We start from the raw sequence: 72089 nt of genomic DNA on the forward strand, positions 1-72089 counted from the left end.
TTCTCTGAATGTGGACTTTGGTGATTGTCCCAATGGTGTGTAGATATGTTTTTGAAAATTGTTGGTGTTAACCCGTGAATTGTTATTAGGCCCTCGATTTGTGTTATTGTTTTGAGCATTATTGGTATTGTTCACATTGTTGGTGGTGGGTTGAGCTTGATTGGGATTTGGTGCATAAGTGTTAGCATCTAGGTTAGCACCTTTAGGATTTTTCGTAGTTAGAGGATTACCTAATAATGCTAGCACAAGCTGCTTTGATTTTGGATCATTTGATTCATTGCCTCCTTTGTTTCCATTGTTTTTGTTCCGGGTCCAGAACCTGGATTTGTCTAAGTTGTTATTGTTTTGATTGTTGTAGTTGGATGAACTTGCTCCCTCTTTGAAGAATTTTAACATTCCTTTCTTGACACATGCCTCTTCTACTTGTATGCCATTCTCAATCAATTTAGCGAAAGATGGTATGCATTGAAGTTTGAGTATGTAACTCATTTCACTATTTAAATTATCAATGAAAATCTCCATCTTTTCCTTTTCAGGCACATCTCGAGGATATCATGAAACCATATGCCGCCAATGTTGAAGGAATACCATGAATGTTTCATTGTTCTTTTGTTTGGTGTTGCAGACATCTAGCATAGTGATAGCATGTTGAATGTTATAGGTGTATGCGGGAAAAGCGGGTCGATAGAACTCAATATGTGAAAAATGGAGCTCTATGGAGCCTTGCTCACACACTCACAGGACTTCTTGGTGCAAGCTATAAAGTAATGAAGTATCACTCAGCTTCCCAAGGTGGGTCCCATGGTTCTCTATCTTACACGGTCCCTCAAACCAATGTTTTTTCTCTCAAATCATTGAGCAAAATGGTTTAGGGATGGAAAATGCAAGAATGAGGGATGCTTTTTGTTGATTTAATATGAGATGCATCCTAAGCTATGCATGATTCTAGAAATGCAATAAACTAACTATAAGATGACAAGGATAGTAAACAAACTATCCTAGCATACTATATTAGTTAATGATTTAAGCTAATGATAATAGAAATATTCTAAAATGCATATTAGATTAATTTCTATTTTAAAGAGAGGCTAAATGATGAGCATATATGAAATGAAAGCTTGAATGTATTTGAGCATAAGTATGATACTACAAACTTGGATCCTTAAAATGGAGGGATGAGAGCTCTATTTATAGCAAAAATAGGGCAATGGATGGTCAGGATTGAAAGAATTAATCAAGGGCTAAGTTTGAAAGTTGGGAATCCATTTTTGCAATTTGCACCAATGAAATGGTGACAAATGTCAACATAAGACCGGTTGAGAAAAGGGGTTGGAGACATTAAATGCCTGAGAAGACCTCATGGTTATCTAGAGGGTAAGGGTCAAGCTTAAGTTAAGATTACCCATTGAATTAAGTTTTAATCCAAGGATAAATTCTTGTGCAAATGATTAAGGGATAACCATGGTCAAAGCAATGAATGCTTGATGAGACCCTTGGGTTATATGGAGGTTGAGTTTAGAGAAAGTCTCTAATCATGTTAGAGGGTTGAGTTAACCATTAATGGTTTGGGAGACTTTGGAAAATTAAGTGGTTGAAGACTTGAAGCCTTTAATGGTTATCAAAGACTTTAAGGGTTTGAGAAGTGACTTCCCTTTGTTTAGGGATGTGACAAAGTTTAGAAGATGGGTTAGGTTAATTTAGAAGTGATTAGAAGGGTCTAGAAGAAATTAGGAATAGGTTTTAGAATGCAAGTGGGAGATGTAGGAGAATGCAAGTGGATGGAGGGATAATAGGACTTAATTGAAATAAAATTAATTTAATTCAATTTGGTTGTAATTTGGGGAAATTAAATAAATTAGATTTATTCAATTTAGGATAACTATTTAATTAAATTTGAATTTAATTAAAAGTGGATAGAAGGGATTTAATTGAATAAAATGATTTATTCATTAAATGGGTATAGTGAATTTAATTGAGTAATTTACTTATTTAAATAGAGGAATGCGGGTAATTTAATTAAATTGGATTTAATTAAATAGAGAAATGAACATAAAATATTCATTTAGGAATATGGTCATTTTTATGCGTCTACAATAGGAATACTGCGTTATGAATTTGTTGAAAAGTTCATCAAACGACCTAACAGGAGGTGTGATTTTAGACAACCATTCCATTGTTTGTCCTCCCAAGCTTCTTGGGAACAACCTCATCAAATAGGTGTCATCATGAGCAAATTCGAGACTCATTGTACAAAATTCTCGAACATGATCATGGGGATCACTCTTTCCATCATATTTGTCAAACTTAGGAATGTTTGAGTTTGGGGGGAAAAGTACCATGTTCAATTGTCTGTCAAATGGATAAGGGCATATCTCATTTAGTGAATACTGTATTGTTGTCCCTTGTTGCATGTCTTGCATTTGTCTTTATGGAATTTGCATTTGGTGTGTAAGAGCAACTAAGGGTGAATTATTTTTCCGAGGGAAGAGTTCTTCCCTTGCATTGATTCTGAGTTGAAACAACGTGTGGAATGGTATGTTTTGCTCGAGAATGTTTTGCTTAGGGATATGTTGTTCTAGGATATTTTGCTTAGGGATATCCTGTTCAGGGTCACATATTTCTTTCTCTCTTTGTTGTTCTTGATATTCATAATGTTGGGATCTTGTTCTGAACATGTCTATGTCTAGATCTTCAGGAATTTTAACTCCTTTGCTTGAGAGCATCAGTAGATATTTTTCTTTGTCATTTTCTATGAGCCTTTCTATTAGTTTTTGGAATGAAGCACTTCCTTGACATTCTTGAAGAAGTTCTTCAGAAATTTTAGTATCCTCTTGATGTGGACCTTCAAAAGGATTAGATAACCTTCTATTCATGCTTGATTCTGGTGTTGTTTCACTTTGTTTGTTTCGTTAAGCACGAGTAGCCATAGGCATTTAATAGAAACTTTTTGTGATAAAGGGGATAAAATCCTCTTCAATGTTTTGTTCAGGGGTTGGTGGTTCAAGCCAAGGTACGTTGTAAGTGATGCACTCGTCAGGAAAGAATGTTGAATTAATCTTTCCTCCATCATTGATTTTTTGATTGAATGCAGATTTTTGACAGAATGCTCTAGTCTTCAAGGGTTCCTTGTCAAATTTGTTTGATTTGTTTTGAATATAGAGCCGTACGTGATGAAGGAATGTTCAATGAGATTTGAAGAGTTGACGATTGATGTGTAAAAATTTATTTCGTTGGGAAAATTTTGAAAAACTTGGTTATTGTTTCTTCAACTCAGTGCTACGATAAATATTCTTTCTTCTCAAAATATGAGGCCTAGTCATGCGCAAGCGACCAATGGTGTCCTTTGATTTGTTTTGGATTTAGTTTACCTTGTTTTGGAAACTTAAGTTTTACTTTATCAAAATGAAGGTTTAGATGCCCCTTCATGACAAAGTGCATCAAATGATATGGAATAGAGCTTTCTCGATATGGAAACTCAATTTGACAACTTGAAGTTTTAAAACAAGTGTGTTTTTAGGATAAAATCCGTGAGATAAAAAGGACCTCTTTGTCACTTGTGATGATGTTTTCTGATTTTGATAGAATAGATATGTTTATCATGTGACTAGTTTTCAGATTCTGGACAACTTTGTTTGATTAGAAATTTGCATGAGAAATAACTTTTGATACTCTGTATTTGGTATTTTGTTTTGATGAAATGTTGACTGATGAAAGAGGTTTCCAAAAATATTTTCAAAATTTTCTATTTTTACCTCTATTTTGCTCTCTATTTTTCTGGTTTTTGACCACGCACTAAGACAGACACTCGATTCGCTACCAAAAGTTCTCAATGCACTAAAGAAAGGACCCTAACAACTAGGTTGCCCCCTGCTACGTGCTAACTGGTTTTACTGGTTAAAAAATTATTCTCTGGTTTTCAAAGGGTTATGCGCTATTATGAGCCATCGACGTGCTAATCTTCTTTCTGAATGCGCTAAAGATTTACTTTCATGCGCTACGCTGATGTTTCTATGCGCTAAACTATCTTCCAAACGCGCTAAACTATTTTTGATACGCGTTTAACAGTGTTTGCTAATTCTAGGTTCTGGTGAAGCGCTAGTGTTAATACTTTACGTGCTAAACTATTTTTGATACGCGTTTAACTGTGTTTGCCGATTCTAGGTTCTGGTGAAGCGCTAGTGTTAATACTTTACGCGCTAAAGATAAGGTTAGATGCGCTAAAGTATGATTGCCACATGCTAAGATGTTGCTCTTACGTGCTAAACTTCCCTGACTTGATTGTTTTCTACAATTTTAAATTTTTGTCTTGAGTCTTCAGTGATAACATATGATTTTTTGAAGTAATAAATGAATACATAGCACCAAAGAAATAACCATTTTTGCTTAATCTAAATAATAAGTGTATGTTCTGTGAGGATGTGTTCAAATCTTCAATGTTTTAACAAGTTCAGATACAAAGAATACACTTCAAATAAACTCTTTATTTAAGGGTCATAAGTAATACCATAGCTCACTAGTCTCGATACTCCGTCAGCTCAAACAATTGTGTCACCCCCTAGAGGGCACCTATTTTTTTGCCTTTTGCCAGAAATTAACTCAAAGTGAATTGCTTCACAATTGAGTAGTTATCTTGGGAGATATATGGTGAGTAATCTTGGAGGCGGATTCTTCCCCACCCTTGCACTATGATATTACAAATGTCTAGTTACTAACTCGGCTCAAATTTTCTATGCTAAAGTTCGTAATCAAGCTTCCAGTTCGGCTGTCAGTGATAAACTCCCTCAGGAGGCTTCCCAACCTTTAGAACAAAGGCTTTACGTATCACAAGGATACTAGGGGAAGGCTAATCACTGCATGCATCCGTTAAAAAGGGCTTTCACCACTTTCCACATTTGATTATAGTGGGTTGGAACTCTTGGCTTCAAAGTTGTTCCCCACTTAAGTCGTTCCCTTCACACCGGCCAAAGAATGGATTTAAGAGTTTTTCAACCCCTTGGGAAGGCAGGTCTACTAAAGGATTTAAGTGTTGTATGACTGAAAGCGTAAGAGTAGTATGGCTTTTTGATCACCCAGTTAAGGGGAGAGCATATACCTTCTACTTTCAAGACAAGGCAAACAAGATTCTTTTTATCTTTCAAGTCAATGATTTTTTTAAGATCTATATGGATATGTTGCTCCATAAAAACATGGTGTTTATTTTAACCTCTCATGGAAATGATTTTCTGATCTATTGAAAAGAAAGGGTCAACAAAGTAAATCCGATGTTTTGTCAACAAAATAAATCGATTGTTGGTCAACAAAATAAATCGATCTAAAGGGGAAGATTGTCCCTCTTTGGTTGCAAATGACTTTTGGACTCTGTGTGATTCTTTACTTTGCTAAAACTTAAAATGGATCCTTTTATACACCGAAGGATGGTGAAATTCTTTTTAAGCTCCTTTTCTTGCAAAAATATAAAAATTGTCTTGTTCTTTTTATAGCCCAAAAATGAAAGTTTTTCTCCTAAGAAAACAAGAAAGATTTCTTTGTTGTTCTTTTTATTTGCCCAAAATAAAGGTGAGTTCAATTTTATTTTAAAAAAGAAAAGAAAGAAATTTGAATCTTTTCTAACTTAGAAAAGTTAGCAAAAATTTAAACTACTTTAGTTCTAGCCTAAATAGAATAGACTCAAAACCTGCAATAAAAACATTAGTAACCTGCAGAAAACCAGTCAATTAGTTAGCAAAAAGATGAGTTTCGTGGACTTCCACAAGTCTAAGTTTTAATTTCTGTTACAAATTAGTTTTCTGTTTTCTGTTTGTGATGCGCTACAGAAAAGTCTGTATGTGCTATAGAATATGTCAGATGTGCTATAGAATATGCCAGAAGCATTGAGTTGTTTTCCAAATGTGCTATAATATTATTCCTCCATGTTGATACCTACAGGAAAATATTAGTGACTGTCATGCGCTAAATAAAAGACTTTACGTGCTAGAGTATGGACCAAAGGTGCTAAACAGTGAGACGGACGCGCTACAATGTTGACTAGATGTGCTAACAAAAGTTCCTCACGTGCTAATCTTTGTTTTTCGCATACCTGCAAAAGTGATTTTTTTAAAAAAATTATTTGATTAATGGGGTAATGCCCCACAGTGGGTGCCAGTTATGTATGTGGGAAAAGCGGGTCGATGAAACTCAATATGTGAAAAATGGAGCTCAAAGAGGCTTTGCTTACACACTCACATGACTTTTTGGTGCAAGTTATGGAGTCATGGAGAATGACTCAACTTCCCGAGGTTGGTTCCATGGTTCTCTATCTCACAAGGTCCTTCAAGCCAATGCCTTTGCTCTCAGATCACTGAGCAAAGTGGCTTAGGGATGACAAATGCAAGAACAAGGGATGCTTATGATTTAATTATGAGAATGCATCCTATCTATGCATGATTCTACAAATGAGTAAAAACTAGTTTATAAGATGCAAAGATGAGTATAAATACTATCCTAACATGTTATACTAGATAATGATTTAAGCTAATGATGAAGAAATTACTCTAAAATGTTTATTAGATTAATTTCTATTGCAAAAGAGGCTAAATGCATTGATCATGTAGGATTTTGCCAAGATCAAGGGCACAATGAAAAGCATAAAAAGAGACAATAGAATGACAAGAACAAACTGTATTCTCATCAATATGCAAAAATGATCAACTGGATTAACCAATACAATGAATATAGGCAAGGCCATATGGATGTATGAGCACACAAATATAAGATGTGGCTCAATGAGAAACAAGGGTAGGTAAGAAATACTAGGGGTAGGTAGGAGAAATAATATAATATTCCACAAGAGGTGGATGACCCACTGAATGTGGATTGTAACAGCAAAATAAGACCACAAAAGGTGAAATTTCTCCTACAAGCTCTATCCCTATGTGCACACTTCCCTAAGTGTCTCAAATCCAAACTACGAAGAGATGCATTATCCTAAGTTAACTTAAGTGAAGTGTAGTAATATCCAAAATGAATATTTATTTACACCAACACCCCCCCTTAAGTGCAACTTAGGGGAATAAAGACTCAAGTCAACAATGCAAGATGGGTCCCAGCTACTAGGCCATGATAGGTACCCATGTATAATATGCAAATGCAAGCAAAACTATGCAATGCAATCTCTCACAAACGGAGAAAGGGAGAAAACCCAGTGGGAAAAAACTCCCCCCCAAAAAAGAGATGAATGTACAAAAGACTCTCAAAGAAGAAGGACAAAACCTCAAAGAGGAAAAAGTCCCCCCCATAAGAGAGGAAGGAGAAGTTAGCTGACCCCCCCTAATGACACATCCCGCACCCCCAAGAGAGCTCGCAACTGCTGGAACTTACTCTCAATGAAAGGTTTGGTGAATATGTCAGCAACCTGCTCTGCTGTAGGACAATACTACAAATCAATGACTTGCTCCTGAATGAGCTCTCAGATATAGTGCATATGAATCTCAATGTGTTTGGTCCACTGGTGCTGGATTGGGTTCTTTGAGATTGCAATAGCACTCTGATTGTTGCAATGTAGAACAGTCAGTCGTGGAGTGGTGAATCCAAACTCTGTGAGAATCTGCTGGAGCCAAATGGTCTCAGTCGCTACGTTAACAGCGCCTCGATACTCAGCCTCAGTCGAAGAGAGAGCAATAGCATGTGGCTTCTTGCTCTACCAACAAATGGGGCCCAAACCAAGGTGAAAACTATAACCAGAGGTAGACTTACGATCATCAAGATCACCAGCCCAATCGGAGTCTGTGTAACCAACCAAGCGAAGTCCTATGCCTGCTGCATAGTGAATCCCATAGTGATGTGTACCCTGGATGTAATGAAGGATGCGTTTGGCAGCTTTCCAATGAAGCTCATGTGGTTCCTACATGAAGCGGGAAACCATGCCAACTGCAAATGAAATATCAGGGCGTGTATGGGTCAAGTAGATGAGACTACCCACAAACTGACGATACAAAGTGGTATCAACTGGTGGAGAAGAAAAATGAGCCTCAAGCTTGACTCCTAAAAGAAAGGGAGTTGGGGTAGACTTACAATCAGCCATATGAAAGTGTGCAAGTAGATCAAGAGCATACTTGGGCTGTGATAGTGTAATCCTGAAAGGTGACTGTGAAATCTCTATCCCGAGAAAGTAGTGCAAAAGACCCAAGTCAGTCATAGCAAATCTGTCATGCAAAGCAGATTTGACCTTGCTAATGATAGATGAAGTACTCCCTGTAATGATCAAGTCATCAACATAGAGCACAAGTATCAAGTGAGAGTCATCCTGTCACAAAATGTAGACATTCAGATCGGAATGACACCTGGTGAACCCTGTGGAGAGAAGAAAGGAATCCATCTTGGCGTACCAAGCCTTGGGGGTCTGCTTAAGGCCATAGAGAGATTTCCTTAGTCTACAAACCAAGGAAGTATCCTGGATGAAACCCTGTGGCTGCTCCATATAAATCTCCTCATCAAGATCACCATGAAGAAAAGCACTCTTCACATCCATCTGATGTACAGCCCAACCATGAGCTGTAGCAATAGCAAGTGTCAAATGAATGGAGTTCATCTTGGCTATGGGTGCAAAGGTCTCAGTATAGTCAACACCTACAACCTGGGAGAAACCTTTCGCAACAAGCCGAGCCTTATACTTATCCACACTACCATCCGCTGCAAACTCGGTCCGATAGATCCACTTACATCGAACCATCTTTCTCCCCTTAGGGAGATGGACTAGATCCCATGTGTTGTTCCTCATCAAGGAACTATAGTCTTCCTCCATAGCTTGGTCCCACTTAGGAACCCTTGATGCTTCCCTAAATGTCTGTGGATCGGAAGTGGTAGCAATGAATGCATGTGGAAGATCCTGATGTTGTGATCGAGTTCTCCGTGTATCTGAAGGATCCCCAACAAGAGAACTCACAGACTCAAGTGTCTGTCAAGCCCAACGAGGTCTTGGTGGAGGCGAAGAATGAGGCTCCTCAACTGCAAGTGGACCCTATGGAGGTGTAACCTTGCGAGTCGAAGTTGAAGGAGTCTCATCATCTGAATCACTAACATCACTATCCACAATGGAGGAAGGTGGAGGAGGTAGAGAGGCTAAGCTAGGAGAGCTTTCCTCAAAGTGAACACTCCTCTCAATGAACACCTCATGTGTCTCTAGATCCATCAATCTGTATGCCTTAACACCCTCAGGATATCCAACAAATATACAAGGTCGACTCTATGGTTCCAATGCCTTGCGTTTCTACGGAGGTATGCGAGCCCATGCTGGACACCCAAAGACTCTGAAATGTCTCACAATCAGTTTCCTACCAGCCCAAGCTTCAAAAGGAGTAATACCTTGCAAAGCTTTGTGAGGAACTCGATTCTGGATGTGTGTGGCACAACTGATAGCCTCTGCCCAAAAGGCGAGATCAAGAGAACATGCATGTATCATATAGCTAGCCATTTCTTTGAGAGTTCTATTCTTGCGTTCTGCAACCCCGTTCTGCTGTGGAGTGTATGCGATAGAATGCTAAAGATCAATCCCCTCAAATGTACAAAAATCCTCAAGTCTTTTGTTCACATATTCCCTTCCATTATCTATGTGAAGAATCTTGACCACTTTCCCTGATTGCTTCTCCACATGAGTCTTGAAGTCCTGAAATCTATCAAATACTTCACTATTATGAATAAGAAAGTAGACCCAAGTGAAGCGAGAGTAGTCATCAATGAAGGTAAGAACATAGTGGGCCTTACTAAATGAAGGTGTTGGAAATGGACCTGCTACATCGCTGTGAACAATTTGAAGAACTTCCAAAGCTCTCCAAGCTTTCCCTTTATCAAACTTTTATTCAGGATGCTTGCCCATGGAACAACCTGAATATACACCCTCTGAAAAACTGATTCGAGGTAGACCTATGACCATGTCTTTAGTGCTTAGCTACTAAAGATAGCGGTAATTGAGGTGACCAAACCGCTCATGCCATAGCTTACTTTCTGAATTTGAATGAGTAAGCAAGGCCCTAGAAGGTGAACTTGGCACAAAGTGGGAGAATGAATAAAGCCTTGAGTTGTCATTGACTTTTCCCACTACTACCAAGGCATCATCATCAAGTTCCTTTACCACAACTAAATTTGGTGTAAACTCAACCTTTTTCCCATTCCCATAGTGAGTGATTTGGTAGATGGAGAGGAGGTTGGTAGACAAGTTAGGAACATAGAGAACATTCTCAAATGTTCCATCATCCATGTCAACTGAACATTTCCCTTCAACCTCTACTTGTGTATCATCACCTATGTAAATGTGAGGTACCTTAGATGGCTCCAATGAAGAAAACTGCTCCTTTGTAGAACCCATGTGATGTGAGGCACCCAAGTCAAGTATCCATTGCTATGAAGAACCTGTTGTAGCCACAAATGCTTGCCCTTTTCCCTTAGACTGTGAGGAAGAGGAAGGAGATGAATCCTTCTTTGTGTAGGTGGATGGCAAGTTGATGTTGTTTTTCTTGAGAAGATTAGTTAACTCATCACACTTGCTTTGCGTGGCATCGATGCTCATCATGACCATAATTCTTGCAATATGCACAAGTTGGTTTATCCTTCTTAGGTGGTGTCCCCTTCTTGGAAGAGGATGAAAAATCGCCTTGTGATGGAGAGGATGATTGTCCTTTTTCCTAGTGTGGCTTAGACTTAGAGTGCTTCTTCTTGTTGTTGGAATCTTTGCCTTGACTTACTTGATTCCCTTGATTAGCCACCAAAGCCTTGGACTTTGAAGACTTGAGAAGCCTCATGTTCAACAACTTAGATTGTTCCACTATCAACATTTCTGTAAAAGCATCAAATGAAGGCATAACATAGGAACTCCCCACTGTCAAACGATGAGTTTGGAAGCTAGACACAAATGCTGCATATTCTGGTGCAAGCTTGTCCAACAAGTTGAATATTAACTAAGCATCCTTTTTGTCAATTCCACAATCCTTAAGCTTTGCTCTTAGCTCATTTGCTTTGGTGACATAATATTGGATTGTATCAAAACTCTTGGGATCCAAGTTGGTGAGCTCATTGTCAATCTAATAGCCTCTGATTTCATCAACTTGACTATAAAATTTCTGAAACATATCCCAAGCCTCTTTGATTGTTTTACACTTCTCAATGTGAAAAATGAGGTCATCTGATACATACTTGCGCAAAGTTCCAAGAGCCATGCAATTCTTTGTGAGCCATTCTAATTAAGCATTTGGATCAGCCTTAGGATCAGGTGGTGCTCTTATTGTTCCATCTATGTAATGTGTGAGACCCTTTTCGATTAATTTACTCCACACTTTAATTTTCCATGATGCATAATTATGTGGAGTTAAAGGTGGAAATTTATTAGGACTCATTGCAACAAAAATGGAAAGAGCACAAAGAGAGGCACAATCACACAAGACACCCCCCCAAATTCACTCAATCAAAGAACCCCCAGCCAAAAGTGATGATTTGGCACTTTATAATTAGTGCGTATACAATGGGCCACCTGCAAAAGATGGAAAAGTGGACTTCTGATTACAATTTTACAACTACCTCAATAAGGCCAAAAGAGACTCAAATTGATAATGCAAGAGATCTAACTAAGATCCAAGCAATTTACAAGTACCTAATAGGCCAAATAAGACCAATATATGAAAGTAGAATTTCCACTCAAAATATCTAAAATATGATCATACATTATGAAAGTAAACAAAAAAACATGCACTTTCAAAAAAAACGGCACCTAAAAAGGAGGTCGTATGAGCTCAAACAAGGCCTTTGAAGTTGTAGAATTGAAGATTGGATAGGTACAGCTAAGAGAAACCCAAAATTCTGAAAAACCTAGGCACCAAAATCAGAAAATTACCACACCAATGTGAAGATCACGAAATTTTATCCCATTTCAAAAAAAATTGCACCAAAAAAGGAGCAAAAATGAGCAAGATATGGCCTTTCAAAGTTGGACTGCAAAACTGAAAAGCTCAATGGAGAGGGGTTGAAAAATTTCAAAAAACTGCTAATGTGGCGCAAACATCAACAATTCACTATCTTAAATTTGACGGTCATATGACCGTCGTGAAAACTTCGCCTCCCTGCTGACTAGGCATCTGTACCGTACGGACTGCTGACTGTGCAAGCTGATGTGGCATACGGATTTGACAGGGTGTACGGATCTGACAGCGTGGTGCGGGTGACGTGGCGTACGGATCTAACAACGTGGTGTGGGTGATGTGGTGTATGGACTGCAGACCATGGGCCAGTGGCCGCCTGCCACGTGGCGGGCATGGATTCCGTCAATTTTGTAGCGCCAGCGGAGAGATGGCGTCGTCAGAGGTTATCGGCGGTCGAGAGCCGAGACACCGGAGGCGAGAGCTGGTGGAGTCAGAGGTGGGATCGTCGGAGGTGGGTCGAAAGCCAAGGCGGGCCGAGAGCCGAGGGGGCCAGCGGCAAGCTAGAAGCCTACGGGGCCAGCGGCGGGTTTGGGGCGACCGACGAGACTCACATCGGCGGCGGCGGGTACGACCTGCAAGCTGCGGGATACGCAGGGTATGGGGGGGTCTACGGACCTCCAAACAATCCCAAAAAAAAAAAAATTCGATTTTTTTTTATCGCTGTTTTGATTTTCAAATTTTATTTTTTTTTTTCGAAAAATAATTTTTTTTGAAATTTTTTTTTGAAATCCGTATGATAAAAAAAAAAAATTCTCACCAAAATAGGTCGACTTTATAGTCGAAATTTATGGAAATGGCCTCCCGGATTCAACGATGATGTCCAAATCATTGTATGACGCCCCCAAAAAATGAAGATCCCCAAATCCGAAAATAGAAGCCTTACACGATGTCTCCAAAAACCAATCAATGAAGCCCGAATAGCTCTGATACCATGTAGGATTTTGCCAAGATCAAGGGCACAATGAAAAGCATAAAAAGAGACAATAGAATGACAAGAACAAACTATATTCTCATCAATATGCAAAAATGATCAACTAGATTAACCAATATAATGAATATAGGCCTGCTTATATAGGCAAGGCCATATGGATGTATGAGCACACAAATATGACATGTGGCTCAATGAGAAACAAGGGTAGGTAAGAAATACTAGGGGTAGCTAGGTGAAATAATATAATATTCCACAAGAGGTGGATGACCCACCGAATGTGGAGTGTAACAGCAAAATAAGACCACAAAAGGTGGAATTTCTCCTACAAGCTCTATCCCTATGTGCACACTTCCCTAAGTGTCTCAAATCCAAACTACGAAGAGATGCATTATCCTAAGTTAACTTAAGTAAAGTGTAATAATATCCAAAATGAATATTTATTTACAACAACAGATCAAATTAAGCCTAAATGAGATATTGAAAGCTTGCATGGATTTGAGTATAAGTATGATGCTAAAGACTTGGATGTTTTTAAAATGGAGGAATGAGAGCTCTATTTATAGGAAAAACAGGGCAATGGATGGTCAGGATTGAAAGGGTTAATCAAGGGATAAGTTTGAAAGTTGTCAATCCATGTTTGCAATTGGCACCAATGAAATGGTGACAAATGTCAACATAAGACTGGTTGACAGGAGGGGTTGGAAACATTAAATGCCTAAGAAGACATCATGGTTACCCTAGGGGGTAAGGGTTAAGGTTAGGTTAAGGTTATCCATTGGATAGAGATTTTACCCAAAGGATAAACTTTTGTGCAAGGGTTAAAGGGATAACCATGGTCAAAGCAATGAATGCTTGATGAGACCCTTAGGTTAGATGGAGGTTGTGTTAGAGAAAAAGTCTCTAATCATGCTAGAGGGTTGAGTTAACCATTAATGGTTTGGAAGACTTTCAAGGTTAACTTGTTGAAGACATAAAGCCTTTAATGGTTTTCAAAGACTTTGAGGGTTTGAGAAGTGACTTCCTCTTTCTTAGGGATGTGACAATATTTAGGAATGGATTAGGCTAAATTGGAAGTGATTAGAAGAGTCTAGAAGAGTTTTAGAAAGGGGTTTAAGAGGCAAGTGGGAGATGTAGGAAAATGCAAGTGGGTGAGGAATAATAGAATTTAATTAAAATAAATTATTTTATTTCAATTTAGTTGCAACTTGCATTTGTAGGATTTAGCAAGTGGGGGGATTTAATTAAATGGGCTAGAAGGGGGGTTTTAATTAAATGTAAATTTAATTAAATGGCTAGAAAGAGGATTTTAATTAAATGTGAATTTAATTAAATGGATTAGATAGAAGAAGGGGTTAATTAAATAAAGTGATTTAGTTAATTTAAATGATGTAGAGGACATAAGTGATTTTAACTAAATAAATTGAATAATTTACTTAATTAAATAGAGGAATGTGGGAGATTTAATTAAATTAGATTTAACTAAATAGAGAACTAAACATAAAATATTCATTTGGGAATATGGTCATTTTTATACGTCTACAAATGGTTATTTAATTATATTCATGTGAACTTGGTTTAAGAACTCATAATGACGTATTTATCTATGTTCGATGCAAATGAACTTCAGTGAGTTAGAAAACCAAGAACAACCTATACCTAGATGAGGTAGATAACTGCAATCTAACTTAGATCATTTAGAAAACTTGATCAACATTTAATGTTTAAATCAATATGGGAAAAGATTGTATTTACCAATTGTTGCCTATGCAAGTTTAATTTATGTATTCGCTTTTGCTTAAGTAATGGCAAGCCTTGCTTTGTTTGATTGGACCCTGTCATATGGATTGATTTGGGGTACCTGTTTCTATCCTCGATCTCGATTTTGATTGTTGTTTTGTTTGTGGTGGTGTTGTAATTGGTCATATCCTTTATGCAGGTGTCGTATGATATTTTGTGGTTGACCATAGCTAGACAAGTCTCTAGTTAGAGTACTGTCAATTAGTGCACCTCATATGAAGTTGTGTTGACCAAATGGTTGTTCCCTTCATTTTGAACTTTGGTTCCTTGATCTTGTGTATTCCTTGGTTTATGAGTTCGTTTGAGTATAGTCTAGTGTTATATGGGAAAGTGGCTTTCGATTGGGGACTGCACCCAAAGTGGTTGCTGGGTAACCTAGCGAAAGTGTGTCTAATAAGTGATAACCTAATAGTGTATTAGAGTGTTAGTTAATGAATCACTAAGAAAGATAATTGTGCCTTGCACATGGGATGAGTGCTAACATAGACTCAGTGTGTTGTGAGAAGGCCTGAAATGGCAAACCATCATCCCTGTCTTCACGAAATGATGTGTGGGTCCACATGAGGCTTGGATGGGATGGAGGTTCAGAATAGGTTGCTATGGTAATCCAATGGATGGGGCCAGAACCTATGAAGACCTGCCATGGTATCCATACTAGGTTGTGTGATGACACTTGTCCCCTACGTTCGCTAGCGTGTTGTTGTGTTGTCTTGATAGGAGCACTTTTGTGGAGTCATCTTGTTGCTTATGCCCTTGTGAGTACCTGGTTTCATGTTAGAACTTGAGTTGCAAAGAGTTAGTTCTGTGGATGCTCCAGTTGATCTTTTGTATTTGCTTTGATTATGTTCAGTTGGATCATTTCCTATTTAGAGGTCATTTATGTATTTATTGACCAATGTGGTCATTTGTATTTTGGTTATGTTCACCTCGATGGCATGATTGTAAATGATGTGAACCTCATATATTCTTAACTTATTTAATTATCAGAGGGGTCTTGCAGTTGAGCAGACCTGGAGATGTAGCCCTCTAGGGGTGAACTCCGAGATTAATTTGGTGTTATGTGATGCTTATGTTCTTATGTTTCCTTTTTTCAGTTTTAGCATGTATGGATGGCTTTTTGATAGAATGTATAAATGGATTAGATGCAATTTATTGTAAATGCATGTATACAGTCGTCTTTTAGATGCAGTAAATTGGATCATGAAATAATGTAGCTTAGAATAATGGAATATATTCAATTATTGTTAAGGAAATTAATGTGTATGAAAAGATCTCATTAGTTTATGATGAAATTCAAGTGTGTTATAAAATTAGATGCATGGCTTATATTTGTAATGAAAAGCTTGAATGTAAGGTATGAATAAATCTTAACGGATGAACCTTATCTATTGATCTATATTTTTGTCTTACTGAAAGAAAATTATCCTTGTTTAAAGTATTATCTCGCTATTAAGATAATCAACTTATTGAATTAATTAGCGTGAGTTAAGTTAAATGTGTAATTAAGTAATCACGTTGGGAAACTCTTTAGGTGTTAGTTGAAGTCTTTCGCTATGTAATATGTGCTTTGATATCTCGTTGTATCATTATGTTGTGTTTAACTTTCAAAAACAAAATTATTGCACTTTATTCTTGTGTTTTAACTTAATCCCTTCGGGGTTTCCTGGCGGGGCATTACAGGTAATATCACCCAAGAGAAAGAAATAGGTAATTTCACCGGATGAATTTGATTTTGAGTAGTTGGTGTATATGGTGAAAATGGATACAATAATAACAATACTGAAAGGCTAAATGAATTCAACCACAAAACCCTAGCCTAACAACAACAAAGATCCACCATAACATATTAATTTTACCTAAGACAATGCAAATCAAATGAAATCACAAAGATTATACCATCACATGTCCAATAGGGTTTGAATCTCCATTCTTCCTATCTCCATAGATCTTGCTTGATATATTTGCTCTCAAATTTTATGTGCACAAGAGCTCAATAAAGAACGGAGTGTGGTTGCAAGTAGGATCGTAGTGTAGTCAAGTGATCAAATAGTTCCTTCGTTAGGGTTTGATAATGAAGGAAGCATCTCCTTATATAGAAGACACAATAAGAAATGGAGCGATAAGATTGAGAGGTGTAAAAGGAGGTCGGCTATGATTAGAGGGTAGGTAGAGGAAATAATAAAATAATGAAAAGGGGTAGGTAGTGTATGAATTAAGAGATGAATGACATGTGTCATGGGTAGACAAGGTTAATGAATTAATTAAATAAATAAAAATTTATTTAATTAATAGAAGAAATGGGATAATTAAATAAATAAATATTTATTTAATTTAGGAAAAGGATAATTTAAATAAATAAATGTATTTATTTAAATGAGAAATAAGGCTAGAAGAGGATAAATGAATTAATTAAATAAATAAGAATTTATTTAATTAATAGATGAATTAGGCTAAAGTAATTAAATAAATAAAATATTTATTTAATTAGACATGACAATTTTGGGTGTCTACATTTTGCCCCTCTTTGAGACAATGTGGTTTGTTGCGTTGTTTCAAAGAAGATAAGATGAACTGATACAGAGTTGCCCCAAGATGGGAATAATATGCCCCCTCGAGAGATTGGATGAAAAAAATGTCTGAAAATATTGCAGACAATCTCTCGATAAGAAAGAAAGGCTAGAATGGACTGACCAGATAGGATCGAGTGACAGAGTCACGGGATAATGAAGTTTGACTCGGGAAACGAGGGCTAGAGCTAGTATAGTCTATAAGATAGACTACGAGGGAAATACATCCTCATTGTCATCAACACATCCATGAGAGCAGAGTACAGAGCAAAAATAGAGCAGTAGCAGTCAGCAGCGATGGCCTTTGTTCACAAATTCGACCGCGTTCACCGATTCTAGAGGCCAGCCGAGGCAGGAGAGCCGGTAAGTATCGTAAAACCATCTCGTACTTCGATGCATTTATTTTTGTCATTAATGCATGGTAGATAGAGCAATAAATGCACTTTAGGTTAGGGTCCAAAATATGTCAAAAATGTCTAGGCATGTCTGCGTTGGTGCCAGGCGCGTCCATGCTTGCGAGGCGCGTCTGTGTTTGTGCCAGGCGCGTCCATGTTTGGAAACGCATTTGTGTCGAATGCGATCGCGTCCATGGTATGTAGGTGCGCCTATGCCAAAAAGGCACGTCTGTGTCTTTCAGGCGCGTCTGTGTAAAATAGACGCATCTGTGAAGTCTTCAAGCACGTTTATGTCCAAAAAAATGTGAATTTGTGTCTTCTAGGTCAAATCGGCAGTTCTGTGATGAACATGCATTGTCAATTGGATAAACTGCTAAGAGGATACACTCAAGCAGGTCCTCTAGGGAAGACTAGAATAGATCAAGGCACTTTGTGATAAACAATGAGTACCAAGATAGAGTACTTTGTGATGAACAGAGAGTACTAAAATATGAGTAGCACTTTGTGATGAACAGTGAGTGCAAATGTGAGCAGCACTTTGTGATGAACAGGGAGTGCCAAACACGTAGTACTTTGTGATGAACAGGGAGTACTACTAGGATAGATAGCAACACTTTGTGATGAACAGTGAGTGTCACTTGGATAGATAGCAATACTTTTTGATGAATAGGGAGTGTCACTAGGATAGAAAAGCATATGCACTTAGATAAAAAGTAGCATTTTGTGATGCACAATGAATGCCACTATGACTGACATGATTGATTTACTTGACTGTAGGAGTATTTGTCGATGCTGGAGTCACGAGAGAGATTCCCATCGACACAGAGATTGTACCCTGAGTTGACTTTCAAGGACCGAGCTGCTATTGAGGCTATGGGTCTGAGACATGTTTTGTATGTGCCTGAGTTTCGAGTGAACATGGGACTGCTGACGGCACTAGCAGAGAGATGGCACTCTGAGACATGTACTTTTCATTTGTCGATGGGTGAGATGACAGTCACCCTAGAGGATGTATATAGGATTCTCAAGATACTGATCGATGGGGAACTGATTCCGTACGATCGAGATGGAGATAGGGAGGCCCTGAGATGAGTGTTCCGAGACCCAGGACTGGAGATGAGGGCTGGACATGTGGCTTGGGATACTATGACTGCGACAGGACTGGCACTGCTAGCAGTGATAGGAGGAGCGATTAGTGGGTTCCTGTGTCTTGATAGAGTGACACGAGGGTTGGCTATGGGCTAGGGAGGAGCATTGGAGACACTGGTGACACAACACACTAGATATGCCTGGGGACCGTGTGTGTTGGCACACCTGTACTATGACCTACATCAATTTGTGTACCACGGGTCAGTGGGATTGGGCTGGGGGGTGACATTGTTGCAAGTGTAGGCTTATGAGCATCTGCTAGTGACGAGACCGATACATTTTAGAGGTAGAGGTCATGGGCGCAGCTTTGTACATTTATACGACATGATCACCTCACAGCCACGGATTGGCAGGTTAGAGCACTGGCGGCGGGTGATAGATGATATTGATGTGGTCATATGGAGGCCATACCTGGGATGTGAGCAGTGGGAGGATGATGTGGTAGAGCTTCCCTACACCTTCTGGAGTAGGTACTTGATTGGGCGGACGCCCTATGTGCTAGAGAGGCAGCTAGTGGATAGGGTTGGTAGGCAGTTTGGTAGGATCCAAAGGATGCCACGAGGCTCCAGAATGTATGCACGGACAGTCAGGGATCAGGCACAGTTTGGACCCTTGCTATCATATGATCAGGCAGTTACGCAGCTTGTAGAGATGATGCCCCTACCTTGGGACATGTGGCCAGAGATCAAGGATGCTGGCATGGACACCGAGTACACAGCATATTGGGTCGAGCATCCATTCCCACACCTGACAGATCCAAGAGAGCTATTAAAGGGAGATATTGGTGGGGATGATGATGATGATGGAGTTGATGGGGGTAGAGGCCGACAGAGGAGGAGGGGGGCAGTTGGAGAGAGGAGGGTTGCATCACAGAGGGAGGGTGGAGAGGAGAGGCAGGCTCAAGTGGTGAGAGGTCACGGTGGATTGCCGCTACAGGTGCCAGTAGCACAAGGTCCCAAACAGGTGCAGGTACAGGGACAGGTACCAGTACAGGCATAGGCATAAGTGCAGGCACAGGGGCAGGCACCTGTACAAGGGGAGCCATAGGCAGAGCCATAGGGGGCCGAGGTAGAGGAGGATGAGCTGATTGAGCTGAGGGAGATCTGTCAGGGACAGGCCGATGAGATCCAGGACCTAGAGAGGGAGAGGGACAAGCTCAGGAGGCAGCTCAGAGATACTGAGTGGGAGCGAGACCAGGCCATTCAGTGCTACATAGAGGCTGAGACAGCACTGAGGGCTGGGAGACAGGCAGTAGAGGATACAGGGGCCGGATATGCCTATGTTTTGCGGGCCAGGGAGGAGATTGCCTACTGGCAGGATCTCTATTATGGTGTCGTCCCAGTAGATCAGCGGGTGAGGAGCTTCCATAGACCATCGTGGACAGCGATAGCTATGGGAGGGAGCCAGAGGAGACAGGGATCTAGTGGTGGGGTTATGGGTCCTCCACCACCACCAAAGAGAGGGGACAGGAGGGATGATCCTAGGATGGGTCCTTCAAGGGCTCAGATTCCATCGAGGCTAGGTGGCTCTGAGGGAAGGAGTTCATCATAGCCATAGAGGGCTCCCTATGTATTAGTATTGTACCATTTTTGTATGATGATGTAGACACCTTCGGGTGATTGTAGCCATATGATTTTTGGCATCATTGTATCATGACACTTTATATATATATGCGATGATTCATCTTTGCGGAAGCTATATGCATATGTACCTATGTGATGAGATGTTTCATGATGTGATGCTTATGATATGGATGAAAATATGTATATGATGCAATGCAATATTTTTGTTCTTTTATGTGTTATATGTGTATGCATGATGCAAATGTGAATGTATGTAATGCAGATGAATATGATAATGCAAATAATTATTTACATGATGAGAATATAAAATGTTCTGACATGTGTTATGTGCAGGATGTGATATCTATATGTATGTATGAAATGCTTATATGCACTAATGCAGGTGAAACTACATGAAATGCAAATGTTTTTGGTGTATCATTATACTCAGTTATGTGATAGCAGGCTACGCAGACTCAAGAAGGACAATGGAGGTCAATCAAGAAAGGGGGACAAAAGATAGAAGATATGAAAGTGAAAGAGCTTCTTGTGCATTATCATCATTGAGCTTTATTATGGCAAAATAGGTTATGACAATCGAGGCATATGTTCGACCCAGAAAGTCATTGTACCTGTTTGCATGGAGATAAGATAGTCACAAACAAGGAATGCCCCAGTTCACACTAGACTCATAGTGTCCTCATATCCTTGGACAAGTCATAGCATTACTAAGAGACAATCCATAGACAACAAAAGAAAATAGGTGACGATACCCCATCTTTGCCTTTCTAGTCAAAGACATCCTGGAGATAGAATCTCTAGTCAGAGACATCCTGGAAAAGCTAAAAGACATGTCACCAAAAAAAAATCAAAAGAAAACCAAGACTTGACACCAACATCCACTGTAGTCCTCAAGTTTAGTGTCTCTTGTCACTTGTATAAGTCTTATTTGATTATGGTCACAATGTTTACTTTCACAAAAGGATAGATAGTACTAAACCATAATGTTGTCTGAGTCTATTGAAAGATTTGATTTGTTGAAGCCCATTGTTGTTGTTGTGTCTCATCTAAAATTGACTGAATCCATGAAACTGCTACTTTATTGTGGAGAAGATGAAACTTTATTGCGGATCTGTGATGCAAATGTTGCTTTATTGCGGATTGTGCGCAGATAGACTGAAGGAAGCTGAAAGAAACTGTACTCCTCGAAACATGTGATGTTCTCAGTTCCACACCCATCACTAGACATAGAATTTGCCTTAGCCACAAATAGGATCTGATTTATTATGGATGGAAAGGGAGGTTTATTATGAATGATAACCAATCTTACGTAGATCAATAACAAGCCATGATGGGAATGGGTAAGTTTATTATGAACGAATAGGTTGTGAGTGTGTGCAAAGTGAAAGGATGAAAGTGAATCCTGAAGGAGAGAGGAGCAATGTCTCTACACATGACACTGGTGACCCATTTTTCACCATGGTACTTGCCTAGGGCACCACTGAAGTGGTTTTCACCATTGGACGAAATTATTTTTCTTTACTTTTTTCAATTTTTCTATTTTTTTTGTCACAGGGCACCTATTTGCCAGGATTTCACCAAGTATCGATTTTTTCCTTTTTTTTTTTTTGTATTTTTGAATTTTTTGAATTTTTTAAATTAGGATACTCTGAAGAGCTATGTGTAAAACCTATGAAGGTGCATGGTATTGATAGGATCCTCCAAAGGCTCACCTTCTGTAGTTGAGAGCTGATATGCCCTAGATACATATGCTGCTATAATGATGTAAGGACCAAGCCAATTTGGTTCGAACTTGCCCTTCTTCTCTCTGTCTTGCTGATTTTTGGGGTTTTCTCTGAGAACCAAATCACCTACCTCAAATGTGCGAGGCTTGACTTTGTGATTGTAGCTGCAACTCATTCATTGTTGGTAAGCCTTGAGATGATTAAAAGCAGTTTGTCTTTGTTCATCTAGTAGTTCCAGTTCTTGTAAGCGAGAGACCCTATAGTCTTCATCACTGATAATGTTTTGCAAAGAGACCCATAAAGAGGGTAACTCAACCTCAATAGGAAAGATGGCTTCAGTGCCATAGACAATTGAATAAGGTGTAGCTCCTGTAGGTGTACGGACACTTGTGCGGTAGGCCCAAAGTGCAGGATTAAGTTGGATATGCCAATTACGGCTAGCATCGTCGACTGTCTTCTTTAGGAATTTAAGGATTGTTTTATTAGATGCCTCAGCTTGGCCATTACCTTGGGGGTAATATGGTGTGGAGAAATGATGGGAAATATGGAAGCAGTCATAGAGTTCACGAACATCCTGATTTTTGAAGGGACGCCCGTTATCAGTGATAATGGAAATAGGAATACCGTATCGACAAATGATATAGTTGAGGATGAATGTAGCAATCTATTTTCCAGTGACTTGTGTGAGAGGCACGGCTTCAATCCATTTTGTGAAATACTTTGTGGCAGTGATAATGAATTTATGACCATTGGAAGAAGGAGGGTGAATCTTGCCTATGAGATCGAGTCCCCACTGATAAAAGGGCCAAAGAGACACAATTGGTTGAAGTTCTTGTGTTGGTGCATGTATGAGGTCTCCATGAATTTAACATTTCTTACATTTCTTGACAAACTGATATGAGTCCTTTTCCATAGTGGGCCAGTAATATCCAGTCCTGATGAGTTTCTTGGCTAAGGTAGGACCACTAGCATGTGGACCACATATCCCTTCATGTACTTCACGTAACGCAATCTGAGCTTCATCGCTTTCTAAACATCTAAGAAGAGTGCCATCTATACCTCGCTGGTATAGGATATCAGCTAAGATGACATATCAAGAGGATTGGCAAATGAAAGTGCGATGTTGGTTTTTTGATAGAGCAGGAGGTAAGATATTGTCACAAAGGTATGTGAAAATGGAACCATATAACTAGGACTCGGGACCGACAACACATATCATCTTAGTAGGAATGATCTCATATGAAGGAACCAAAAGGTTATCTACCAAGAACTCATAGCTGGTCTCATTTGGAGGTAGATCGATCAATGAAACAATTGTAGCCATGACATCTGCGACGCGATTCTACTCTCTTGGTATCTGCTCAAAATATATCTTTGTGAAGTGTTGTTTCAGGTCATCCACCATTTGTTTGTAAGGCATTAATTTTTCATCTTTTGTTTGGTAATCATCAGTTGCTTGTCGGATTACAAGTTGAGAGTCCCCAAAAACATGAAGTTCCTGGATCTTCCACTGAACTGCGATCCGCAATCCAGTTGTTAATGCCTCATATTCTGCTATATTGTTAGTGCAAGGAAATAATAAGCGATATGATTTTGGTATAGAATCCACTTGAGGAGTTATAAAGAGGATGCCAGCTCCTACCCCATGCTGTGTGTATGAGCTATCGAAGTACAGTTGCCATGGCTTTGCATGTGACATTGTTAAAATAGATTCATTTGGAAATTCTAAACTTAGATAAACATCATCAATCATGGGAGTGTCTGCTAATTGATCTGCGATGGCTTGTCCTTTTATTGTTTTTTTGTCCACATACTCGATGTCGAATTCACTCAGGATCATTACCCATTTGGCCAGTCGCCCAGTAAGTTTTTCTTTATTGAGAAGGTATTTCAACAAATCGATTCTTGCAACCAACTTAGTCTTATGAGTGAGCATGTAATGTCATAATTTCTGCAAAGCAAAGACCACGGCGAGACATGCACACTCAATTGGTGTGTAGTTTAGCTCTTATCTCACCAATGTGCGACTGATATAGTATACTGCTTTTTCTTTGCCCTCAGTAATTTGTTGTGCTAAGAGTGCCCCCAGTGTTGTTGGAGTAGCTGATATGTATAGTAACAAAGGCTGATCTAGAACTAGTGGCATCAGAACTGGCGGATTCAAAAGATAATCTTTGAGCATCTGGAAAGCCTGTTGATAGTTATCATCCCATTTGAATTTGATGTTTTTATGTAGTAGGTGCTGAAAAGGATTACACTTATCTGCAAGTTGCGCTATGAATCTTTGTATGGACTGGAGTCTCCCTTGTAAAGACCGAAGTTGACTGATATTCTTTGGTGGTGGCATTTCCAAGATGGCCTTGACTTTTGTTGGATCAGCTTTGATTCCTCTTTTGGACACAATGAATCCTAGAAGCTTCCCGGAGGTTACTCCAAAGACACATTTATTGGGGTTTAATCTTACTTTGTACTTTTCCAATCGATCAAAAATGACTGAAAGTTTGTCCAAATGTGTATTTCTATCTATTGATTTTCCTTCGTCGACATAATCTTCCACGGTTACGTGCATGAGATCATGAAAGATAGTAGTCATGGCTCTTTGATATGTAGCACCTGCATTTTTTAGCCCGAAGGGCATGACATTCCAGCAGAAAGTTCCCTAAGGACAAGTGAATAATGTTTTGTGTTGATCCTCAGGTGCGATCCTTATTTGATTATAACCAAAGAATCCATCCATCAATGATAACATTTCATAACCTGTTGTGAGATCAACAATCAAGTCAATATTTGGTAATGGGAAGTCATCCTTTGGACAAGCTTTGTTGATGTCTCTGAAATCTATACATATTCTGATGTTGCGATCTGGTTTACTAACAGGCACTAAATTGGAGATCCATTCAGGATAGTCAATTGGGCGTATGAATCCGACATCCAATAATTTCTCAAGTTCTACTTTGACTAGTAATGCCACTTGTGGATGCATTTTTCTTAATTTTTGTTTCACTGGCTTTGCCCCCGGTTTGACTGTCAAATGATGCATTACCAAATCCGGATCTAATCCAGGCATATCAGCATATGACAATGCAAAGTTGATTTGTCATTCTTTGAAGAAACTTATGAATTTTGACCTTTCTGACTCTATCAAAGATTGAGACAAGAATATGTTGTGTGGAGCCTCTTCTATACCAATGTTTGTTTTGATAGTCTCTTCTACCAACATGGATGACTTTTCCTCATATGATGATGGGAGAATGTTGAGCCTTCCATCTTTGGGTGCCTTAGAGAGGTTTTCACCCTCAGATACATCCTTTCTTTTTACTCTTTTGGGGTCAGACAGCGCCACAGTGTGGTTTTCGCCATAAGACCTGTGGTTTGTTCTTACTTTCACATTTTTCCGACTGGAAGGTCCGACACCCTCACCAAAATATGCCACACTATTGAGTTCTATAGTGTATCCCACTTTATGGTCCCCAAGGGGAAGATCATCTCGTATGCCAAGATAGTCAATAATAGCTTCATCATTTTGGAATGTGTCAAACCGTGCAGGTCCTTCATGATCCCAGTCAATGAGTTGGTGGTGAACAAGGCGAAGGCCTTTAATGTCTTCAAAGTTAGCGGGGCTAAGAGTGAAGATGCAGTTATATTTGGGTATGTCGAGGTAATTATCGAGGTCATCGATGGCACTCTCCTCATCAGTCTCAATCGTGAGTGAATCCAAATTATCATCACTAGTAGCACATTCTGGGACAGGTGTTCTCATCCTATGTGATTTCAACCTAAAGCCTTGAGACAAGGACTGTGTGGAATCCTCATGGGTTGTTTCTTGACCAACTCTGAACCTTTTATAAAATTCCTCTTCTTCTATGGGTTCATCTGGCTCTCTAAATGTCTCCGTGAGCTCATAGTCACTAGAGGATTTGTCTGAACCCCATTCCCATTCGTTGGAGTCTGTGGAATAGCGATCCTCTTCTTGAATTTTGGTAGCTTTGATCTATAAGGCTTCTTCTATCCTTTGAGTGTGGACCTTGGAAGTCAGGAAACCAAGTCCCTTCGAGCGTTCCTTTTTGAAAGTCAATTCAGGTTGTAAAGGTTCAATGATGCCTTCCTTTCGTAACCCAAGAGGGCTTTTTCCATCATACCCGAATTTTTGTAGAATCTTGAAGCCCTTGGCATATTTCTCACATGGTAGACTAATGTGATCTTGTGTGTCATCTTCAATGTCTTTGTAGAGCATTTTGTATAAGTCTTCCTCTTCCAGTTCGCCCCATCTTTGAAAGGTAGTAGGGTCCCATTTGAGTACCATGATGGATACTTGCTTGTTAGGATGTGGTCTTCCATATTCTTTTGGGGAACTCATGACTTGTCATAAGTACATGGTCTGATTTAAAGTGTATCCCCCCATGCCCTTGTCCTGAAACTTTCCTTTAAGCTCACCTTGTTTTGATGTTGAAGGTTTTAATGACTTAGGATCAATGTATGCTGAAGAAGGAACAACTTCGCGATTACTAGGAATGATGGTCTTAGTTTTTGATCTCAGGTTATTGCAGTATATAAATGGATTAGGATCACCGTTAACTGTTACTTCTATTCCATTGTGAGGAAACTTAATGCATTGGTGATATGTGGATGGGACTGCCCTCATTTCATGAATCCAAGGACGTCCTAGTAATATGTTATAAGTGAGATCTAGATCTAAGACTTGACAAACCACATCCTTCGTTACTAGCCCCACTCTGAGAGGCAAGGTGACTGTGCCCTTGGACGAATGTTCTTCATCATCCTATGCCTTGATGGTGATCTGATTTGTAGAATTCATAGCTTTATTAGAATATCCCAATTGTTTAATAGTGCTCAATGTACAAATGTTTGGACCAGCTCCTCCATATATCAGGACTCGTTTTATTCTATGTTTGTGTATGAAGGCTTCAATGTGTAGTGGTGCATTATGTGGCTGACTTATAGAGGCATCGTCGGCTTCTGTGAATGTAAGGGAATGTGGAACGGAAAGGTATCCGACCATGGCTTGAAACTGGTCCACGTTCAGATCAGTAGGAACGGCGGTGTCTCTCAAGATTTTATCAAGAATAGCTTTTTGAGTGGGGGATATGCGTAGGAGCTCAAGGATGGAGATGAGCACAGGTGTCTTCCCTAACTATTCTACAAGGTCATATTCAGGTTTGGTGGATGAAGAAGGGGTGTTTTTAGTTGACCTTGCAAAGTAATTTTACCTTGACGGGTTGTAACATGACATTCAGAAGTAGGTTCGGAAGAAGATCCAACACCTTTTAGGACAATCTTGGGTCACTGGGTAGTATTCTCAGGAGTTTTGTCCTTGATGATAATAGTAGAGACATAATTGTCCATCGAGATGTGATTGATGGTTGAATCATAGTTGTAGGATGCTCTGGTATAATTGGTTTGATCAGCTGTGGCTTTAGCTTTTCCCTTGTCATGTTTTGGGAATGGTTCCTTAAATATCTCATGTTCTTGATTGGATGAGTGTCCCTCAATCTCAATGTCACCCCTATCAATGAGATCTTGTACAATGTTCTTCAGTCGATGACAATTTCCTGTCTTATGACCCTTGCTCTTATGAAATTCACAATACTCACCATCATTCCACCAATTTGGTTTAACCTTTGGTTCATATGGAGGAAAATCTGGAACTGTGATTACCTTGTTTGTGACTAGCTTTTTGAAGACTGACTCAAGTGGTTCTCCCAATGGAGTGTACTTCCTTCATGATCTGGAAGTTGTTTGAGTATTCACTTGATTGTTTGTAGAACTTGATCCCAAAAAGATGAATTTGGGTCGCACTGTGTTGGCATCAACAACACCATCATTAACTGTGTTCTTGTTTTTATTCCAAAATCTTGGCTTGTCTTTTCCCTTAAAATCATCTTTGTTTTCCTTGAATATCTTAATGACTCCTTGTTCAATTAGGACCTTCTCTGTTGCTAAGCCTTTTTCAATGATGTCCTCGAAGGTGGACAAACAAGCTTTCCTTAGATCATAGCCAATGTCTTTGTTAACGTTTTGTGTGAACATTTCTACCATTTGTTTTTGTGAAATTTCACAAGAGCATCTGCTGGTTAGATTTCTCCATCTTTGTAAAAATGATGCAAAAGACTCTCCCTCTTTTTGCTTGGTGTTGCACAAAGTAGTGACTGATATGTCTGTCTCTATGTTGTAGGAGAAATGTTGAATAAATGCCTCTGCTAAGTCACCCCATGACTTAATACTAGGTGGGAGTTGGGAGAACCATTCCATAGCTTGATCACCTAAGCTTTGTGGGAATAATCTCATCAAATATGTCTCTTCTGCTGCTACCTCAATGCAAGCTGTGAAAAATTATCTTATGTGTGCCTTAGGATCCCCTTTTCCTCTATACTTATCAAATTTAGGCATCACAAAGTGTGTAGGAAAAGGAGGCATTGGAATGCTCTTGTCAAATGGATAAGGACATATGTCTCTCATTGTGTATGTTGGCTTTGGTGTATTTATGTCCTCCATTTTCTTTTGTAAGTCCCTGATTTGTTGCTCCAAATTGCTCTTAGGTGGAGATCAACTTCTTGAACCATACCCCATGTTTGAGGCACCAATTGGAGGAGAAGCATGTTGCATATATGGATGATATTGATCATACACATGTTCATATGGAGGAGGTCTATAATGATGCTGCATATATGGACCACTTGGTATAGATTCATGTTGAGGAGCACCATATCTATTTTGTGCATGTATACCATACTCTACAAGCATGTCATGTTCTAATGTGTTGCCCCCAAATTTGACACGGGGGTTCCTTGTGTCCAAATTTTGAGCATATGCCTTTGAATATCCAATTGCTTTGGTGGTTGATCCTTAGCATTGGTATGTGATTGAGCATATCTTTCTACATAAGACTTCCATAATGGTCTGCGAAGGTGAGTATCATATGCTTGACCATGTGTATGTGGGACCTCTGGTTTTTGAAGCAAAGATGATGGTGATTCAGTTACCATATATGGTCCTCTATTTCCTCCACTATTAGGCCTCCTTTGATCCATGTTGAAGTGATTTTGTTGCAAAGGTCGAATTTCCATTATTTGAGACATGTCAAAATCATGAGGTATTTTGGCTCCAGTTTGTGCCATCATTTGTAAGAAGTATTGTCTATCCCTCCTCATTATTTCTTCAACCAATCGATTGAAATGGGGATTCATAATGGATTCTTCCACATCTGCTAAATGTACTGAAAAGTTGTCCATATTGTCATTGTGTGTATCATTTTTGTTTGTAGTGCCCATGTTCTCGACATTTGGAATGTTTCTATAGACATCCATGTCAGGTAATGTAGTATGATCAATATTGAAAAAGACATCATTGTCATACTCATAAACACTCATGTTTGCGGACTCTTGAGCCTCTTTAGTTTCTCTCCTGGATTTTTGAAGACGGGTTTCAACCATGAACTAGGTATTAACTAAGATGTGTGAGACTAGTTGAAAGTGGAAAAAGTATGGAAGACCAAGAGTTGGATGGAATGTAAATGAATCTGAAGTGTACTTGCAATGTCCAAAGTGTAAGACCAAGTATGTATGTAGTAGAGTAGGTGTGACTTCCAAAGAGAGGATAGTTTCTCTTGATGAGGTAAGTTGACCTTGACTCTAAGTAAGACCAAATGAGACCCAAAGGTAAGAAACCTTGATGAGGGACCACTTAGCAAAGTATTGTTGTATGTAGTGTGTTGATAACGTATAGTGAGGACAAGCAAGTGACTTTGTGACTCAAGTTTAGACAATTGTGAATGTGAAGTGAGATGTGAAGCAATGATGGACTATGTGAGACCCAAAGATAGGTTGAATGCTAAATGAAACCTGGAGAAATGACCTAGGAAGCTCAAGAATTTTGAAACTAATTATGTTTGTTTGCTGGACTGTAATAGTTTTTTTTTTTCAATTCTGATCACAGACGTGGTTTCCTGACACAGACATGGCTCTGTTCTACACAAACGTGCTTCTGAGATTTTTTTCAAAATGCACTGTTGATTCTAGGAACACAGACACATTTCTGCCCTTCACAGACACAGTTATATAGCACATACACAATTATGTTAGACACAGACGCGTTTCTGCAAAAGTTGTGCAATTTTTTCCAATTTGTGAAGTCATTTTGTTGTGACCAAATCTGATTGTTTGACTATTTTTCGTGACAAGAGGACATAGTGTTGATGAAGACCCAATGTTTGTAAGTGTCTAGACTCCAAAATGACTCCCAAAAAAAAGAGTATTGTTTGGTCTTGAATGTTTTGAATGTTTAAAATAAGTCAAGCACAATTCTTATGGCTAGCCAAGACAATAGTTGTTGATCCCACATGGGGTTTTACCCCTGAGGCTACGCTATTCAGAGTGGATACTTAGATGTTTGACCTCACTGGCTCCACCCTCGGCACTCACTTCTCGAGTCAGCCAAGCATCAGTCCCCATGAAAACTCCCCATGGTAAACTTTGTATCTCTACTAAGAACCGTATGTGTGTGGGCTGCTACCAGAGGTCCGACCTCCTTCCCCAACAACTAGAAGGATTTGGGCTTCTAAAACAAAAAGGTGCTAGTAAGGGCATCTGCTCGTGTGGCCATACATGTGGCACTTTCAGCTCTGTAAATACAGAAGGCTCCCAACCACTAGGGGTTACGCCCTACAACTGATCAAATAAATTTGATCAAACGGGTTTATGGGGAGACATAGTGTCGATATGAACTAATCAGCACATGTTATCCATAGTTTTCACCATGAATACAGTTGTTTATAGTGGTTCGGAAGAGGTGGGTTTTCCTCGCTACCACTTGGGTTGTTCTCTTCTCACTAGTAGTCCTAATGACCACATGGGAAGATAGGCCCTCTAAAGATTAAACAAAAAGAGCCTATTGCTCAAGACACAAAAGACAATGATTCAATTTTAGTGCACCAATGGAAGTGTTTGCTAGTCTATGAAAACAAAGCACACAATAAAAATCCAAAAACCCTTGGCAAGGACCTGCAACAAAGAGTTATTAGTAGTTTGGATTGTTTGAAATAATCACCCCTTCCTGCAAGCACACAAGTTAGGTAAATTTTAAATCCAAAAGACTTTGTGAAAATAGGGGCCTTCAACAAAACGTTTTACTTTCAAGACAAGCTGCACCAATTTTGTTAGCTAGATCTGAAAATGTTAGCTCAAAATAAACCAAATCTGAAACCCTAAATGCAAAACTCAAAAACCAAATCAATAAACTTCAAAATTTGAAATTGGTGAACACAGACACGATTACCCTCAACACAGACATGGTTTTCTGACACAGATGTGGTTCTATGAAACACAAACGTGGCTCGAAAACACAGACGTGATTTCTGGACACAAGCGCAGCTAAAAACACCGCAGACGCGATTTTAGAACACAGACACGATTTTCGGAACTTGCAAAAAAAATAAAATACCACTGATAACACAGACGCGATTCCGAATGTCATAGACGCGCCAAAAAGTCAAAAATGCGATCCAAAAGTACGCAGACGTGAAAATATCAAAATGCTATCGAAAATGTCAAATCTGCAACTTCAAAAACACAAAATCTGCAACAAGGATGTTAAATGCAAAAAAAAGGGACAAGAGTCCCACCAGGCGTGCCAAAATGTATATGGTGAAAATGGATACAATAATAACAATATTGAAAGGCTAAATGAATTCAACCACAAAACCCTAGCCTAACAACAACAAAGATCCACCATAACATATGAAGATTACCTAAGACAATACAAATCAAATGAAATCACAAAGATTATACCATCACATGTCCAATAGGGTTTGAATCTCCATTCTTCCTATCTCTATTGATCTTGCTTGATATATTTGCTCTCAAATTTTATGTGCACAAGAGCTCAATAAAGAACAGAATGTGGTTGCAAGTAGGACAATAGTGTAGTCAAGTGATCAAATAGTTCCTTCATTAGGGTTTGATAATGAAGGAAGCATCTCCTTATATAGAAGACACAATAAGAAATGGAGGGATAAAATTGAGAGGTGTAAAAGGAGGTCGGCTATGATTAGAGGGTAGGTAGAGGAAATAATAAAATAATGAAAAGGGGTAGGTAGTGTATGAATTAAGAGATGAATGACATGTGTCATGGGTAGACAAGGTTAATGAATTAATTAAATAAATAAAGATTTATTTAATTAATAGAAGAAATGGGATAATTAAATAAATAAATATTTATTTAATTTAGGAAAAGGATAATTTAAATAAATAAATGTATTTATTTAAATGAGAAATAAGGCTAGAAGAGGATAAATAAATTAATTAAATAAATAAGGATTTATTTAATTAATAGATGAATTAGGCTAAAGTAATTAAATAAATAAAATATTTATTTAATTAGACATGACAATTTTGGGTGTCTACAGTTGGTTCCCCCAAAACCCAAAGGTACGAAAAAGTTGAAGACTATTTCTTAGGTGTTAGTAGATCCAGCTACTAAGAGGAAATATGTTGAGTTCATGGTGCTGCCATCTAATAAGAGTAAAGATAATATACAACCTGAGGACTATACCATGCAAACTGTAGATCTTGAAGTGGAAATGCATGAGAATGTTAAGTTGGAAACTGCTTTTAACTCTTTGTTGTGGAGATTTGATCAGGAGAGAGATGAGAAGAATGAGTTAAAATAGAAGTGTGAGCATTTGGCCAGTGTTCTTTTCAAAGTTACACAATCTTCCCAAGAAGTCGAGCCTATAGGTTCCTCAATAAATACTGAGGCTCTCAAGAAGATTGAACAGGTGGGAATCAAGGGTCGAGTGGTAGATGAGTGGATTACACGGTTGAAATCAGAAGGGTCTCATCTCCTAAGTTCAACAATTAAGTTGTTGGCTGATTTTGAAGTAATTCAAAGTCAAATGCAAAGTATCAAGACTTCACTATCTCAAGAAATTGAAGATATTGAGAGAAGTGCAACACTTTGGAGCAAAATGGAGGACTTAAGAATAGACATCCTCGTAGAGAATAAAGTAGCTCCCACAAGAGAAAAATATATCCAAATCTTATCATTGTTGTCTCACAAGAAAGAGACAATAAGGTTGATGATTGCAGAGCTGGATCGAGAAAGGAAGGAAGGTGATGATGAGATTGATCTCATTTCTACCAGAATCGTTGACATTCCTTGTTATCTATATGATGATATCAGAATATTGTTACTAGTGATGCCATCACACATGAATTTATTTCCTTAACGGATCACTGCACAGAACAAGATTTCTCTCTAAGTGCATTTGATAAGTTGCTGGAGATCCAAGTCAATTTTGAGGTCCTTGCATCCATGTTGAAAGATGGAAAAAAAATATATTTGAAGGCCGAGGATACAATTTCCCATGTTTGTATTATCATAGATTCTACCCCAATGCCAGACAAAGCTAAGATGGAGTCCATTCTAACCAAGTTCGAAGAATTCCACAAATCTAATGAGAAGGATGAATAAAGTGTCCCCTTTGGACATTTTCTTTTCATGTAGTTGCATAGTTAGATGTTGCAAGTTTTCTCGCAGCTGCGCATTTTCATTCTGCTATAATTGAAGTCAAGTGAGACTGTGCAGTTGAATTAGTCAACTATGCCCACATTTTTCTCCATTCTTTTCCTATATAAGGAGGACCCTCATTTGTACATATTTACCTTTTTTATGCTTAGTAAAACTCTGCCAAATTTTTATCTCAATTAAGACTTTGTGATTTTGATGTAAAAAAGTGGATTGAAGGAAATAAAGATAACAAATCTCTAGTTTCCAAACTTTGTGTCGAACTCAAGTATGTGATTATGATTGGAATAATTCTTATGTTTATTTCTCATAATCGTTCTTTGTGATCTTGGATCTTTTGGTGAAATTGTTAAAGTTTATGAAAGAGCTTTCCAATTGTGCAAATAGACTTTGTGCTCCTTGCATATTTGAGAAATTTTCTGATGTTAACTGACTAGTGGTAGGCTTTGTATTGCTGCTATAATTACTTGTAGTTTAATGAATTGGGAATTTATACTTGAAGAATTTGGGCTGCAAGTTAAGTTTCTTATCATTTGTAATAATTAGTTTAAGTTAGTGTTACATTCAAGGGAAACTTTGTGCTTCTTGATTGTAAGTTTTAGTATAGTGTGTTGGATTCATTTGTTCATCTCTTTAAGTATCAAAAGTGATCAAGAAATTGTAACAAAGTGAAGGGAGAATACATAGACATTGAAAAAAAAGAGTTATATGCCCGACACTAACCCACAGATTTTAATTTCTTGTTAATTAGAGAAGAAATTTCAAAAGGAACCTCCCCTTGATGAGAGGAAAGATTAATTTCTCAATGTAGCTATGTGTGATTCATATATTTTGTCATTGGTATGTTGGTGACAAAATATTCACCCAATAGATTGTTAATCCAATTTCAACGTTCTTTGTGGTCCTACTATACTTTCTTGCCTTTTTCAATCTTTCTCTACATTTCCCAAGGCAACCTATTTTCTTGGCATCTTGATCTTAATTTAAGAGTGTAGTTTTTTTTTTTCAATCCCATGGATTATGGAGAGTGATTCATAATACTGACTCAAAAAACTATTACATAGTTTCCTCCAAAAGAGGAAAAAATCTATTCAAGTTCACTAGTATGACTGTGAAAATCTCTTACTCTTAAATTATCAGTAACATTTTATTTTTTTGATATACAATATGTGCTATAATATGACATAGTTGGATGCTTTTAAATTTGTGTGAAACTAGTTGAAGAAATTTTAACTGCTATTTTAATCTTTGCTATGTTTTGCAATTTTGGTACTATTGAAAGGGATTCCAACTGTATCACAGCTCTTAGTTTTATTATGCCAAGGGTTTCTATTTAAAATAGACCGACTAACTTCAAAAATCCACAATGCAAACTATTCAATAGGTGATGCAAGAACGATTTTGAAACTATTCAGTTTACATAGGTTAAATGATTCCTACAAGTAACTGGATAAATGATTCCTTCCCATTGTTTTCTCCAGATGGATAAGCCTTAAAAACATTCTCTAGGCAAAAACATAGAGATCAAAGATAGTGAAGTAGTGTTGTTTCAAAATTTATAACAATGAAACATTATCCATGAGTTTCTACCAGGTTGTCACCCATTTGTAATTTGAAAAAAATATCACAACACATCAATCCATTCCATGACATGATATTTGCATTTGAAATCTTAAAACCTTCATTTGTTTTCTAAGTGGAGAAGAAACTTCCTTTATTCCCAATAGATAACCAAATCTTATAAGAGATTTATAGGCAGAATTGAAGTGAATAAAAATGCGAAAATAATTTCATTTCCATAAAATATAACATTGTATTTGCCCCATCTATAGATAAGATTGGATATTTTATCTCTCTCCAATCTCCCCTTCCCTCTCTCAATCTCCCATGCCTCTTTATCTCTTCGCATCTCTCCCTTCCTCCATCCTTCCTTGCCTCCCTATCCCCCTATCTATCTCTATGACTCTCTCACACTATTCCGATATATATCTCTATTTTCTCCTCCCATAACCTTTATTTCTCCCTCTTTCTCTTTCCCTCTCCCTACCTCCCCTTTATATCTCTATCTCTACTTCTCATTATTTGTATGTCTCTCTTTATCTCTCTCTCTCCATCTTCCTCTTTATATCTCTATATTTTCCTCTCTACCTCTCCCTCTTTGTCTCTTTATCTCTCTCTATTTTCATCTCTCTTTCATTCCTACCTCTATCTTCTTCCCTCTATATCTCTAGACATGTCTCCCTCTCTCCCTCTCCCTTTCTCTAGACCTATATATATGTACCTCTTTGCCTTTGTATCTCCATCTCTCCATATGTGTTCTTCTTTCTTTCCCTCTATCTCTATATTGTTATATACCAATCTCTCTGCCCTATATCTCCACCCCTATCTATGCTTATATATCTCTCTCTACCTCTATATACCTCATATACAACCCAAATTTAAGCAAAAAATATACCAAAATTTTCCCTATGAAAATATGAATTTGAAATGAAATAAATCACAACCCTTTCATGTTGTTGAATAGTTTCCCTAAGTTGATAGAGTTAAAGTTAGGCTGCATTAGGGATGAAAAAATATTTATTTTCCATTGCTTTCAAACAAGAACCTTCTCATTATTTATTTTTAATATTTTGTATCATTATATTGATAGAAAGAATAATTGAATCATCCTAATGTATAAACGATGTAATTTCATTATTTCATTAACCTTCAATTATTGTAAACTTTTTATTACAATGGAGGAATGTGGAATATTGTTTTTGGCATTGTTATTGTACTTTTGAGTTGTCATAATTCCCATCCAATTGTACTATTGCAATTGGATTGTTGGTTGTAGATTATGGATATATTTTGGCATCCGTCTCTTTGATTTACATGTTCTTGTGCTCTCTATGTTGTTTAGTTGTAATATTGAGAAATTTTTAAATTGCTCTTTCTTACATGTATGGTTTTTATTTTTTCTTAGAGTAAAAAGGGTGAAGTTGTTTTGTCCTATACATTTGCCTAAACAGTGTAGAGAGGGCATCCAAAAATTTGATTAAGAGATTTAGTATGGATGAAAATTATTCATTTTGTAGAGGTCATGCTCTCTTTACCATCTAAATCAAATATATGAGGCATTATCTTATTAGAAAGATTAAGTTTGGATGATACGATATTTCAAACATGTTAAGTGGGTTAAAATGCACAATTGCACACATATCATAAATCATCCATGCTAAGTACAACTTCTACAAGTCCGCATCTCTCCCTCTCTCTACCCCTATATCTCTTTTGTACATAAAGATACAAAAAAATACCAATTTGTTTTCTAATTGACTTTCCACACCTCTTTGGTGTACCCATTGCACACCAAGGTGTGATTACTAGCTTAATTTATTTTATTTCACACAGTATTTTTGTTTATTTGCTTTATTTATAGAATTTCAATTATTTGACTCAAATTACTATAGACCAATGCAAATATTTAATCTTTCACAAATAATCTAAGTGTTGTTAGAAAAAATAATATAGGTTTTCCTAATTAGATGCTCAATCTTCTTTTTAAAGTAGTTTTGTCACAACACCTCCACCCTTATTTTTCTATTTTTTTTATTCTCAACTTCATGCATCCATAAATATTTTATAAACATGCTTTTGTGTTGTTTCTAAAAAAAATTAAATATTTATAATTTTTCCCCATTGACATTTTAAAGTTTGAAGGATTTCTCAAATCTCCTTCACTATTGTATATTTCTATGCCAGTTCCTATGAGTATTGGTCATGTTAAGTCAAAGGCATAGGTTAACAAGTAGAAAATGCAAGCATTAAAAAAGATAAAACTATTAAATTGTTACATTGTTTTTTGTAAAATAAATTTTTAATTTTTAATTCAAAGATCAAATGACGCCACAATATATAATATCAAGAGAAACATAAGTCAAGAGATAAAGAAAGTTACCTTGAAAAAATAATAAATCAAGAGTTTTGATCCAAGTAATAATCAAATTTAACATCAAAAGGTTGATTTAGATTCTTAGAGCATTGCCCCTCTTGGAGGAAACCCAAATGACTAATTTCAAAAGCTAGATTGTAAAATTCTTGACACAAAATACACAAGTTTTTAGAAATACTTCTCATATCCCTTCTAAGGTAGGCATTATTCAAAGGGTTATAGCTTGGTCTTCAAGAATATGTCTTCAACAATCATCATCCATACCTAGCTTAAAGTAGAGACTATATTCACTATCTAAAAACTCTTGAATGGAGGAGGTTGACTCCTATAAGTACAACCTCTCTTCCCTTGTTTCTTAAGTATGGGTGTTTCCCAACTCTAGCAAGTTATAAAAAATGGTCATAAGACCTTGCGAGGACCTTTCATGATCATGATCCATTGAAGCACAATGGGTGGCATCTAAGTTTATTGTCATGGCAACTTGAATTAACTTGAAGGCCCAATGAGGATTTTTAGAGAGCATTGAGTCAAAGTAGGTAGCCTTATTTTTCATTTAGAGCTAAAACGCGTGAAAGGATCTTGATTAATCTCAACATAAGAAAGAAAAAACCTTGAGGGGCTACACTCAATTTGAATGTTAAAACCCTTATATGCATCCTTTTCCCCTAAAACAACAAGAGAATTACTCATTAAATTGAGTAGTTTAGGAAAAGTTGAGCTATTAGGATGAAGGTGGCATTTACCTTGCGATCCTATGCATATGTAATGTATCTCCAACACTCCTGGAATGTGTACTTGGACAGCTACAATTTAGTTGGTGAAATAATTTGTAATTTACATTCTCCTAGAATCTTGTTATTAATTGCCATTTACATTCATGAGGGAGATTGAGCACAATAGTGGTACAATTACAGTTGAATTTGGACTTAGTTAAGGTACTTTATCTTTCCTATGCACTTGAAGGAGAAGTGGAGGATCTCTTATCATAATGGATGGTATCCACGTGAGCTATTAGACTTCAAAAAGGAGTGCTAAATTAAGGATTTGAGTCATTGGGGTTGGGTCAAAGATGCATTTGCCCACAAGGGCTTCACTTAGTGAACCTGGGTTATAGTGCATGTGTGTTGATGGCATACTAAAGAATCCCCCTATTTTCAAAAAATGCTTCCCTAAACTCCTTTTTTGTCACCCCCTCCTAATACACATCCCGAATTAAAAGACCCCTATTTTCACCAAATATTGTATTTTTTCATAGCCAGAATTAAAAACCCCCCTATTTTCACCAATAGGTAATATATTGCACCCTCATTTTTGGGATATTAAGCCCCCAAATATGAATGCATGTGATATAATATTGCCTAGCCAGTGAAGCCCCCGTTCCTTTGCTATTACATTTTCTATTTGGGGACTCATCAATTGAGTCCATGTGAAGTCATCAATTTATTACTATCCTTGAAAGATAATCTTAGAGATGGATGTGGGGCTTTTGTTAGATGCGATAGTTATCCATTATTTTGATGCAAGCATTTATGATTTTGACCTCTCTTTACCTATATTTTGGAGGCATGAGATATTGGTTTATATCATTGTTTTACAACTAGCATACCTATATTTAGAGGAATATAGGTAGAGTACGTGTAGAAGATATCGTATTTGTTCATTATTCCATTTAAAAATTTATTGTATTATTATATTGTAGTTAATATTAATATTAATATTATTATATTTTTATTTCATATTCATTCTTATCCTTGAGATAAAAATGGACTTTATGTAGGGACACTTTCAATCCCCTATTATTCATAATATTATATTGAGATAATTACGAAGTTAACTAATTGCATGGGGTATGTGCATGAAGTTGTGGTACCAAAAGGGGGTCTTAAGATGCCACTTTTTTTTTTGAAATCAACAAACTCTAAACTTCAATGACAAATTGAACATAGTTACACTCCAAATTTTAAGATGCAACAACAACAAGAGTCAGAGTGCTTCAAGTCTACTTTCTAAACTACTAATTGTTTTTTAAAATGGTGGAGATTAAGGGCTTCAAAAAGGGGGGACACAAAAAGTGGTCCTATTTTATGCAAAAAAAATAACATGGCATCTATATTGTGCCCCCCTAAAATGTTAAAAAAAAATTGAAATTTTAAAATCGCTTTAGTGAGAAATTAGCTAACACCTTGTAGTTTATGTCAATTTTTTTGACTGATTTTTTAATGAGTATATGAATTTTTACTAATTTTTGAAGTGGACACATCCTAAAAATAGAAATTTAAGTGTGCTCACCCCTAAAATAAACACTAATAAAAAATCAAAAACTTTTTCATTAAGTTGTTTAGAATGGAGTCTAGTTTCTAAAAATTTCAAAATATGATGAACGTGTAAAAACTATACCCAAAATAGCACATGTTGGTTTTTTATAAAAAAATAGACACACTAACAAAAAGAAATAAAATATGGAAGCCTTACCAAAATAAAAATTTGAAATAAATTATATAATTGGATAGCTAAGAGAGAGCTTAAGGTTGTTATGGTGTTTTTTTTAGTTGCATCGAAACACGTACAAACTTGATAGAGAGCACGACCAAAAATATGTCAATTTTTTTGGTCTTCTAATAAAAACACATCTTTGGCTTGAAACGGTTGTCTAAATCTTTGGGTTAGATGCCCAAATCAAACCATTTGGGGCACGCCAAATGTGAAAATTGGAATATTTGCATTTGGTGAGCACCAAATGTTCTGCATTGTTAAATGTTGTGCATTGTTCTAATTTGGAGACAAGCTATACCCACCCCCAAAGTAGAATATATAAAAGAAATATAACAATGTAATTTCTAGTTTTTAGAGGATCATATAAAATTTCAGACAGTAAAATTTCAGTAATTAGCATGTTAAGTTTCAATAATCAACATGCTCCTATTAGCATTCTCTAGCTTGATATCTTGAACTCTCTTTATCTTTCCCAAACTATAGACCCATCTCTCCCCCTCTCTTTTCTCTCTCACTTCACTCGACATGTATATAAACTACATTTTCCTCTTTCATTCGACATGATGAAAAAGGCATGGAAACTATACTCAAGCATTCAAGCATTCAAGCATTCCTTCAAGCAATTGATTATTTCAAGTCTCCATTCAAGGCTAAGTGTTGCATTCAAGACAAGGATACAACCATTGAAGAGGAGATCACATACAACATATTACTACAACATACAACATACAACATCTAAACCTTCGCACATAAGGATACCAACATCCTTAGAACAAGGTATTAGTACTTGTTTTACAGTCATTTACATTTACAGCTCTTGCTCATTTCTTGGTTAATTCCAAAACCGGGGTTTGACCTAGAGGCAAACCCCCAATCCCTAACCCCCCAATCATCTTCACTTTTCTGTGTGTAGGTTGCAAGTACGCGGCTGAAATTGAAGATTTGGAATCTTTGTGCAGAGACGAACAGATCCCCCTTCGTTTCGCGGATTTTTCGGAGGACCGTGGCGCCGGGCGCCATTGTCCTGACAACTTTTGCCCAAATTTGTAGGACAGCGCCGTATCGACATTTTACTACTAATTCCAGGTCTGCAGCTTCATCCTATAACCCGAACTCAGTTTATAAGCGAATCTTTATGACTTTCTATGCATGTTTAGCTTAATTTCCTTAACAACATTCTTTACAAAAGAGGGTAGCCTTGCTTTCCTAACCCTTGAAATTCATTTAGCATCCAATCTTGCATTGCGTGGGATTGGATCTTATGAGTTTCAACCCCTCTTTTGAATGTAAAGTCTCTCCCCTAAGTGAAAACCATCGAATCCTAGCGAACCTCCCTTCCCTCTCCTTGGAGTCGGAAGAGGGGAGAACAACTAGGGTTCGATCGCGATTTTTCCGCTTTACAATTATGTCATTCACAAGGATGTTAAAATGGATCATATGGTGTCTTAAAGGATCATATGGTCTCTTGAAGGGTCATATGGGGTCCTAAGGGATCATATGGTGTCTCAAGGGTCATATAGTGTCCTAAGGGTTCGTATGGTACCCTTAGAAATCATATGGTGTGCTTAGGAGTCATATGTGGTTGTTAGGGATCATTTGGGGTCCTGAGAGACCACACACATGTTAGAACACCATATGACCTCTTGGGACACCATATGACCCATTAGGACATCATATTGTCCTAATGGGTTATATGGTGTCCTAAGGGGTCATATGGTGTCGTTAGGGTTCATATGGTGTCTTAAAGGGAACCACATGTGTTAGAACACCATATGACCCCTTCGGAAATCATGTGGTCCTAAGGGGTCATATGGTGTCCTAAGGGGTCATGTCATGTACTAGGATGTCAAAATGGGTCATATGGTGTTCTGAGGGGTCATATGGTGTCCTGAGGGGTCATATGGGGTCCAATGAGGTCATATGGAATCTTGAGGGTAATATAGTGTCTTAAGAGGTCATATGGTGTTGTTAGAGCTCATATGGTGTTGTAAGGTGTCATATGGCATTGTTAGGGGTCATTTGGGGTCCTAAGGGGCCACACATGTGTTAGAATACTATATGACCCCTTAGGACATCATATGACCCATTATGACATCATATGGTGCTAACGGGTCATATAATGTTGTTAGGGGTCAGGGGTCATATAGGGTCCTAAAGGGAAATACATGTGTTAGAACACCATATGACCCCTTAGGCACCATATGACCCATTAGGACATCATATGGTCCTAAGTGGTCATATGGTGTTCTAAGGGGTCATATGGTGTCGGTAGTGGTCATATGGGTTCCCAAGGGGCCACAAATATGTTAGAATGCCATATAACCCCTTATAACACTATATGACCAATTAGGACATCATATGGTCCTAAGGGGTCATATGGTGTCCTAAGGGGTCATGTCATGTACTAGGATGTTAAAAGGGGTCATATGGTGTCTTGTGGGGTTATATGGTGTCATTAGGGGACATATGGAGTCCTAAGAGGTCATATGGTGTCGTTAGGTGTCATATGGGGTCATAAGGGGCCACACGTGTTAGAATACCATATGACCCCTTAGGACACCATATGACCCCTTAAGACACCATATGACCCCTTATGACATCATATGACCACATATTGTCCTAAGGGGTCATGTCATACATACCAGGGTGTTAAAAAGGGTCATACAATGTCCTAAGGGGTCATATGGGGTCCTAAGGGGCCACACATGTGTTGGAACACCATATGACTTGTCCTAAGGAGTCATTTAATGTACTAGGATGTTAAAAGGGGTCATATGGTGTTCTAAGGGGTCATGTCATTTACCATGATGTTAAAATGGGTCATATGGTGTCTTGAGGACTCATGTGGGATCCTAAGGGGTCATATGGTGTCATTAGGGGTCACTTGGGGTCCTAAGGGGCCACAAATGTGGTAGAACACCATATGAGCCCTTAGGAAACCATATGTACCCTTAGGACATCATGCGGTCCTAAGGGGTCATGTCATGTACTAGGATGTTAAAATGGATCATTTGGTGTCTTAAGGGGTCATATGTTATCCTAAGGGGTCATATGGTGTCTCGAGGGCACATATAGTGCCTTGGGGGTCATATGGTGTCGTTAGAGGTCATATGGTGACCTAAGGGGTCATATAGTGTCATTAGGGGTCATTTGGGGTCCCAAGGGGCCACACGTGTGTTAGAACACCATATGACCCCTTAGGACACCATATGACCCATTAGGACATCATATGGTGTCCTTATAGGGGCTTTACTGGCTAGGCAATATTATATCACATGTATTCATATTGGGGGGCATAATATCCCAAAAAATGAGGGTGAAATATATTTCCCATCTGTGAAAATAGGGGGGTTTTTAATTCCGGCTATGAAAATATACAAAATTTGGTGAAAATAGGGATGCTTTTAATTTCGGGCTTTGTATTGGGAGGGTGTGACAAAAAAAGAGTGCAGGGCAATATTTTTTGAAAATAGGGGGATTCTTTAGTATGCCATGAACACATGTGCTATAACCTAAATTCACTAAGTGAATCCCATGTGGTTGTCCTAAGGGGTCATATGGTGTTGGTACGGGTCATATGGGGTCCTAAGGGGCCACACGTGTCAGAACACCATATGACCCATTAAGACACCATATGACCCATTAAAACATCATATGGTCCTAAGGGGTCATATGGTGTCTCAAGGGGTCATATGGGCTCCTAAGGGGCCACAAATATGTTAGAACACTATATGACCCCTTGGGACACCATATAACCCATTAGGACATCATTTGATCCTAAGGGGTCATATGGTGCTCTAAGGGGTCATGTTATGTGCTAGGTTGTTAAAAGGGGTCATATGGTGTCCTAGGGGTTCATATGGTGTTGTTAGGGGTCATTTGTGGTCCTAAGGAGCCACACATGTGTTAGAATACCAGATGACCCCTTAGGACATTGTATGACCCCTTAGGAAATCATATGGTCCTAAGGGGTCATATGGTATCCCAGGGGTCATGTCATGTACTAGGATATTAAAATGGATCATCAAGATCCTCCACACATCCAACAATGTGATAGTGGCCTCTCCTATGGGCAGAATGAAGCTACAAGTCCTATTGTCCCACCTCTCCATCAATGCAGTCATCATGGTTGTGTGTTCTCTAATCCTTGGGCATCGAACCATAAAATCCAATCCCACTATACTCATTATCTCTAGCTTACGTTTCGCTAACCGCCTGTATAGCCTCATCATTGTCGAGTAGTACTCTCTTGATCCCAGTGGTCCTAAGTCCACCTACATTCAGGAAAATGACTTCATTAACCCTTGTCATCCTTTCTATGTCTACCCTATTGTATGCCTGAAGCATTCATGTTTCCCCCTAAGCCAACTTCTGCACTCCTACCCCATTTCTACCCTTTATGGCACTCACGCTAATTCATTCAACGCATGCACCAAAACCGTGGCACTCATGCTATGCCACAATCATACATGTTAAAGCCCTCTCCCTACCCCAGACCTATGCCCTACCCTTGACCAGTGCGGGTGCTCATGCCACGCACATATGCCCACCTAGAACCCCCTCATACCCCCAAACCCCGCGGGCACTAGCACTATTTGCCATCGCTCGCGCTAACCTAGGGGCGCACACGTTGAAATGGTGGTGCAGGAGCACGGAGTGAACCAAGTGTACCTCCTGATTCCAATGACCTATATAGGGTCAAATATGAAAATTGAGTTCTAGATGGTTTCTTGTGTCAAATAAGGTCTAATGAGTCCAATATCATTGTAATAAGGTCATTTGACCATTCATGTAATCAAGTTGTCTAGATGGTCCTAGGAAGGTCCTCATTTGGCCAATATTATGAAAATGAGTCAAAATGGGTCAAATTAATGTAATAATGTATGATTTGGTTCCAATGGTCCTTTCATGTCTATTTGGACCTATTTCAATATGTTTAAGGTGATGGTTTAGGAAAATGTTGAAAGTTGTCATTATTAACAAATGTTGTCATGAGCAACTTTACTTTGTAAAAGGCAGTTTTATGTCTCTAACGGCCAGTTTAGTTTGAAAAATGGTTGGAGGAGGTTTTTTTAATTTGGGGTGACACCTTTAAGTACCCCAAACCCCAAAAGATGTAAGTGTGTGTTGATTTGATTGGTTTGAGAAGGAAATTGAAGCATCAAAACTATTGGAAATGAAGGAAATCATCTAATTTCTATTGATTGTATATGAAGGTGGTCAAGAATGATCATTACATAGATCCTAAAACTAGATTATTTTACTTTTTTTTTCATTTGGTGTGAATCCTTGAAGTTATCGCTGCCCCATTCTACAAGCAAATCTCTACCAGGTAGCCTAAAACCCTCAAACCCCTAGGGTTTGATTGTAATAATGGGTTTTGGCCTATCAATCCTTAACCGAACACTTTTCTATTATAGGATATGATAGGCCACTATATCATATGCCAATTCCAAGAGCCATTAAGAGGACACAACAAGGCGAAGAGGATGGAGAACTAACCCTAGGTCTGGCATCTCTATGTGACAGACCGGTTTGATGAGTGCAATGTGAGAGAATTGAGTGGTAGAGCATTGGAAAGGGATTTTAATATGATAGAGGATTATTTTGGAGGTTGACACAAAATTTCATGGTCAGGGATAGTCATCTTTTAGAAGAACCAAGCAAGTATGTGATAGGTGTTCAGTCAAATAGGCCTAATAGCCTTATTAGGTCTGTTAGTGCAGTATTGGTTGGGATATCTGCAAGTTGGTCTCGTATCAAAAACTAAGATATTGTTGAGAACTCCCAAAAGAGTATCTAAAAATATAATTTATTTTCTTAGAACCTTAGGGTGTCAAAAGTTATCACCCGATTCCTTCAAATGGAGGTCTAATTGCAGCCAGTTCTGTTTGTGGGCAAGTGAGTCAAAATTGATGTTCTGGTGGGTCTAAACCATGAAATCTTATTTCATTTGTGTTAAGGTGTTGTGTGAACACCCCTCGAAGGGTTGTTGTATTGAATTGGTCAAGTGGGCCATTCAAACCCCTAAAGACAAGTAGTAGCCCACTCATGTATGCAAGGGTGTGTGTAGTCACACAAGACTTGAGAGTGTTAGTTGTTTGTAAGTGGACATATTGGAGACCTTGAGTCTCCCAATGCATTTTTTAGTGTCATTGAACCATTGATTGACTTGGTGTTGTGTAAGGGCCCTTTGGTAGTAGGGTTTTGGTTGAGTTTGCGAGCCTTAGAGGTTGGTTGGTTCAAGGTTATCCTTCCACTCTATTGCCTCCTCATCAAACAACCATCATCATGCCCATCCCACTAAATTTTTAGCCTAATTTTAGCCTTGAAATACCACCCTAAACTACCAAATCACAAGGTGGGCCCAGGGTACGTACTGGTGGACCGTAGTGGGTTGGTCTCTCGTGCCGGTGAACCCTCTTTGCGCGATGCTCATGTGTAGGAATGCAATCTATCTCTCTTTCTTCTTTCTAGGCTCTAATATTCTCCAATAGCTATGTGTGACAATGTCCCTTCATTAGGCCCTATGGGGCTTATATGGGCCCCCCTCGTGGGCTCGCTCCTTCATCTCTCCCCTTCTTCTATATCACATCCATTTATTATTCTATATCTTTCTTTCTTCTTTTCAAGAATTTTCCACAAATTTTTTTCAAAACAAATTCCAAAAAATTCTCGAGGGGGCATACACCACCCACGCTTTACGTCGGGGCATTCTCCTTCTCTTATCTTTTACCCATTGCCAATTTTTGTCACTGCATAAAAGAGAGGCAAAAATGTAGACACTTAAATTAATTATTTTAATTAATTTAACCCTCCTACATAATTAATTAATTTAATTATGTTAGCCTCTATTCTTCTCAATATTAATTGAATTTAATCTAATTAATATTGTCACGATAGTCCATATAATTGATTTATTTAATAAGTCAATTTTTCCTCCTTCTAAATTATTCAAAAATTAATTATTCTTAATCCCCATTTTTAAATAATTAATTTCAATTAATTAATTATTCCATATGATTCCTACAAATCACCTTTTCCTAATCCATCATTAGTTTAGTTGATTCTTCTAGAAACTCTCTTAATCCTACTTAGCATTATTATCCAATTTTTAATTACTCCCACTCATTCTCTCTCCTAGTCAAATCCTCCTACAAATCCCACTTGCTCCTAATCCTCACCTAATTCTTCTAAACAGTCCCCCTAATCTCTTATTAGTGCCTAGTCTCCATGATTAAACACAAAAGTCAACCACAACCATTTATGGCTAAATCCTCTTGTCCCCTTCCTCACCTTCCACCTTAAATGCTCCCTTTTGGGTAAATGTGAGATTTTTAAAATCTCACATTCTCTCATGCTTCTCATCTTCCCAAGGAATTTTAAAATTCCTTTTCCCTTTTCCAATCTCCATGCACACAATATCTTGAGATTTTTTAATCCCATGTGCATCCCCGAATGAATTTTTAATTCCTTTTATCCTTCCTAGGTGCATTCGGAACTCTTTCCCATGTACCTTGACGAGGGTGGAGACAAGAAATGCCTTTATGAAAAATCTCTTGGTCTCCAGCCCCATTGTCATGTCATTGTCCCTTGATCCATGCGATCTCTTCCTCTCAATCCTATCCCTCCATTTCTTTTCAATCCTAACCGTCCATTTTCCTCCATCCAATTCTATAAATTAGGGTCTCCATTCCCTCATTGGACATATCCAATCCAAGTAATCTTATGCTATTAGTTTGATTTTATCCATTCATCAAGAACATCAACATTATAGCCATATTTGCATCCATAATCCATCTTTGAGCACTTATCCTTCATCCATATCCATCCCTTGTTGTGCAATTTGGAGAGCAACCCATATCCCAATATTGGACCAATCTAAACAAGTCGAGGAGGGGCACATTGTTGGCTTCAAAAAGAGTCCAAATCAGAGGAACAAGAGAGAACCCTCTCTTGCAAGGTATAATGGTGTTAGTTTATACATTTTATTTGGTGTAACAAGTTTTGAAGGGACCTCAAAACCCTTTACAAAATATCCTTAAAATATGAAAAAATTTAAAAGACAAGAAAAAACAAACAACAAAAAAACTAGCACAGTTCTTGGCAAAAACTGGCATAAAAGCCCAACAAAACCAGCAACGTCCAGCCAAAATAGAAAAAAGACAAATTACTTAATGTTTTTAAAGGCATTAGCCAAGTTTCTGCTAATCCCTTGCAAATCTTTGATATTATCCCTAAGCATTGGGATTTCCTTAGAAGAGGCCAAAGCAACTTTTTCATACTCACCCTAGTCCTTTTGGGCGCACAACCAGGAGCACTTTCCATGTTCCCTACCTCAGTAGCCTCCTCCTCAAAATATAGGTCCACCAGAGGTTTGGAAGAGCTGGAGCCATCAAGGAACTTGGCAATTTCCTCCATATTCCTGGTCACAGAGGTAAGGATATCTGGAATCATAACCAGAAAGTTCTTCATAGCTGTTTTTCCTTCGTCCATCTTGCTAATCTGAGCTTCCAACTTCTCCACTTTTTCCTCCATAACCTTTTTCCACTACTCCTCATTACTTTCATCTCTATTTCCCTTCTCTTCCTACTGCTTATCAATTTTTTCCAATTTGTTGATTTTTTCATATACCCACCTATCAAAACCCATTCGGGCCTCAGACTGGTTTTTGAGTTTATCCAGAATAATCCCATCTCCAGCTTTATCATGTTTCCTACTCGTTTCCCCCTTCTCCTTCTCCTGCTCAGTTTCCATTTCCCTTTCCTCCTTATTAATCTGATTGTCCTGATCCTCCATAGGCTGGCTATTAACATTACCAATACTCATATTGTGGGTAGGGCTATTATGATCAGAAACATCCTCTGCTCCTCCTTCCTCTTCCCCCACTTCCTCTTCTTTCTAGCTTTCCTCTCCATCAGACTCATCTGTCTCCATCTCACTTCCATCTTTTCCCATGTCCTCAGAATCAACCTTTGTATCCTTTTCTTTACCCATGTCCTCTTGAAATTTCTCCACAATGGCTTTTTTAACCTTTTTGCTTTGAATCAACTCATCCTGACTGGGCCCACATTCTTCAATTTTTCTCTTTCCTTTCATCGGCAACACCGATAAGATTTTGTTTTCTCGGATAGCCAAAATTTTACAATGCTCATAGATGAGCAGAATAAGGCCATAATGAAGCACAATAGAAGAAGGGTTCTTACTATGCTTGTTCAAAGACCTCGACAAAGACCAGAAAAGGTAATAGGGAAGAGAGATCCTCTTCTCATGTCTAAAATTATTTAAAAGCACAAAATGGTAGGTGTGGGCCCTAGTGAAATGATCCTCCATAGTAAAATATTCCATAATAGCATTAAGCGCCTAGCCCCAGATTTTCTTGATATTAGAAGCATCATAGTACCCCCCTGAAGCTTTTCCTAATTTCGCTCTCTCCTTCTCTTTACACGGAAAAAGCTCCACTACATTATTAGACACTTTCAGGTCCCTAAAGAAGTTAAGACCATAATGTGGCATACTTGTGACCATAGAAATGAGGTTCGCGTCCAGCTTGAATCTAACCCCATGAATCTTAAAGGAGTCATTTTTCCAATTTTCAGTAATTTTGTTAACCGCCAAGTTAACTCTTCTTTTATCGTAGTCTACCAATTTCTCCATGAAATGCATCATGAAACCCTTTTCCATCTTTGTCCATACCTTCGGCATCTCCCGCCATCTAGAAATATTATCAAGTTCCTCTCTTCTTAAATCACCCCCATTTTTGAATTCGTTTTACAATTTCTTTGCTTCTGCAACTTCAAAGATTTCTTCCAAATGACACGGCTTTTTGAAAATGCACACCCACAAAGCATGCGAAATTTTAATATTCTTGATTAGGACTATACCCTTATGACGTGCCATCATTACCTTTCTAAAAATGTGATTATTAGTCATTAATGCTTCCATAATTAACGTGTGATCCTTCTTTCCCTATAAATCTGTCCTTTCTTATTAGTTCTTTAATATTAAAATCAATATAATCTTCCCCTCTCCATATACTTTGAGCTTCAAAAATAACGCCAAGGTTAGCAAGGCCGTCTACAACCGCATTTTTTTCCCTAAAATCATGCTCAATAATAATTAATTTAAACCTTGAAATAATTTCTCTAGCTTTAAAAATAATATTTTCTATAGTCCACGAAGGCTCAACTTCTCCCTTAAGGCATTTAATAATGTTAAGAGAGTTTCCCTCCAACCATAGATTATCATGATTGATATTTTTAGCTATAATCAAAGTATTCAATGTTGTCGAGGCTTCAACATAATGACTAGTTCGTTTACCCAAAGGGCCAGTAACAGCCACAAGGCAACTTCCAACAAAATTCCTAGCAATGCCCCCATAACCAGCATTCCTAGGATTTCCCTTAGAAGCCCCATCAAAGTTGACCTTGATCCATCCCTAGGAAGGAAAGCACCAAAAAAGACCATCCCCACCTTTATCCTTTCTTTTTCTATTATTGAAGAGGTACCATCTTTCATTAAAGTCTTCTTTAGCGACTAAACCATTATCAATTCCATATAAACATTCATAGATCCCTCTATAGATTTTATCCACCACAACTTCAGGGTTCGCATTTTTTTCCTTAAAAATCCTATTGTTACGCTCCTTCCAGATATTCCATATGACAATAGGGAGAGTAAGTTTCCAAAACTCAACATTCTTAGAATTGGAACTAGGGCAAAACCATTGCCGCCAGAATTCTTCCAGAGATTTCGAGAAAACCCAACTCAACTTCCACCTATTAAAAATAATTTTCCAAATTTCTTGACTGAAATTGCACTGATAAAGGATATGGCAAGTAGACTCCTCCTCCCTACAACAAAGAGAACACCTATTAGGAAAAATAAATCCCCGCTTATGGAGATTATCAAGAGTTAGCACCTTATTTTGAATAAAAATCCAAAAGAAGACATTAATTTTGGGCGTCAACTTATTTATCCACACTTTTGCCCACACAGGGATCTCTTTCGGAACTTTGTAATGGATTTCCACCGGTGAAGACACAAAATATTTCCCATCAAAATTTTCCCTCCACATCAAACAATCCTTAGAATGCTCCTTAAAGATTTTGGAAGAAAGCAAGATCTCCAAGAATTTTAATCTCGGACAATGCTGGCTAAACTCAATCCACTTCCCATTTCTCTAGTAGTCTCTAACAAAATCTCCATACCTACTTTTGAACCAATCTTTCCATTCCTTAAGAATGGGGATTTCCTCCAACGGTTTATCCGTTAGCCAACTATCCTCCCAGAATCTGATGATTCTCCCATTCCCCAATTTTCACTTTCTTCCAGCTGCAACCCTAGCTGTCTGAACTGCAATCCAAATTACAGAGCCTTCCACAAGAAAAGAATTTTCCATAAATTCTTCCTTAGATGGTTGCATGTGAAGGTATTTCTTTTTCCAAATTGAATTCTATTCCCTTTCCCCCCCTTTCATTTTCCAAATTTGTTTAGCTAACAAGGTATTATTCATAGTTAAAATGTTCCTTAACCCCAAACCCCCAAAAGCCATAGGAGTGCAAATATTATTCTAGGCAATAAGGGGGATTCTATTTTTATCTTCCACTCCCGACCATAAGAATTTTTTCTGAATTCTTTCAATAGCCTTAGCAAACTTCTTGGGAATTTTGAACAAACTAAGGGCATAGATAGGCAAATTTTGAAGGGTAGCCTTAAGCAATGTCACCTTACCCGCTTGGCTAAGGAGGGATCCTAATAATCTTGGTTTTTTATGTTATTTGAGTTTAAACTAACCTAATAATCTTGCGAGGTATTTTCCCATGGTTCACCTCCTAATTCATCTTCATCTCTTTTGATGAAGCACTTGCTACCAAACACCTTGAAATACTTGACTGGCAGTTTCCTATCATACCATAACTCATAAGGTGCCATTTTGTTGTTGACTCTCAGTTGAACTCTATTTAATGTGCATACAACAGTATGGACTGTTTCTTTCCAGTATACATTAGGCAGATTAGCTTCATTCAACATTGTCCTTGCCATCTGCTTGACTGTTTGATTCTTCCTTTACACAACACCATTTTGTCATGGTGTCTAAGGGGATGAATATTATCTTTTGATTCCATGTCTCTCACAGTAGTCTTCAAATTCATTTCACGTAAACTCACCTCCACGATCTGATCTTAAACATTTTAGTTTGTATCAACTTTCCTTCTTAACCATGATCTTCCTAAAGATTTTGAATCTTCTATAGGCTTGAGACTTGTCTTGCACGAACGTGACCCATGTCATCCTTGAAAAATAATCTATAAGCAATATGAAGTATCTTTCTCAATTAAGGTCTCTTGTCCTTGTAGACCCACACAAATCAATATGCACAAGCTCTAAAGGCCTTGTAGCTGAGTACTCCTTTGTCTTGAAACTCTCTTTAGTTTGTTTTCCTCTTTGACACTCATCACAGAAAGTGCTTGTTGGTTTGATAATTTGAGGTATGTTTCTAACATACCCTCTCTTGCTCACTTTATTAAGATTATTAAAACTGATGTGACCTATTCTTCTATGCCATAGGGTAAGTGCATCAAGATGGTATGCAAAAAGGGGTATAAGTGGATACTTTTTTTATGAAATCAAGTAAACCTGAACTTGGAGGAGAAAGTTGAGAGCCATCCACTAAAGATATGAAGATACTCAAAGAACAAATTTTGTAGTAATTTGAATCTAGTTTCGAAACTACTATTTCTTTAAAAATTTGGATAAGATTAAGGGGGTCAAATCCTTCACTCATGAAAAACAAACTCTGATTTGTTTTTAAAAACATAACATAGTGTCAAATGTGCACATCAAAAAAGTCATAGTTAGATTTAGTATTTTGACAAATCCTTTGACAGAAAGATAGTTAAGAGTGAGCACTATAAGTTGTATATTTTTTTGTAATTTTTTGTTGAGTATTTTTTTTAATGATTTTTTCAATCAAGCACATCCTGAAAATCAAGTACTTGTTCATGCGTGAAGCATAACTTGCACCAAAACAATCGAAAATACATTTTAAAATTTATTTTTTTTGTAAAGAATCAAGTGCACTACAATAATATATAAAGTTTTTAAAATTTGGATAAGTAGATCAAAAGTTATTAAAAAACAATGGTACACATATGTCTTTGAGAACTATGGAGACACTGGTAAAAGAAATTCAATAATAATGTTATTGTTGTTCAAATTTTTAAAAAATTATATGGTTAGAAAGCTCAAAAGATGGGTGAAAATATGGTGGCAATTCTAGAAATACCCACTTGATGAAGTGTAAACCTAATGATGACAAAGTTGACAAACCAAGTTGATAAAACAAAACACATCAAAAAAAAGGGAAATGTAGGGAAATCAAACTTCAAATCCGCAGCTTTGTCATCCAGGCCTATTCACAAGCCTAAATAGTCAAAAGCGCATACGGGCTCCCTATACTATAAACAGTGCATACGAGGTATTTTTAAAAGAAAACCGCGTATGAGATATCTTTACAATAAGCAATAGGTATGCGATGTTAAAGCTAAAACACCACATACACGCTTCTACTTGTGTTTAAAATGTGGGTGTGTTCATACATATATGCAAATGTATAATATTTAAAATATGATATTTCATATATATATATATATATATATATATATATATATATATATATATATATATATATATATATATATATATATATATATATATATATATATATATATATATATATATATATATATATATATATATATATATATATATATATATATATATATAATGAGGTGTAGCAAGGTTTGTGTTGTTACAAATCACAAGCTACCTAGCTATGAGAGGATGCACTCAAAAACTACTTTTAACCTATCTATGATTCTTAGTAATGTCCCTTAGGATGATTGATCCTAGATGTAGAGACACACTAAAAAGTAATTTTGTTGGTATGATAAGCAATATCCAAAAGAACTAAGGACAAGACCTCTTTGTGTTGAGAGTTGAATGAAATTGTGATGTTTGGATTGTGAACTTTGGAATGAATGTGAACCTTGGAATTTATACTAAGGGAATATGAATTTGATGATTGATTTTGAAAATGATTTTGAAGTGAGAAAGATGGAAGAAAATGAGTATGATGTTTTGATTTTGGAAAGATTAGAAGTGAATGATTTAACAAAATGTAGGAGGATTATGTGAACCTAGGAATCTCTAATAAGTGATTATGGGTTGTGGAAATTACATATGATGGAGGAATGCATTGACTGTGATTGTGATGATATGATAGAGCCCTTCTTTGAAATAAAGCTTGTAATGCAAGTGGTTCTAATTCTCAGTTATTGGTAAAACCATGACTAAAATCATGATATCGATGGATGAAAGTGTGATGTTTCAACAACAACAACTTACGTTTTTTGTACAAGAAATTATTCTATTTTGGGTTTTCTTTTCAGTTTGCTTCTTTTTGGTTTTTCAATAAATTGACTTCTTGGCATATTTGAGAGATTTCCAAAGATGAAGCATTGATGGCTCTTTTAAGAATGTTGTTTTGCTTGTTGAGATTGTTGTTGGGGTGTAACTTGTTTCAAATATTTAATTCCTTTGACAAGAAAACATGCCAAGCACACACGCACATATTCTTGCCCTTTCAAAAATGGCACAAAAGGTGTGGGTCTAAATCAACCCATTCATGAACTTTTTGATCTTGAAAATGCATCTATGTTCATAGACCTAAAGTCGGCCCAAATTTCCACTGGTATGAAACAAGACAGAGACAACTCAAAAAAAAATTATCCCTAAGGTAAAATGGCGAGTTGCGATATTTTGAGCCCACAACTTGATATTTCTTCGACTTTGGTACTACAAACCTTATGCATCCCGCAGTGGCATGTAAGGATGTGATATACTAAGTCTTGTGTGAGAATAACATATAGGTGGTCCCTATGATGGGGGAGCCACCACTTTCATCAAGCTACAAGTAGCTTTTCAAAAAGCCCTATTTCTACTCAAGGAAATATGTATGGTAAGCGCCTTGGGAGCAAAAACTTATATGCTCTTGCACTAAACTTTTCACAAATATCCTCAATCAATAGAACGGGTGGGCTTCTAAAATAAGAGGTGTCTAGTATTCTTCGATTTCTTTAGATGTAAGTTCATTCTACAGTGATTCATTTAAGAGGCTAGTAACTCACGGTAGGGCCCATATGTCCTTTTGGCAAGTTACATTGTAGGAACAGATACACCTAAGGCTACAACTTTAGCTCTCACTTGATTTCTATAGTGGCTTGAAGGATTTACCGCTCAAGTTCATCCCAAGGGTGATGTGTCCCTTGGCAAGCCTCTCTTAAAAATATTTTTTTTTGAGTGTTGCTAACACTTTTCTCTTGCACCTAAGACCACGAGAGCCAAGAGAGAGGATAGTTTGTGTTAGAATTGAGACCACTTTGCAAATTTGCACAAGTGTGCCAACCACAAAAGATACTTGTTCTTTTTAACCCATCCTCACAATGTGATCTATTTGCTACTTCGTGATGTTCCTCCAACAACCATGGTGTTCTTTTTAGCGAAGATAGTAAAATGAAGTGTTCAATTTAGCCAAGTTTACAAAATGTATGTTTGTTTTAGGCCAAGATTGTAGCAAGGTGACAATGTGATTGTTCGTTTTAACCAAGATAGCAAAGTGTGATTGTTAATTTTAGACCACATGCTCACACAAAGCAAAAATTTCCTAGCCTAGGGTTGATCGATTTGCACCATTAGAGATTTTACAAAAAAAATATTGCAAATTAAAAGTCATCAAACCCTACAAGAAAATTTGTTAGAAATATGCTCCTTGATGTCCTACACAAGATATAAGACCAAAATTAGTTTCTAAAGTCAAAAATAGATTATCATAAGGAAAAATTTAATCTAAGTTGGAATTTTAAGTTGTATCTTTTTGGAATGCCATGACTTAATTGGTTACATGCCCAACAGTTATTCTGCTAGCACGCTTTCTTGCAACCCTCTCCACCTGTTGAATTTGAAAGTTTACGGAGAAGAGGTGTTGCATATGTATTGTGAATGTAAGCTAACTAAAGAGTTTTTAACTCAATCTACCTCATAATTTTAGTTTAATTGATCTACATCTTCAAAAATTTCATGCATAATTTCTGCTCCTGTGACCTATATATTATTTGTAATCATAAAAATTTGTAATAATAAAATGATTTAATTGCTTTCATTTGTTCTTTTGCAAGTTTTGCTTCTTTCTTTTTTGCTGGATCTATTTTATTTTGTAGAGATAGCTTCAAAATTCGACATCTCCACCCGCTGAATTTGAAAGTCTAGTTCAAGATTTCTTAAAGGCTTGCAATGGTTTGCCTCTGTCACTGAAGGTATTGGGTGCACAGTTATATGGCAGAAAGTCCAAAGATTACTGGAAATCCCAGATGACAATGAGATTTGGGATGATTCAAATGAAGACGACGAGATTCTAGATGGTTCATATTATTATTTGTATTATGTGGAGGAGGAGAAAGAAAATGGCGAAGAGAGGAAAGTGGTACATATATGGTATTTAGAACATGCACCTTATTATTACTGCCTAGGAAACAAAGCAATAGTAGTGTCTGTCAAGAGACAAAGAGTTGCGGAGGTCTTTTACCATTTATTGGAACTTCTGGAATAAATGGTGGGTACACAAATGTATGGTAAGTTACATATTGAAGTTTGGAGGACAACTAATACTAAGATTAGCTGCAAATATAATACTTGTTTTACAATCATAAATTAAGTTTTATTTATTAAATATAATTATAAAATAGGTAGAGGGTAAAATATAATTATAAAATATGTAGAGGGTAAATTATAATTATAAAATAAATAGAGGGTAAATATTTTCATTCTTATTAAAAATTAAATGTTAGGGATATAGTATCTTAATAGTTGTTTATTTGTTAGTCATTCTTTATTTCTTATGCTTGATTGAGTGTCAATGATTTATGATATTTTTGTTTATTATAATTTTATCTGATCTAATAAGAATGTTTATAGTATCATTTTAGTTTATACAAATTTTGATTTGATTTTATGTTTCTATCTTTGATAAATACAAAGATTAATGAGAATGTTTTTCTTCTCAAATATAGATGATTGTCATTTGTAAATACAAAATACTTCTTTTATATATAATTATTTTATTAAGTCAAAGGTTTCTATTTAAAATGGTTTGACAAATTTCGCAAATCCATGATGCACATTGTTCAATAGGTGATGCAAGACAATCCAAGCCATTTGGCTGTCAAATTTTCCTATTTTTCATTCATTGATTTTTGGGTTTTACTACAAGTAACTGGATAGTCATTTATTTTAAAAAAAGGTAAAATTTTATTAATCACAAAGAACGGGTACAAAGAAACAGGATTGGAGGTCTCAAAAGAGGCCAACCATTAAATCACCATACCCTTGTCCATTAATGGATCTAACACAACAGAAAGATCGGAAGGCAAAGAACTCTTGTCAACAATATTTCATCCCTCCAAATGATCAGACGCCCACTTAGCCAAACAATCTACAATGCCATTCCATTCTAGAGGAATATGACAAAAAGAGAGATTAAAAATCCCACTTAAATTGATAATCTATTGAAGAACTTGAGATATACGGCAGTCAACCCATCCAATGGCCTCATAGTCAACATTAAAATTATTGCTTGTGAATCAGATTCACAGATAACCCTGAGCATAAGCTTGTTGAATCGCATGTCAAATAGCAAGAACTTTCGAAAGAAGAAATGAATCCCTCCACCACAATCTCGACCAATACCTCCTATCCCTGTTGAACTAGGATTCCCTAGAGAAGAACCATTAGTATTAATCTTGAGAATTCCAAGATGAGGAGGGCATCATCTACCATCTCTTAGTATTTTTCTTAACTTTTGATAGACATCCAAATCAGCAGGGGTCACATTTAGCCTGAACCGTCTCTTGAAGAGCATAAAGTACTCACTGCCACAATTGCATAACAACCAATTTTGCTTCCTGAAAAATCTATTGGTTCCTTTCTAATGAAAGATGCCATAAAATGAAAGAATTTGTGTTTGGTCTAGGCACAAGAATTCGATCCTTCATAATGGAGGCAGAGGAAGGCGAGGAAGGGTGGATTCGATCCTTGACCCAGGGACTGGATTGACATCGTGCCCTAATAGTCTTCTAATATACATGACCCACTGTGGAAGGTGTTCTTCAACCCAAATCCAAAAATCTTGTTGCTTACTAGTAGTTTTAGTGGGGTGTGAGCGGAATCCATTTCTCTGCCCAACTTTGATGCAGAACATTGCATAAGATATCAAGGCAATCACACTTTATTTGTGTAGTTGTATCTTGCAATGGAGCCTACAAAATATCATTAATAAATACACATTGTATTTTTTTAATATATTTTCCTTTTTAAAAGTGGAAAAATTATTGTTGATCAAAGTCAATTTTTTCACTGAGATCAAAGTTAATTTTTATTTTTGTTTTGTGTTGTAAGGTTTGACATTTTATTGTAAGTGTTTTTTAAAGGGAGATGCCTATGTTGATAAAGAAACATGAAGAGATCAAATTGGGAGACTTAACTAGACGTCATGTCTCCAATCACAAGAAATATTTTGGTTCCCATCTCACACTAAAGAACCTCTTGGCCTAAAGAAACATTTCTCCCTTTATTCTCTAGAAAATATACTTAAATAGTGGTTTACTAATTACATGTTCTTAAAAGAAACATAAATCTGATTAATGAACATGGCAAGTCAGTACTCATACATGTCTCAAGGGGTAATGTGATTGATAATGTCTTAAGAGGTCCTATTTTAGCTAGAGGTCCTCATACTAAATGTTGAAAGTATACATTAAAACTATGTTAAGTATGAAAGCTTGCTTAAGGGTCATGATTGAACTTATATATGAGTACATATATGTCGAGTATGGAGGCTTAAGAGACCTCCTAATTGTTAGTCCAATTGTTAAAAGTATGAAAATTATATGATAGCATGTCAAGTAAGGGGAATTCAATGAGATCTTAGATACAAATGAAAGCTTAAATAAGGGGTCATGTACAATTGAGAATATAGGTCAAGGGGTTCTAGTTCAGCTAGAGGTCCTAATCATGAACATTTGTTAAGTATACATGTTGAAAGTATGTTTGAGTATGAAAGAGATTAAGGGGTCATGATCGAACTTATATATGTCTAAACATTAAAGTTACATTTCAAGTATGAAAACTTAAGCCTAGAACATGTCAAGGACCATTTTGGAATGAGAAGGCTTAATGGGTTAAGATCTAGTTCATGCGTCTTAAGGGGGTCATTATAAGATGGCTTAAGGGGAGTTCAATGTGATTAGATAAATGATATCTTAAGGAGTCGTGCAATCTTGAGGATTTACATCTTAAGGGGTCCTAGTTCAACTAGAGGTCCTAATCCTAAATGTTCAAAGTACACATTGAAATAGTTTAAGAGGTTATGATCAAACTTAAATGTCTAATTGTTAAGTACATGCCAAGTATGAAAGTTTAAGCCTTGGATATGATCAAGAATATCAAGGGTCATATCTAATATGATGTCACTCAAGTATGAGGTTAGCTTAAATTTTCAAGATATAGGTCATATGGAGGAAGGCTCAAGGGCTCAAGATCTAGTTCATGTGTCTTAAGGGGGTCATTATAGAATGAATAAAGGGGATGCCAACATGATTATATAATGAAATATTGAGGGGTCATGCGATTGAGAATGTCTTAAGGGGTCCTAGTTCATAGTCCATGTCAAGTATGACCAATTGGCTTAAATTGTTCATCTAGAGGTCCTAATAAAAAATGTCACTTGTATACATTGTTCAAGTACATGTTAAGCATGAGAGAGCTTAAGGGATCATGTGATCGAACTTATATTTTGTGAGTATATATGTCAAGTATGGAAGCTTAATAAGAGGTCTTAATTAGTGATCTAATTGTTAAGTACATGTTTTGGTTTTGGTTTTGGTTTTGACTTTCATTTTCGTTTTCATTTTCATTTTCATTTTCTCTTTTTGTGCATGTATGATTATGCAAAACAAATTATTTTACAAAAAAACATAACCCACATAAATTTTAAAACATGCACAAACATAAAATTATAAATTACTATAATATTAAAACCTAAAATCAAATTTTTTAATAAAAACTAAACAACATATTTTTTTTATTTAAAATAAAAAATGCATAAATAATAAAACAAGGAAAAAAGGGAAAAAACCTACTTGGAGGGGTTGCTAGGTGACTACCTGAGCTCTTTGAGTCAAGATCCCAAGTCGTTCTGAGGGTGAAAATTAACCAAAACCCATTTTTTCTTAAAAAAAATACTTTTTTGAAACGAGATCTTGGTTTGTTTAAAATGAGATTCCGATTAAATTGAAACGAGATCATTTTCCAAAATTTTAGGTTTGGTATCCCGTCGCTAATGAGATCCCATTTTGTCTTTTAGCTCAGGATACCAAAGTTGAATGGGACCTTGTTTCGTGTGGCACAATTTACAAAAAATGACTAAACTGTGTAAAAGTTGCAAATTCTAGAAATGGACTCAACTTCTTGCTCTTATCCATCTACCTAAATGATAACAAAGATATAACAAATATGTCAAAGAAATAACATAGTGCATAATAATTTAATAGACATATATCCAAAATATAGATTCATAACTTAGCAACCAACATAAATTATTGAACAAGGTATGATTATCCATCAAACATAAAAGCATATGAAACTATAACTTCAATGATTCAGGAAAATATGTATGATTTTTAAAAAAAAACACAGATATCTAAACTAAGGGTAGGAGCCCTCATATGTTAAATTTGGAAGCTTAGACAACGTATGCAAAGAAAAAGATGTCATCTTTGGTATCATTTATTTTCTTATACAACTTATTGTGTGGGCATTAAAGTAGAATAAGATTTTATAATGAACATTCATAAAAAATTACACGTCACATCACATGATTAACAATGATGTTAGACAAAATTATGCACCAACAATCAGTACAAACTAATATCTAATCCATTGGAATGGAAATAAAGCATTAAAAAATAAAGATATGAAACAAAATTGATTTATTTTAACATACTTATTTTAACTAAATAATTTGGCTATAATATAGGCAATCTACGAAAGGTTGTTCAAATCTTTTAGAGTTGAAGGAACTTTTCAAAAAGCTACAACTTAAAATTCCAATCATATCATTATTGCTCTTAAATATCACAACTATAAGTTGGTAGATGAAAAGTAAGGAATATATGCAATGCCTATCCCAAATCAAATTGTTTGTGGAAGCCATCAATAAATTATACTTCTTCTTCTACTTAAGAATATTATGAATAAGGAAAAGTTGCAAATCATGAAACCTATATTTTCTCTTCTAGTTAAGAGTAATATCAATAAGGAAAACTTGCAATTTTCATGAAATAAATAGTTGTACTACTACTAACTAACTAGACTAAGTATAAGCTAATTAGACTAAACACTACCTATCAAATCCATTCTCAAATAGAACTAAAAACTAAATTGAAAGAAGCTAAAGAAAAAACAATCATAATGAGACGAGTGAAAATGCATGTCTTCAAGATATTTTTGTTATTTAATTTAATTTTTTAATTCTTAAATTTAATTTACTTTTCTTTTCTCTTAACTCCATATTGAAATTTAATTATGATATTCCTTTTAATGTATCAAACAATGAAATCAACAAACTTAGAGTCTTGATATTTCAACTCCTGATATTTGAACTTGAGTTCAAATAACTAGCGACTACATTTAATTTAAGTTACTTAATTTGATTTCATTTTAGTTATTCAATTCAATTTCATTGACACTCACAAGCACACCAAATTAAATGCCTTTAATTTTTATTAATAGACATTTTTACATCCATATGTGAGTGTAATACACCTCTCGAAGTAATTACACAACTGTTTCGAAAATGTCGTAGAGTGTACACAGTAATGTGTTGATATTGTATAATGTATGTTGACAATTAATTTGTATCTTTTTTTTTCTTTTTTCAGTTTCTCTAAAATGATTTTCCATGTAAGTCTTGTGTTACAATGGTTTGTTGATTTTATTCCTATTTTTATTTCAGAGATGGCATTAACAAAAAAATTAACCATGGACTAAACTTATTTTCCATATATATATATTTAATGTTGTTGTTGATGAGGTTCCAAGAACAAGTTTAGCTGAGAAAGGATCTACGATTTCAAATACTATTAGAAAGGAAGCATATCTCTTTGAGAAGGGTCTTTCTTGGATTGCTTATTCAAGACCCAATGCTCCATTTTGGATAGATTCTTGGGACCTTAATCCTTCGATTTTCACTACCTATCATCATCTTCTTGTCTTGAGTAAGATTTTCTTGGAGGCGAGTAGGTATATAAAACTTTATTCCAAGAAATCTTGATTGGTGGGCAAAACGCATCTTTACTTTTAGAAGGATTTGAGCTATTGGTTAGTGCAAGGTGATTTGAATGATTGGGCTACTCTTTATTCTAATTTGATAAATTGTTCTCATTGTTCTTTGGAGAAGGTTGAAGCCCTTGCATGGGGCTACGATCTAAAGGGAGATTATGTGGTGTTTAGGGGATACTAGTTCTTAGAAAGGATGCTATTTTTCCTTGGAGGCAAAAAAATATGGAATAATTACTATTGACCAAAGTGTAACTTTTTTTTTGGCTTCTTTGTTAAAATAAATGTCTCACTTGTGGCAATATAAGAAGAAAAGGTTTCCAGGGTCCTTCTAAATATGTTTTTTATGCCCTGTTAGTTCATGCTACTTCTTTGCTTGAATTCTAGGCTAGCTTGGGGCAACCTCCTTTTGTGGCTTCAATTTTGTTAGTTGCTTGATAAATTTAGTTGGAAATAAATCATTAGGTATTCCAAGATTATTAGAGTTTTTTTGGGTATATTTGGCCAAATATTTTGGATTCACTTACAAAAAATTATTGGCTAAATGCTCTATTGAGGTTGTACTATCTATTTCCGACAATTTGATTTTAAAGAAGTTAGATTTGGGGTATTCTAAATTTCTACTAATCCTAGTTCTAGGATTAAATCTTGAAATAAGGTGAATAAAGCTAGTAAAGGGCTTTCCCCTCCATTGGGATTTTTAAAATTAATAGTAATGGTTCTTCATGAGGTAATCTAGGAGTTGTAGGAATTAGTGGAGTTGGGAGATATAATGTTGAGTCAGTTAACTTCTTTTTCTCTTCAACTATGGGGACTAGTACTAATAATCTAATGGAGGCTTGGTCTATTCTTTTGGGTATGGAGAAAGCTTGTGAACTAGGTTAGAAAAATGTTATACTATGAGATTGGATTCCATGATTTTGGGTTCTCTTCTAATTAATGGGCTTTTTTTAACATCTTCTTGAAGTTCAACTTTCAATTCATATTCTTAGAGAGTGGAATGTTGTTGGTAATTATTTGGGTAAATGGGCATTTGATGTTAATCATAACTTGAATGTTCTGGAATGGAGATCCCTATCTTCATATCAATCTCTTTAACTCCTAAAAATCATTTAGAATGATTTGTGATAATGGTTTATAATTTTATTTAGGTTGTCTGAGCCTTCCTAATTTTGTGAATTTCTTTGAGTCCTCAAGGTGGGTGGTCTGAAGTAGACCTCCTTGAATTTTTACTCAAAGGGCTTAAATGACAATGATTGTTGTATGGAAATATTTATGTTTTTTTTTTCAAATTTAAAAATATTATATTTATCTTTTTTTCGATAAAAAAGAAAGATAATGGGATGACACCATCTATGTAAAGAATGAATGTCTAGATGCAAAGGATGCAATAAAATGTTAGATGTAAAAGAGTGTGTAAGAAAATGGGTAAGTTATAGTTGGATTTGTGGAAATATATGTAAATGAGAAGTAAATGATATGGATTGAGTCAAATTGTGCAGATGATTATATCATTTATTAATATCTGGTTGTATTAAAATACTCTCTTAAGGTAAATGCAAAACCAAATAATAATTAACATAGATATATAAATTTCACCATCACAATTATGCATGATCACACTACCAATCCACTTATATATTTCTTATATAAAAAATAAATATTATCTATATTATGAAATACCAAATTTCATATAACAATTTAAATCTATTTCAACACAATCTATTGTATAAACAAATAAATTAATACTAAAATAGATAAAAAGACCAACTAACATTACATTAGAATAAAAGATGTCCAAAAAATTACTAGACAATATATTAATTACAAACATTATCTCAAATCTTCAATTGAATATTGAAAGAGGCATAAAAACACATCTACCTACTAATACATTGAAAAACAAATCAATATGTACTCTACCTTGCAACTGAATTTTTTTGTTATCAACAATATAATTTGCTGATCCCATGGAGGAGGGCTTCCTTAAAAATAGAGCTAGGGGAGCTGAGAATTTTTAGGAAAAAATTAAACATGGTGGTCTCATGAGTTTTGTTATGCAACCAGCTTAAAAAATTGAACTACTAAATTTAAGGAAGTTTGAGCACAAAAATGGGTAAAATTCATTAAATAAATATCATTTTCCCTCTTCATTTGATTTTGGTGGGAAATGGACTGTGCAAATTATTGACAAGTGGCAAACAAAGTTCCTAAGCTGGGGGGGCAATTTCTAGCCCCACCCTTTTTTTGCTTGCTTACTAAAAAGTAGGGGCTTCCTTTTTTGGGGGAAAGATTCCAATTAATCCAGTAGAGGAAAGAAAATTTGCTCATAGAACCATTTCTTCCTTAAAAATAGAGCCCAAGCCCCTCCCATGGGACCCAGCACCAAAACAAAAAATATTAATATTACTTTAACTAAGCTTGAACCATGACTAAAGTTTTCCAAAACAGAGGAACACCTATATTTCCATTGCCACTGCTATCAATCATACATGAAGAAGGAAGAAACACAAGAAACCCATTAATTTTTTTTAATTTTTCAACTTGATTGGTGAAAGTTTTATGAATAACCAGTGGAAAGCAATAAAAATATTATAATACCCAAAAGGATACAGTATAATCATATATACTATGATATTGAGTTCCTCTTCGAGGGAAAAGAATTTACAGGTACAGAATAAATGCTTACAATGATCAATGTGGACACAGATAAGTTCCATCTAAGAGTAATTCATGAATGAAACATAACTAGCTCATCTAGAAACATTAAACATGCCTGATTACTGAGTACCAGCTTATATTTCAAGGAGAGAGAGAGAGATTGGATATTTTGGCAAAGGCGTTTCATTCCCCTGCAGCTCCTCCCTCTCCATGTGGGTCTCCACTTCCACCATCATCGTCTTCTTCGGTCAATTGGACCCTCTTAAAAGGCTGTGGATTGATGTCTGCCCTAGATAGTTTGGGTTGTGGAGTTAGACTGATGTTTGTATCAAACGGTTTGAATTCTGTCCCTCCTGATTGAAGTTCCAAGGAAGAGTTTCTTGGATCATGTGAGGATTGACTGGCTTGATTTTCTTGCTGCAGATGAGCATTTCCTAGATTTTGCTGCCCTTGAATTTGTGTTCCTTTTGTTTCAGCAGCTTCTTGATTGGATGCTCCTCTTTCTTGAGCAGAATCTTGTCCAGAACTACTCGATAAAGTGCCATGTTGAATCTGTGAGGCAGTCAAACTTGGTGCACCTAATTGAGTTTGGGAAAAATACCCAGAATGATTTGTTGAACTTTGAATTGTGGGGGCCATGAAACTTGCTGCACCTGCTTGAGTTTGTATTCCTCTTGACTGAAAATTGATTTGGGAAAGATGCCCAGAAGAACTTGTTGAAGTGGGGTGTGAAATTTGCTGATCCATTGAGTTGGCAGATCCCACTTGATTTAGACGAAGATTTGTTCTTTCTTGAAAATCTTGCCCCAAAAAAATTCTTGGAATGAGAGATGGTAAATGGCATTCCTCAATCTTTACTGGACCCACACAATTTTTTGCCCTTTCTTGAAACATGTGATAGATGGCTTCAAAATCTTGCAAAGAAAGAGTTGGGGAAGCCGTGGAACTTGCAGCTCCTGCTTCAAACATCCCATAAATGGAAGCAATATATTCCAATGCAAAAAGCCCTTCGGTTAAAGAAACTTTGGAGGCCAAGTGTTTTGCTGAATGCACTTGATCTGGGTGAAGTAATATAAGCTCCCTTGATTTGGACTCAAGCACCTGCAAACCTCTACCAGGTGTCCGCCTAATGGCAATAAAGATGTAGCTCTGCTTAAATCCAAAGAAAAACACATAATCTTTACTTAGTAAACCCTTATCTTCAATTACTTGCCTCCATCCTGCATCCAGAGTGTATTCTGAGAAACCATCCTGCACCAATTTACGTATGTACGTGATACTCCATGCATTCATTCCTTCATCCAGAAATACAACTTTCACGGATTCACTCCCTTCTTCAAAAGCAGGGAAATAAGTCGATGCCAAATTTTCTGGAATTCGACAAATAAATTCCCTCAGCTCCGATTTTGTCATGCATTTGCGGAGAAGGAATTGTGGGTCATCAGCTTCAAATGCTCTGCCACCAGACATTCTGTAATATGCCTCTTCAACTCTTCTGCACTTCAGTTCTTTCTCTTCCTGCAATATTTTCAGCTGATGGAAATGCTCGCAATTTTACCCAAGATTTCTCTATACCGATGCTCTTCAAATTTATATGTACTCCCTGTAACATTCCCAAGTCTTGCTTATATAAACAATTTGACAACAAGAGTAACCACTAACTGCTAGATCCTTTCTTTGTATTGGTCAAACATCCGAACAAACCACCATTACAAGATTTCAAATCTTTTGTGGGACTTATTATTATTATTAATGAAGTTCTGTTATCTAATCTCGTCAATATCAAAATTGCATATATTTTCTAAATCATAGGTTTTAATGTTACAAAGTACAAATCTATCTATGTATTAAACATTATAAAGTAAAAAATATTATTGTGATCTTATAAACACTAGAATATCAAAGGGATATAAGAGATTGTGATAACATCTTATTAAAAGAGTATAGGGAGAGGACCTAGTAGTTGAGCACCTTAACTTCACGCTTCTTCAAATCCTACGTGAAAATTTCAAATCACTCCCAATTTTTTACACTAGCTTACTTGGCAAGTCTTTAAACCAGCTTACTTGGCAAGTTCCTTGCTTATAACTAAGGTTTCAAGGTCACATCATCAAATATGATGCCACATCAACATGCTTTTTACCAAGGTGTCCAAAACAACAACAAAAAAAGGTGAGACCAATATTCCTACAAAAGGGAGACCCATAGTTGTGCAGCTGATATGGCATCAAATGATTGGTTGCTTTTACCAACTATAGGTAGTCATCATCAGCAATAACAACTTTAAAGTCACAACTACTAGTACAATGTTGTCAAAACAATTGGACATTAAATCGACAAATGTGGGTATTAAATCAACGTGTGTGGGTATTAAATCAACAACTACTATCACAGCCATTGGAATGCACTCAAGTATTCAGTCCTCTCCCCTAGAAGATGATGCAAATTACTAATACTAGCTCCGTATCCATCATAATTGGAAGCATAACCAAAGAAAAACAGATTCAACCATCATCAAAATCATCAAAATTTCTTAAACCCTTTTTCTTCACATGATTATTCAACAAACAACTATAATCTTTCCATAATTTAAAATATGAAATCATTTTAATTATTTTATCATGACTTACGTTTATTTTAAGTTCTAGATTTAGTATAATGAAACAAAAATGGATGAAAATAAGAATAATATATTCTAATTTTCCATTCTAGTGAAATTGACACTTACATGGCTTAACTTTTCAAGCATCCTTTTTAAATTTTTATTTCTAATTTATTGGTTCCTATCATTACGTTTTTTGCTATATTTTCTTTAGGTTTTAACTTTATCAAAAAAAATAAACCACCCTTTCTTGTATCTTATTGCTCTAATGTCACTTATTTTCCTCCATGAACAACACAATAATATTAGTTTATTATGTAAACTTATTAATGATCATACTACAATTTTTATCCTTCTATGGTTCGAGTGATTAATTTTTAGCCATGAATTGTTTAATGGATAACTTGACTAATTACACAATGTTTATTAGCACCTATCCTCGCATCCTTAAAATTATGGTTGACTTTTCTCAAATACACAAGAATTCCCCTTCCTCCTCCTTGGATGATGTTAATTTTTTAGATAATGAACCTATATTTTCTAGTAACTTGTTCTTTTCATTTTAAAATTTAGAAAAGTTCCCTATATGATGATGAAAAAATTATTGTTTATTGGATCATTTTTCATTCTAAAAAATCAATGGTGTCTATGCATTTATTTGGTGACACTAAATATCCTATTTTGCATGTTAAATTTGTGTTGCCTTTATCTATTAACATACCAAATATTAAATTTTAGACAATGAGCAATGGGTGAGACGAGTGGAGGAGTGGGAAATGGTGATTTTCAAACTGTGAGTGATGGTGGAGACGAAGATGCAAACAATGATGGGGATCCGACTGGTGATGGGTTGGTGTTGCTTGCAAAGTTCATTTGGGCCTTGGTTTCATATCCTTTGGTGCGGGTTTTTGGCCTATGAACTATTGTGTCTAGACGAATTTGGTGTTGGTCTCTGTTTGTGTGTGTTGTATCATTGACTCCATTTCTGGAGTTTAATCCTATGGAGGAGATTCCCTCCTAGATTCTAGTTTGGGTTCATCTTCATAGATTTTCGATGGAATTTTGGAGACTTGATATTCTTTTATCAATAGAAGTAATTCTTGATAAACCTCTAGGCCCTTCTCATTAGATTCTCAAGAGGAAGTTAACTACATATGCGCGTATCTATGCAAAGATTGATCTCAATAATCCTTTTCTTGATACATTAGAAATTTAGTTTAAAAATATGAATTGGATTCAACAAGTAGATTATGAATCTCTTCCTTTCATATATCATATGTGTCATGATTATAGGCATCTTTAAATAAATCACCCAAACAAGTCTCTAAGGCTCTTTATCCCCAACAAGGTGTTTCTATGGTGAAAGCAATTGCAAATGCAAAAGGGAAAGCCCTAACAAATATTGAAAAGCGTAACTCAAATAGGTTTATTCTTGTGTGGTATCACAATAGAGGAAGCACTAATATATGTAAAAAAAGAGAATTTAGGGGAATTCAAAAAATATATTTGATATTCTAAAGACTTTTGAGGATCTTTATTCTACTTTGGTTGAAAAAACTTCAACCAATTTGGTTGAAAACACTCCAGCTAATCAACACTTATTACTTCCTAATTCTTCCTACCTCCCACTACTAAAATTCCAAAATCCATCGCATGACGTGTTACCTCAGGAAGAGTTTGAGGGACAACATAGAGCTCATTTGTTTGGTATTGATTTGAATATTATGGCTCTTGTTTTAAATGATGTTGTAGTTGAGGAATATATAGATTATGCTATGCCAATAGCCCTTAATTATATTGGAGTTAAAGATGGTGTTAATTAGCCTTGAAAATAAAAATCCTAGCCCATTGGGTCTTTGGCAAAACACACTTAAAAATATGAAAAATGTTTAAGAGAAAGGGAAAAAGACGATGCAAACATTGATTGAATCTACTTGGTAATTCATACTTTAGATTCCCAATCACCTATCCTTCAAAAATTATTGTTACCTCATGGAATGCTAGGGGTTTCAATAGCTCCCCTTGTTAAAGGGTTGTTTGAGATCTCATCCAAATTCATAAACTTGATATTAGTTTTGTTCAAAAAATAGAGCTATCTATGGATGACATGTTGGAAATGTTTGTTTTGTTGTAAAAAGGTAGTCAATGCTAATTTGTGTGGGTGCAGAAGGTTCTACAGGTCATTTAGCTTGTTTGTAGGACCCTTGTTGAATTACACCTTCCTCTTGGTTACTATGTACAAGCATTCTTTATCTTTGGTAGGTACATATTTTGATTTTGGTAATTACATTTTATTATCCATTGTTTATGTGCCAACAAACATTCATGGTAAGGCTATTTTGTGGTCACATATTCAGTTTCTTTATTTAATATTTTCTCTCTCCCTAAGATTTTGGTTAGGGACTTCAATGTTATTCTTCCTCTTGGTGAGAAACTTGGGAGCTTGAGTAGAATTGATTCTTCTTTAGCTTTGTTATGTGAAAATAATATTTTCTTAATCTTGTGAATATTCAACCAAGTGGAGGGATTTATACTTGTAACAATAGAGATGCAACTTTGCTTCCATTTCAAAGTGTTTGGATAGGTTTTTAGTTCAAACTGAATGGATTGAGGACAGTTTGATAACTTTCATCTAAAATTTTATAGTGGCATGGTTCTAACCATTGCCCACCAAATTCTCATATCTTTTCTGAATGCCTTAAAAGTCACCATTCAAGTTTGAATCAATGTGGTTTCATCATCAAACAATAAGAGAGAATATGTCAATTTGGTGGTTGCAAGGAAAGCCTCTTTTAGTATTGCAATGTATTCATTTTTAAAAAGGATTCAATTTATTAAGTCTAAACTTAAACTCTAAAATAAATTTGGTTTTGGTAATATTTTTTGGCAAAAGAAATAGGTATAAGAAAATTTAGATGAATCCTTTTTCTTCAAATTAAAGAATTGGGTATGGCTAAAGAAAGACTTATAGAGGAGTTCTCTCATTCAAAAGGGCTTCACAAATGATAATTGTGAGAAGAGGTCTTTGGAGAGCAAAGGTCCAAGATCACATGGCTTTACGAGGGAGATCAAACTACTTCCTTTTTCCAGAATTTAGTTAAAGATATGATACAAAGCAATGTGATTTCATCTATTTTCTCTTCTCAAAGTATTCAACTATCTTCTTCTCAAGAGATTAATGAAGAAGTTATTTCTCATTTCACTTGTTTAAAGAAAATGGTCATATATCAAGGAAAGATGAAAGGATTATTTTCAAAATCTATCCTTTCATTAATTACTATTGAAATGAATAATCAATTGAAGGAACCTATCACACTTAAGGAATTATAGAAAATCATCTTCCAAATGAAGAAAAGTAAGGTTCCTAGTCCAAATGAATTCTGAATTGAGTTTTTTCAAGAAGTCTAGGATATTTTAAAGAATGATGTTTTGTATGTGGTTCATGAATTTGAAATTCATGGGTAGATGCTTAGAGTAATCAATTCTACATTTTTGCCTAAGTTGAGTCCTAAGAAGTTGGGGGATAATTATTTTAATTGATTTCATCATATATCCCTTTGTAATGTTACTTGTACAATATTATTGCCAAGTTAATGGTTGAACATCTAAAATAGATTTTAGATTCTTTAAATTCAAATTAATAGGGGGCTTTGTGAAGAGATGCCAAATTCTAGATGGGATAATAATCACTTCAAAAACTATCCATTATATTGGGTATTCTTAAAAAAGTCTACACTTATCAAGTTGGACATGCCCAAGGAATATGATAAGGTTCAATCATTTTTTTCTATACATAATTTTATCTAGAATTAGATTTTGTTAAAAGTCGATTAAATTGGTTACGAGTTATGTGACTTTAGTTTCCTTTTTAATCTTGATTAATGGAACTTCATCTTCTATATTTTCTTTCTTCAAGAGGATTGAGTCAAGGTGATCCCCTCTCACCACACCTTTTCATTATTATGACTACACAAATGAGAGTCACAAAGAATATTCATGGTCTGTAAGTAGAAAGAGATTTTGATTCTAATCCTCATCTTCGATTTGTGGATGATATTACCTTAATGGGTGTTGCTACTGGAATGTTGAGACAACCAATCTTAGGAGAGATTTGGATATGTATTTGATTGCTTCGGGTCAACAAATTAATGAGGATAAATCAAACATTTATTTTTCAATACCCCTCTAGACATTTAACAAATTTCTTTTATTCCATGGTTCAAGATAGGTCAACTTCCTTTCTAGAATATCTTGGAATTTCATTACCAATTGGTTTTCCTAATCTCTCACCTCCAATGGAAGAAAATTCTTGATAGGT

Source organism: Cryptomeria japonica, chromosome 9 (genome assembly GCF_030272615.1).
Source record: "Cryptomeria japonica chromosome 9, Sugi_1.0, whole genome shotgun sequence".
NCBI classification, from domain to species: Eukaryota; Viridiplantae; Streptophyta; class Pinopsida; order Cupressales; family Cupressaceae; genus Cryptomeria; species Cryptomeria japonica.